This window comes from Lytechinus pictus, chromosome 2, assembly GCF_037042905.1.
Source record: "Lytechinus pictus isolate F3 Inbred chromosome 2, Lp3.0, whole genome shotgun sequence".
In the NCBI taxonomy this organism is placed as follows: Eukaryota; Metazoa; Echinodermata; class Echinoidea; order Temnopleuroida; family Toxopneustidae; genus Lytechinus; species Lytechinus pictus.
In genome coordinates this window covers 42,874,504-42,946,592 of record NC_087246.1, presented here as the reverse complement: position 1 = coordinate 42,946,592, position 72,089 = coordinate 42,874,504, and the positions used below count along the sequence as shown (strand labels likewise).

At 36.4% G+C, this 72,089-nt stretch overlaps 1 protein-coding gene across 1 annotated transcript; it reads left to right on the top strand.

The window, feature by feature from the left end:
- The first annotated feature begins 25,765 nt into the window (after positions 1–25,765).
- Positions 25,766–60,071, top strand: LOC129279424 (proteasome assembly chaperone 2-like). Its single transcript, XM_054915536.2, has 5 exons — positions 25,766–26,008; positions 38,498–38,669; positions 43,097–43,155; positions 49,819–49,937; positions 57,886–60,071. Exons 1-5 carry the CDS (start codon positions 25,766–25,768, stop codon positions 58,088–58,090), a joined length of 798 nt encoding a protein of 265 aa, XP_054771511.2. The 3' UTR covers positions 58,091–60,071.
- The last annotated feature ends 12,018 nt before the right edge of the window (positions 60,072–72,089 follow it).

The following is a 72,089-nucleotide window of genomic DNA, read 5'->3' as shown; positions in this document are numbered from 1 at the left end:
TTGCGAGGTTAGTATGTTATACCATGGACCTATCACAAATGGACATTCAATCAATCCCCTCCTTTCGGCCGAAGACCGTCACCGCTAATCCTTTATAAACAGAGCCCTGGCAGCTGACGCCCATCAAGCCGGTCGTAAAACACGCTATCACTGATGGACAGCGGAAATCAATTGTACGCTGCTCCTACCCATTGCGATGTTGTTCGTTCACTTTATCAAAAGGAATGCACAGCAGCGAACGTTAGCGCTATGAAAATGATTGCAGAAACAAGAAAACAGGCGTGCATAAACGTATTTGTTATGTACATCGCAAACAACCGCACATGAAATGCATTGACATCGCCGTGCAGATCAGTATATCTACAGCAAAAAAACAGTCGCAATTTGACAGAGGAATGTGCGGAAAAATGTTAAAAATGCATCTTTTTCGGACAGTATTGATGTCGATAGTAGCACTTACCTTCGGTCAGAAGTTGATTTTCATTTGGGCATAAAATTCCACAGGATTGATGAAATTTAACGGGATTTTTTTTTATGGTCAGACGACAATCGCACATTATAGACAGCCTAAAATAATGTACTGAAAAACCGGATATGAATTACGCATTGCATTCTAGGTAATGTAGGGACTTTCCCTATTGGCAATCGGGGCTAAAACATGACCGTCTTTGGTCGAAAGAGGGCCAGTGATCGATCGGTGACGATCAATGGCCGAAAGGAGCTTGTGTAAACAAACGCCCCGGGCGGTCGTCGTAAAAACCGCGTAAAGAGAAAGTTAAGGGTTAGACAGCGATTTTGACAGCTGGAAACAGGTGGTGGTCATAAAATGCTCTCGTTGAATGTCCATTCGTAATAGGTCCATGGTTATACGAACCTCGCACCACGTACGTCATGTGTTTACAGTATGGATTTCAGAGTTTTCGGTTAACATCGCTTCGTAACGCGAATAATGTTAGCCGAAACTCATTCCAGGGCTTTTTCTGGTGAAAAGCTTTCCATTTTCAATTTTACAAATTTTATTCATGGAAAAAGCATGCAAAAAAGAGCAAAATCGCTTACCTCGGCCTGGAAAGTTGCTTCGCATTTCTCTTCGACGGAAATAAAAGGAAGGTCGTTGGTGGCGCTAATACAATTCACAACCTTAATTCAGCTTGTCGGTATTTTTTATTGTATGCGCAATTCCAATGATTGTTCGATAAAATAGAGACACCAATAAATGCAATAACTTAACAAACATACTTTTTTATTATTTTTGCTGACGATAATACGTTTTTGAAAATATTCAAAGTAATGACAAATTAAACAAAAAGTATAGAAAATTCTACGTACCTTGAACGAAGCCTCGCAAGTGCTACCGTTCGTTTGTCAATTAGCGTTCCACCAAAGTCTTTACAGTAAAAAGATTGGACACTTTGCCGACTTCGCGTAACGCTTTGCATCGATTTACGTGTAAGATAGTTTTTGTGTCTGGTCTTTCCCTTGTAGTGTCTTTGATATGAAGATAAATCGCGCGCCCTCTTTCGCTCATTAGACACAAAATTTGAGAACTCGCAAGGTTGCTTTGTATTTTGTGGTCAACGAGTAGAAAAATTAACGCTTAAATGACGCTTTTTGAGGGATATTCATCATATTATACCCCCATCTCACTAGGAAGGCGATCGTGGCGACCATGGCGATCTGTGTAAATCCCGCAAATCGTAGCAGAATCTTCCTCGAATTCTATTTTTAGCCTGCGAGACGATTGCACTGCAACTTCTATGCGACCGACCTGCGCTGAAGGCGATGGTAATACGCTGAAAGTACGACGATGCCACTTTCTTGCGACGATTCGAGGCAGATGTGATGCGCTGCTTCTGTGATCAAAGCGATCGTACAACGAGGCTCATACGCTAATTAGGACCTCGGTACGGTGGTGCTACGAATGAAGCGATTATGTTACGTTCATGATGGGCTCTTGAAACGATTTCAAGCAATCGGCATACTAATCGCGGCACATGACACATTTTTCAGTCGATTGCCAACCTCCGACCAACATGGATGTCCAGAATTTGGTTGGACTTATACATCTTAGCATTCTAAAAGAACATCAGTTAAAAGTTGAATGCGAGGACAGGAAAAGGAGGAGGCCAAAAAGATACAGGGTCCGATCCTGGCTGTCACCTAAGTCATAATATACAATATTTTTAAAATTTCATTCAAAAGATGTCGATGAGCCTAATAGTTAATATGAGGGATGCATCCAGAATTTCATAAAAGAGCATAAAAATCTTTGATATTCTGTTTATTTTTTTCCACAAAAGTTTGTCACTAAAAAATATTTGGTAAATTCCTTTCAAATTTGCTGACAAGAAGTAGTCAACTGATGTGAGAGCACTCATAAAAAGGGAGGGGGGAGGGGGGCACAATGCCAGAATCTCCCTAAAGATTGCCTTTCCCAATCAATACATTAGTGATCGAATCATTAACAAAATTTGATGTTGTCTACGGTCACTGTGGTTAGAATTCAATTTATTTTCAAAACATAATCAATTTATTTATTTCTGCAGAGGTAACCCATTTCGTCATCAAGACATGTGACCGTCTTTTTTCTCTTTCCAGCTGGCTCAGCAGTAAGATTTTCATCCTCCTCCTGTACCCCCTCCTCTTCCTCCTCTACCTCCTCCTCCTCTACCACCACCATAACCCCCCGGCCTTAGAGGGGTAGCTTGGGCAGCTTTCCCTTTTCTGGTCCTTTTTCTGGGAGGTATGTTTAAAAACGCCGTGGTATCGCCTCGTAATCTGTTGCAAATATGATAATCCGCCACCATCGGCACGGCGTTTTATAGCAGCGCAGACGGTTGTTGCTCAATCGCTGCCCAGTCATCAGCGGCGCAGCAAAAGTGCAACGCGAACGCCTGTAGCGGGCTGAGAACGTGTGCCTCATGCCACCCAAAGAAGGAAGCGTCGTGGTGGAAGCTGTGTGAAGCGTGTCGAGCGCAAGGCAGTCGCCTTGGAAACGGAAGCAGCGTAGCAGAATTGTCTTGGGAACGGGCCTGAAAACCACGGGCGATCGGTGCCGCTTTTAATGCGCTTATACTACGCTTTATGCGTTGGGGCTCCGTTACAGCTACGAATATGTCGTTTGTAATACGCTCATGACTCGATTGTGATGCGCTTTAGCACCTCCGCGATCTCGCTACGTAAGTTTTGAACATGTTCAAAATTTTGTGGCGACCAGGAAGATGGTGGCGATCCTTGCCGCTTCAGAAAAGATCAAGGTACGACGGAGAAGATTGAAAAGATCAAGGCACGATCAAGCTACGTTATACCACGCTTTGTCGATTTTTGACGATCGCAGTGGAATCGCCATCTAGTGAGATGGGGGTATTAGGAGGAATTGACTTCACATCGTTTGGTAAGTTTCGCAGGAGGATTTCATTCTGTAAATCCTCTTATTAAATTTACGGTAGTATGTTGAATTGTTGAATGCGCCGTGCCTCAATTTTCCTGTACACGGCGGCAGAGATGCACCCATGGGTGGGACTAGGGTAGATTGTGGTCAAAATATCTAGCAAAATAAATTGTGAAAACAGAAATTATGCACTTACCACGATTATATGGATGAAGGTCTATCGTGTGGCAGTATCCACTCATCCTACGAACGAGGTTATAATATAACCTCGTTCTCGGCTGTATGCCTTCCGATTGTATATACATTGCTCATTTTCCCTCCATCCGTTGCCCAAAGCATCGCGAATCAATTCATACTTGAATTTATCCGTTGATTGAAAATGTTATTCTGACGGAAATGACATAAATGTCATCAATACAATATAAAAAATGTATAAAAACTCACCGATTTCTCTATGTGAACCTCATCCAGCTGCCTCCATTACGTCTATGGTGTTCGACAGTTACAAATCGAAAAAGAAAAAAGATCTCACGAAACCATAGAGGCTCATCAACCCGTTTGGACCACTGACCGATGAGGTTTCGACAAAACTTTGCTCGTAATGCATTCTGGTAAGGAAGTCTTGATAGCCTCAATCAAGACAAATTTGCAATTTTGTTTCGTATTGATACAATTGATTTAAAAGCCAAACCTATAGGATTTTCATTAAAAAATAAATAAAATAAAAAAATCTCTTACCACAAAGGCCTATTTAGGGGCAGATCCAAATTTTCAAGGGGGAGGGCGGGGAAGTTTCAAGTTAATGTTATTTATTTAAAATCTAAATGGATTACAATCAAATGAAATTATTTTTTTTACAAATGATCACATAAAATGAATGCAAAACAAATCTGTTCTATGGCTTTCAAGGGGATAAATAAAAGAAATTCAATAAAAAAATATTGGATTGGAACGTAAATATGTTCTGTTTTATCACTTGAGGTCCTTGCCCCTTTTCATTCTTTTCATATTTCACCCTTCACCCATATTAATTCCAGGGCGGTACAAAATGGGGGCTTACAAAAGTGATATGATGATGAAAATAAATATTCAACAACAATATATGAAAAATTATAGAAAAACCAAAATAACCCTTACAATGATAGTACTCAACAAAAAGAGAGGGATCGAGAGAAGAAGCAATAACCCCCCCCCCCCAAAAAAAAGCATCATATTTGCTTTCACCGTACGACAAGATACTGTTCATTACAGAATAAACAAAGCTGATGGCGCTACAACAATTATTCTTGTTTATAAAATATTCAAAAAAAAATATTGAGTGTTGGGGGAGAAAGAGACTACTATCACTGGATCTCGGAGCTTCGAAATAGAAGCATCACCGGAAACTGGTATCTGTGGTGAGAAGCATCTTTATACAGCTCTGTAGAGGTCAGTGGTGTGGTCGCTTTCGTTAGCTTTCTTTAATTGAGCACAAGAGGGCGCGTTACATCCTCTACGTAGCTGTATGCGCTGCTGCTGAGAATGACAAATTTCCCGATACATTCCGACGATATTTAAAAGTGTCTTTCGATAAATGACAATATATCATTGATTCCATGATAAATTACAGCAACAACGGAAGGAAGATCAACGTTTGGTTCAGGGGGAAAGACTGGTAAGTCAAACTCTCTTACTTTTACATTTTTATACCAAATTTTGTCCATGACTACGCCTCACATACCTCTAGTCCCATCCCCTACCTTTTGCTGTATGGCGAATGGTCGGGAATAACGAGTGGCAGTATCCTGACATCGAGGCACAGACTGGAACCTCAAAAAACGAAAAGTTTTGTCGCGGTAGCTCTTCTTTCAGAATTCATAGCAAAATGGCCGATCGAGACCGGTAACGAGGGTGTAGGGTGCATGCGCGAATTTGACCAAGTCTATATGCACTAACTAATGCTATAGCCTCGGTCTCGATCAGCCATTTTGTTTTGAATTTTGAAAGAAGGAGAGCTATGGCCAGGCCTCTAGATTAACTTTAATTTTTGGAAGTCAGCCGGGCACCCTGGACTGAACTTTAGGTGGTCAAATGGCAGTTTAGGTGGTCATCACATGCATATTGAAAATATTGTATCATGACAAATTGTAAAGTATCAACTCTGTATGTGTAAGTTTGCTGCGAAACACTACATTACTGGTGGAACCTTTCTGTGGATTAAAAAGGACAAACTCAAGCCTTAAAGGGGTGGTCTGGGCTGAAAATATTTTTATCTTAATACATAGAGTAGAATTCACTGAGCAAAATGCCGAAAATTTCATCAAAATCGGCTAACAAATAATAAAGTTATTGAAGTTTAAAGTTTAGCAATATTTTGTGAAAACAGTCATCATGAATATTCATTAGGTGGGCTGATGACGTCACATCTCCACTTTCCGTTTTCTTATGTTATTACATAAAATCATAATTTTTTCATTATTTCATACTTGTGTGAATAATATGTCTCCCTTATAATGAAATAAGTTGCAGCAATAAATATCTAATGCACTAAATCAGTTGTCAATCCAATTTTTCTAGTTCTTGGAGAAAAAATTTGAATATACCTAATTTCATATAATAAAATACAAAAGAACAAGTGGAGATGTGACATCATCAGTCCACCTACTGAATATTCATGACGACTGTTTTCACAAAATATTGTTAAACTTTAAAATTCAATAACTTTGTTATTTGTTATCCGATTTCGATGAAATTTTCAGCATTTTGCTCAGTGAATTCTACTCTATTTATTAAGCTATAAATACTTTCAGCCCGGACCATCCCTTTAAGATTAAAAAAAAATTACTCATGATCCTTTTCACACCTTTGTTTTACTTGAGACTTGTTCATTTTTAGACTTAAAGTTAGAGGTACGTTTTAAAATGAACAAGGGTCAATGACATTTCCTGAAATAAAAGCACAACACCTTCACCAACACTGAGGGAAACCATGCATAATAAAATGAATACAACTTCACCAAACTGAAATTGGAAAGAACATCATTCAATTCACATTTGATCATGGTTATGATGAATTTATTGTCAAAACATCACACCAAGTTAACAGTCGTTGCCGCGGAAATGTTGAAGTGCACTCCATAAAGTGAATCAAACCAAGACTTGTTGTTATGATTTGGTCTGTCACATGTGTAAACTATTTTTTCCTTTTTTTTGCCCCCAATACTAAATGTACTAACTTGATATAAAGGCTTCACTTTCAGCCCCCCCCCCCTTTCCTCGCTCCTCCCTCTCCCCCTCTGTCCATGTTTCTCTTTCCATGTTTCTCTCTCTGTGTAACTGTCTCTCTCTGTCCCTCTCCCTTTCTCTCTGTCACTCTCTCTAAGATAAACTCTGAGTCTCTGTGCTTAATTTGTTTTCTGTTAATGCATGATATCCTGTACTCGTAGTTTGTTTTTGGATATCATATTAGTATTTTAATTTTGCATTGTGTAATTATGTAATTATTTATGATGTTTATGTAATGTTTATATTTTTGATTTGTAAAAGATTCCACAATCAGCCTCTGGCTGTGAAAGAATTTATAGCAACTTTTTATGAAATGGGCCCTAAAAGTATACATTACAGAAAGAGTGGGAACAAAACCACAAGTGGCTTGGATGAGGCAAAACATAAACGAGTGATCATGTCGTTTAGGCCTGGGACGAATGTCATTTTTACCATTCGATTATTTCCTGAAAAAACAATCGAATGATTCGATTGTTCGTCGGGAATCATGTCCTCTAAAATCGCAAAAGTTGACCTAGTTATTAGTGACCAAAAATGCAGAAAAAATCTACAACTCTCAATGCCACACTTATACAACTGGACCTCACTGCATTGAACATCAAGGATCTGTTTCTCACAAATGAAAGTATGACTAATTATTCCCCTTTGATTTCTTTGACTATGTCAAAAGAAATTACATGAAATAACTTTCAGTTTATTGTTTCAATTAAAAAAAATTCCTGAATCAATGCTTTTATACACCCCCGCATATGAATGAATCAGTCCAGGTCATTGTTCACAGCTCAGTCCAAAGTCCAATTACGTCTTTTTTTGTCTCCAATTCACAGTAAACAATTCATTCACGCCGTATTCATGTGACAGAGACACCTTTTTTGGGAAAAAATTTATCCCTTGCCTACGTGCCATACCCAAGCTTGTTGCACTGCCCACGATGCTGTATTTAAAAAAAAGTAATTGCAAAATATTCAATTAAAAAATCAAAATTTCTAAGTTCCAAATTAAATTTTTTGATAATTTGAACCTATAACTGGGTCTATATTTGGAGACTAGTCGAGACATGGAATGAATCTGCGAAGGGTATGTGTTGGAATGTTATTTTTAGGCCTCTGGGGAAAATTGGTGTGCCTGTGTATGGGGGAGGGGGGTGATACAGATTGCTTTGCTTCGTTTTGAAACATGAAAGGGTTCCTGCATTCAATGATTCCAACCCCCTATCTTTCTCCTCCCCCCTCCCCCTCCCCCTCTCTCTCTCACACACCCACACAGATGGGGAGGGGTTTATTTTTTTTCTCTGAAGTCATGACCCTTTCTGATAATGGTCACACGTGCGCTTGAAAGCAACTCCCATCAGTGGAGCACTGGCCAATCACAGATCAGCAATTAGCTGTTCTGTGTGTGTTCTATTTTAAGATGCACATGTACACTGTGTATCGAGGGGAAGGCCGGATGGGTTAAAATTTATTCGGAGCTCTTTGAAGTTGGTGTTTAACAGTGAATACAATACAGTCATTGTTCATTTTTTTGACAAATTGCCTCTGTATCATTTTCAAACCTGTATCAAGTATTTTAATGCAATTGTTATCATTGTTGTAAGCACTTAAAGGGATGATCCAGGCTGAAAGTATATATAGCTTAATAAATAGAGTAGAATTCACTGAGCAAAATGTCAAAATTTCATCAAAATCGGATAACAAATAACAAAGTTAAAGTTTAGCAATAGTTTGTGAAAACAGTCGTCATGAATATTCATTAGGTGGGCTTATGATGTCACATCTCCACTTGTTCTTTTATATTTTATTATATGAAATTAGGTTTATTTAAATTTTTTCCTCCAAGAACTAGAAAAATTGGATTGACAACTGATTTAGTGCATTTGATATTTATTGCTGCAACTTATTTCATTATAATGGAGACATATTATTCACACGAGTATGAAATAATAAAAAAAACATGATTTTATGTAATAACATAAGAAAACGGAAAGTGGAGATGTGACATCATCAGCCCACCTAATGAATATTCATGACGACTGTTTTCACAAAATATTGCCAAACTTTAAACTTCAATAACTTTATTATTTGTAATCCGATTTTGATGAAATTTTGGCACTTTTCGTTTTTTCACAATTTATTTTGCTAGATATTTTTACCACAATCTACCCTAGTCTCGTGAGTATGGGTAAATACATGGTTCGCTTCTGGGCTCCGCGGAGCTCTCTGGGTTAGTTTAGTGCAATGCATGGTCCCGTGCACTCAAGGGTTCATTACATTTCCCTCTAGTTTCAAACTTGCCAAAGTGGTTCCAATTCACAAAAAAGACAATACAGCGACTGTATCTAATTATAGACCAATCTCAATACTACCCAGTTTATCCAAAGTTTTAGAGAGAATTGTCTATAACAGGCTTTATAAATTTATGGATGATCATAAGTATTTGAATTCTGAACAATATGGATTTAGACGATCCAATTCCACTGACCTTGCACTATTAAAGTTTTATGATCGTGTTTCAACTGCCTTAGCAGCTCGCGAGCATGTTGTTGGTGTATTCATGGATCTCAGCAAAGCTTTTGATACACTTGATCATTCGATTCTACTTTGTAAATTGGACCACTATGGAATACGAGGTGTTGCACAACAATGGTTTTCAAGTTATTTATCTCTTAGAAGACAATATACTCATTACAAGGGTACTGACTCAGATGTTTCTTCTCTAACATGTGGTGTCCCACAGGGGTCTATTCTAGGCCCACTACTATTTCTCATATACATTAATGATATTTGTGATGTTTCAGCTGCTTTGCATTACACTTTATTTGCAGATGATACTAATGTTTTCATTTCACATCGTGATGTAAATGTTCTAGAGCGCAAACTGAATTCTGAACTTCCGAAGCTGACATTATGGTTCAGGAGTAACCTATTATCCCTGAATTTAGGGAAAACAAATTTTGTTCATTTTCAGGGGAGGAAATCTACTGGTAACAAACAAATAAGCATTAAAGTAGATGGAGTTGAAATAGAACAAAGGCAGTGTACACAGTTTCTAGGTGTGTATGTTAATCAGAATCTAGACTGGAGTGATCATGTCACTCATATTGTTACCAAAATTTCTAGAAATATTGGTGTATTATATAGGGTAAAAACATTTGTTAATGATAGGATATTATTTATGATATACAATACTCTTGTACTGCCACATATTTCATATTGCAATGTTCTTTGGGCTACATCAAAAGTGTCAACTACCAATATATTTCTCCTGCAAAAGAAAGCAGTTCGCATATGTACTGGGTCTGGTTACAGAGACCATACAAATCCCTTATTTGTAAAGCTGAAGTGTTTGAAGGTAGAAGATATAAATTTTTTGCAAACTGCCTTATTTATGTTCCGTTTTAATGCCAATATGCTGCCTGACTCATTTTCTTCAATGTTTCAGCCTAACAGCACTGTCCATTCATATAGCACAAGACAGTCATCGAACATACATTTGGTTAATCCCCGCACCGCATTAGCTCATAAATCAATCAGACACCGTGGTTCAGATGTTTGGAATTCTCTTCCACATAATATTCGAAATTTGAAAACCTCACATTCTTTTAAATTGGCTGTAAAGCACAATCTCCTTTCAAAATTACAGAATGTGTAAACTGCTAGTAACGTATACATGTAAGTAATTAAATCTTCTTTCTTTCTCTTATTCGTAACTGAAGATTAAGAATTTAACTTTGTTGAATTACTCTACCATATATTCATAACAATTTGAAACTTAATTGTTATATCTCGGCAGTCTATCACTTTTACATTCTTCTCTTTCTTTCCTCTCTTCCTTATTCTTACATTTTTATTTTGTTTTCTTGGATGCAAAACCAGTTTAAAGGTGCTTAAACCAATCAAGCTTTTAGCTTATGTTGCAACACCTTTGTATGTTCATTATTTACTTGTGTTTTCATATATTTATACATTATCTGTGTATTCTTTTACATTGTATATTGTGAACATGCATGAATAAATAAATAAATAAATAAATAAATAAATAAATATTCACATGCCGCCGCGCACAGAAAAATCAAGCCATAGATGTCGTGTTTAATAACCTCGCAATACGTGTGAGTGAGTCCCATGTAGTCTTGAGGACTCCATGATGATGTTTTATTACTATTTAGACATATACTTCTTCATCATTGGAGTCTTGAACCCCAGCCCATATATGTATAAGAGACTGACCAAAACAAAGATGGATTTCCCTAGGAAATCCATCTTTTACTATAAAAATCATGTAAAGTATGTTGATTTTATTAATTTCTACACCTTCCTACGGAAAAATGGTCAATATAAATGTAAAAAAATGAAGGTTTCTTACCAGACCGATCTGGTGTAGATCCCTCGATCCACATGTACACAACGCAAATACAATAGGGTCGACCCTTGAACCGCTTATGTATGACGTACATCCGGTTAGCGATGCCGTTTTGAAGAACAATTTATAGATAAAAATTATTATTTCACAAATACTAAAATTTAATACGTGATTATAAATAATTAGCATAGACCATAATACTACTAATTATTTATAATGTATTAAATCTTAGTATTTGTGACATAATAATTTTTATCTATAAATTGTTCTTCAAAATGGCATCGCTAACCGGATGTACGTCATACATAAGCGGTTCAAGGGTCGACCCTATTGTATTTGCGTTGTGTACATGTGGATCGAGGGATCTACACGAGGTCAGTCTGGTAAAAAAAAAATTTTTAAAAACATTTTTATTGACCATTTTTTGTAGAAATTAATAAAATCAACATAATTAATGTGATTTTTATATCAAAAGATGGATTTCCTAGGGAAATCCATCTTTGTTTTGGTCAGTCTCTTATACATATATGGGCGGGGGTTCAAGACTCCAATGATGAAGAAGTATATGTCTAAATAGTAATAAAACATCATCATGGAGTCCTCAAGACTAGGTCCCATGTACCTCAAGTGATGTTCGTGTAACATTACTTATACCCCTTTCATAAACCCAATAAAACATATCCTCCAATTAGCCGCCTAAGAGTAATGCGGATAATTCAATAAAAATTGCGTTCACAAACTCCATAAATTATTTTTACGAGCGCCCGTCCTGAAAAAGGCGGATAATCGTCATGACAACTGGACACGCCCCCTCCAATGCGGTTGTGTTGGAAAAGGGTGACCTTGTGACCGCACCATGGCAATTATCCGCATTATTTGGAAATACGTTCATAAACTCAAAATCTTGTCCCGATGCCGCTATTATGCAGATAATAGCAGCATCAGAATAATGCGGATAACTCTTGTCCTCCTCTGATTTTACGACCAAATTATGCTGCTATTAGCCGCATAATTGTGTTTTATTGGGTTTATGAAAGGGGTATTAGGCTCCACTCCACTAGGGTTGTCAAATGAAGTAAATTAGTTTTTGTGGGTGGTGAACTGGTTTGTGCTTACTGTTCTGTTAATTTTGGGCCAAGTAAAAAAAGATAGTAGTTGATCGTCCAGGTTTTTTGAGAGCAGTGATGAGGGAGGTCCTTATTATTTGCTATCTTAATATTTTTTTTTAAAACAAGGAGGCATTTTCTCGGCCCGTTTTTTGACATCAGTGATGAGGGAGGTCCGTACTATTTACTCTTTTTTTTGCTATTTTTTATTCAAATGATTGTCAGGCCATGTCAAGCTCAAATTATGTGATCGATGCATGCTCAATATTAATAATAAATGAGTAGAAATAGATACATATATTTACATATATATATATGCATAATATATTTATACAATTGATTGGAAATCTATGGAAAATGTATTTATAAATGCGATAAAATTCTATTGATGTATTACTGATGTATACCAGTACTGTATTGTAAAACAAAATGTTCATGTCAAGTGAATGATTTAAACATTATTCTATATTAATATGTATGTAAGGGTAAAAATGCATTGGGGGGGGGGGGGTCATTTTATTACCATGGAGCCATGTTCAGTTTTTCAGAGCCAATCTCTGTTTTAGCTCTGGGCATGGTTTCGCATCGCAGTTTCCAGCTGCTTGTATATTCGTTTACATGTTTAATACTGTTCAATTTTTATTCATTTTTTTAAATTGATATCAAATGTTAAATGATTATTGAATTAATTGTTAATTGTTCACATAATGTTTATTATTTCAATATTTGTAACTGTTAGTGTTAGATCTATTTACTAACTAATTTTTACAATTGTCCATCAAATTGAATAGCTCAAGGAAGAATGAAGTTTATCAAATTTGAACAGAATTGGCACTATAAAACTGGAATCCCATTTTTGTGAGTGATAGCGCCTGTACTTCGATGTGTGTTACGGTGATTGACTGTGCTTGTGACTCTGTTGGGTGAATGCATGTGTGCTGGGATAATAATTTCACTCTAGATAATCTTGATAATGAATAACCCACTTGAAATAATTTTTTGAATATTCAATGCATTGCCTGCTGATGTTAGAGAACTCGCCAGAAAATTCAATTCAGTCACAAATTCACATGTCGCGCCAGCACAGTCAAACACATCATCCCAGCACACATGCATTCACCCAACAGAGTCACAAGCACAGTCAATCACCGTAACACACATCGAAGTACAAGCGCTATCACTCACCAAAAAACCCCGCTAAAATACAAATTACGTCATTAAAATTGATTTATCTGCGCCATATTTCCAAAGCACGCGACAGATTAGTTCAGATTCAGGAAGCGGGGTCCCGAAAATGCACTAAAAATGAAGAAATCCATGATCTTTTCCAAGAGCTACCAAGTCTCACGCATTGTGCATCCATTTTTTTCACGCATCGGGACCCGACAGAAAAAATAGAAAAAAGTAGCATTATTCGCTAGATTATACGCACTGGCCGACCGCCTTCGCACGCCGTTGCGTCTACCCCGGCACGTGAGACGAATCGAGAGTGCAGTCAGCGCACAGCTAGTACGTGATACGATGAATCGCGTGCGTGCATCGCATGGTTTTGTAGTATGGATCAATATCATGATGAAGCGCGCGCCTTTTGAAACGTACAAGTGTAAGTAGGGTGTCTGGTCTGAAGCCACACTGAAAAGTGTTAGTATAAAACAGGCTAATTTAGGGGAAAATATGGCACATTTTTTTGGGAAAATTCAGGCTGCAAAAAAATTGTGATCTGAATTGATTTTCTAACTAATGTTTGGGATGTATGGAAAGAGAAAATTCAGGGACTTTACTATGGGAAAATGAAATTTCTGTTTGGCACAAATTTGTTCACTTTCTCGCAATTTTTCATTGTAATCTGGGGCGGTATTCTGAAAACGTTCTTAGCTTAATTTTGTTCTTATCTACGTCACGATCTCAAATTGGTATTCTGAAAACGTTCTTATCTTTTGTTCTTATCTTGCTAAACATCCTATGCTGAGCGCGTAAATGTGTTACTCGCGCATATAATACAAAAGCGCGCTAAAAAGATAAGAACAAATTGAAGATAAGTGGTATTCTGAAAACGTTCTTATCTTTTCTCTTTCTTATCTTTCACGATATTTATGATAATATTTAAGATAGCTAGAGGGTTATCACATCTCACGATGTGCGCGTTCTTTCTTTCTTAAAATCAATGGCCACTAGTAGTAACAAATACCCATATATACTTATAGAATTAGCCAATTTATATATAATCAAATATCATTTAAAAATACATGATCTTTGAAAATCAGGTATTATTGTATTACACAAGTCAATTGAACATATTTTGAAAGGTAATCTTTCTTGCGCATATATACATGTGCGGATATAAATCCATAACTCTTAAATTTGACACTTTTATTTATTTCAATGTAATTGATGAACTTGTATGATCTCTGTGTTGTTTTTAGTTCCCTTCCTTGCAACTCCTCTCTTCTTGTTGTTTGTCTTTCTTTATCCATATTTCTCCCTTTCTTTCTTTATCCATCTCTCTTTCCTTGAATTGTAAATACGTACTGCTTTTTTCCCTTATGACACGTGTTCTTAATGTACAAGAAGTATATACCGGTAAATGATAATCTGGACCACTATATACCAATATGTGTTCAGGATAATATTTTACTTTCAAATTCTTCTAACTTTGTTTATTCTAACGTAAAATTTTGCAGCCTTACAACTTTTACCTCTTTCATAATGTTTGTACCTTCTTTTCTTCTGACTTTCTGCTCCACTCCTTCCCTTCAATCCCCCTCTCTTTCTCTCTATCCCTTTCCACCCCCTCTCTCTCTATCTGCCTCTCCTCATCTCTTTCCTTTCTAGAATTCTGCAACACAAGTAGTTTCAATACCATACTTTGTCCGTATTATTCATTTTGTAATTATCTTTGTTATTGTTTGAATATTTTTTGTGTCTTTACAAGTATTACCTTGTGAATACATCGCAATTCGGCCTTAGCCGTGATGATGTCTTGATTTTTATTAATAAACCATTTATCTATCTATCTATCTATCTTTCTTTAAGTTCATTCTTCATTTATATCTTTTGTTTTATTCTTTTGAATCTTTTAATTTCTTTACTTTTCTTTTGCTTTGTTTCATTTATTCTTCATCTTTCTTCCTTTTTATTTTCCCTTTTCATTTTATCCCTTTCTTTCTTTTCTTGAATATATATTTATTTCTGCTTTTATTCTTTCCCCTATCTCTCTTCCTTTCCTTTTCTTCTCTTTTCATTTTTGTCTCGCCTGCATAGCAGAGCAAGACTATAGGCGCCGCTTTTCCGACGGCGGCGGCGGCGTCAACATCAAATCTTAACCTAAGGTTATTTAGGGTCAATGAACTTAGATAATGTTGGGAGAATTATTTTCAAAATCTTAACCAAAGGTTAAGTTTTTGAAATGACATCATAACTTAGAAAGTATATAGACCTAGTTCATGAAACTTGGGCATAAGGTTAATCAAGTATTAGTGAACATCCTGCTTGAGTTTCAGGTCAATTGACCAAGGTCAAAGGTCATTTAGGGTCAATGAACTTTGGTCAAGTTGGGGGGTATTTGTTGAATTACTATCATAACTTTGAAAATTTATGGATCTAGTTCATGAAACTTGGACATAAGGTTAATCATGTATTAGTGAACATCCTTCCTGAGTTTCAGATCACATGACCAAGGTCAAAGGTCATTTAGGGTCAATGAACTTTGGCCAAGTTGGGGGTATTTGTTGAATTACCTTCATAACTTTGAAATTTTATGGATCTAGTTCATGAAACTTGGACATTAGGTTAATCAAGTACCACTGAATATCCTGTGCGAGTTTCAGGTCACATGGCCAAGGTCAAAGGTCATTTAGGGTCAATGAACTTTGGCCAAGTTGGGGGTATTCGTTGAATTACTATCATAACTTTGAAAATTTATGGATCTAGTTCATGAAACTTGGACATAAGGTTAATCAAGTATTAGTGAACATCCTTCCTGAGTTTGAGGTCACATGACCAAGGTCAAAGGTCATTTAGGGTCAATGAACTTTGGCCAAGTTGGGGGTATTTGTTGCATTACCTTCATAACTTTGAAATTTTATGGATCTAGTTCATGAAACTTGGACATTAGTTCAATCAAGTACCACTGAATATCCTGTGCGAGTTTCAGGTCACATGACCATGGTCAATGGTCATTTAAGGTCAATGAACTTTGGCCGTGTTGGGGTTCTTTGTTAAATTACCATCCTAACTCTGAAGGTTTATGGATCTAGTTCATAAAACTTGGACATAAGAGTAATCGAGTACCACTGAATATCCTGTGCGAGTTTCAGGTCACATGACCATGGTCAATGGTCATTTAAGGTCAATGAACTTTGGCCGTGTTGGGGTTCTTTGTTAAATTACCATCCTAACTCTGAAGGTTTATGGATCTAGTTCATAAAACTTGGACATAAGAGTAATCGAGTATCACTGAACATCCTGTACGAGTTTCAGGTCACATGACCATGGTCAATGGTCATTTAAGGTCAATGAACTTTGGCCGTGTTGGGGTTCTTTGTTAAATTACCATCCTAACTCTGAAGGTTTATGGATCTAGTTCATAAAACTTGGACATAAGAGTAATCGAGTATCACTGAACATCCTGTACGAGTTTCAGGTCACATGACCATGGTCAAAGGTCATTTAAGGTCAATGAACTTTGGCCGTGTTGGGGGTATTTGTTGAATTACCATCCTAACTCTGAAGTTTATGGATCTATTTCATAAAACTTGGGATATAAGAGTAATCAAGTATCACTGAACATCCCCTGTGAGTTTCAGGTCACAAAATCAAGGTCAAAGGTCAGTTTAGGTCAATAAACTTAGGCCATGTTGGGGTAATTGTTGAATTGCCATCATAACTTTGAAAGTGTATGGATAGAGTGAATAAAATGTGGACATGGGTGTAGTTGACAAGTCTTAAGTCACCATTCAAATGTCATCTATGGTCAATGAACGTGTTATGTCATTATATGAATTGTGTTTTTGTGAATGATTATTTTATAGTAGTTTTCAAAGTTAGCACTGCTGCTATATTAAATCGCGTAATGCAGGCGAGACTGCCAGAGGCGTTCCACTTGTTCTTTCTTCCGTCACATTTTTGTAATCTTTTTATTTCTTCCTTATTTTTTTTCTTTCATTCTTTTGTCTGTATATGTGCTTTTCCTTTTTTCCCCTTTTTCTTTCTTTTTTCCTTCCCTTAATATTAATTTTTTTCCCTAATTTTTTTATTTTTTTTATTTTTGGGTTTTTTTTTTTCGTTTATTCGTTCTTTCTTTCATATTTTTTTTATATATCTGCTTCCTGACACTCTTGTGTCTTATTTACTTTCTTTCTTGTGTTTTATTCTTTATTTCGCTCATTCTTTATTTACTCTCTTTCTTTACTTTCCTCTCTGTGTCTTCTATCAATTAAATTTTTTTTTTCTTTATTCTTTCCATTAATGTTTTTTAGTTTTCTTTTTTTTTATCCATTCTTCACTTTTCCTGACTTTTTATTTTCCCTTTTCGTTCCTTTTCTTTCTTTGAATTTACCTTTCTTTCTTTTTATCTTTCTGTAATCTTTATTTTTGCTTTAATTTTCCTTTCATTTTTTTCTCTCTCATCTTTATTTCTTTGTTTCATTTTCCTTTTCCTCTCTTCCTTCACTTTTTACATTTTTTTATTCTTCCTTTCACACTGTCTTTTTTTGTTTTTTCAATTTTTTTATTTCGCTTCTTTATTACTTCATTTTATCCTTTTTTAATCTTTTTTATTTTGTCCTTTTACTTTTTACGTTCTATTTCTTTTTCCTTATTTTATTTTCTTTTTCTTTTTTTCTTTTTAAGTTCTTTTTGCTTGCTTACTTTCGTTTACTCTTTATTTCTTTCATTATTTTCTGCTTTGTTCCTTTCATCTTTTTTTTTATTTCTGCTTCATTCTGACACCTTTCTGTCTAATTACTTTCTTTCTTCATATTTTATTCTTTATTCGTACCTGCTTTATTTACTTTTTTCTTTACTTTCTTATTTTGTGCACGTGTCTCGAAATAATAATCAGTCATTGCGTATAAAATGCCTATTTCGCGCAATGCGCCAGAAACAGTGTACGCACAGCGCCCATGATTTTCAGAATACCGATTTGCAATGATTTTAGCGTCTTCTTATCTCAATGAGATAAGATAAAAGATAAGAACAAAGATAAGAACGTTTTCAGAATACCACCCCTGATTTCCAAATCTTTTAAAAAGTCATACCATCAGAAAGAGCATAAAAATTCCTATTAGTAGTAGAGCGGATAAGCCGAACAATGGTGCAAATTATGATTAAAGCATGAAACTTTCAAAAGTATTAGTTTATGCCGTAAGATTTATTTTAAAGATGGGAGGTAAATTTATAAATGCCATTTTCGGCCGTTGCCTTGGCAACGGATTAATTTCTCAAAAATAACATACATTCCCATGTAAATGGCAAATTATCATGATATAGATGACCAAAATGATAATTTTCAGGCTCCCAATTGAATACATTAGAAATATTCAAGATCACCAAGATAGTTCCAATTGGTCCGTTGCCATGGCAACGGCTTGTTTTTCCCGAGAAAAATAAAAACAATATTAAAAAAACGTTACAGAATATGATTTATCTTTAATTTTCCATTATTTTACAGTGTTAAACAAAGATATATTGGTTGCTAAATGTATAAATTACATCTCAAGCCATTGCCATGGCAACCAAATAACATCTAATTTACAAAAATAACATGGTTGACAAGACAATGGACAGGTGGAAAAGAGAATTGAAAATTTACAAATAACTCAATTGGCGAAATGTTTGGCCAGTCATTTAAGTATTCTGCATGAGTTCATTAGAATAATAAATTGATGTTGCCTTGGTAATACTCAAATTTTATGATAAATGTTAGTGTTTCAAATGTCCTGTTGCCATGGCAACAGCTCAAGTCCCCCAGAAAAGTATCAGCAGCTTTGATTAACAAAAACATTGTAAAATCTGATTTTTCTTTCATTTCCCCTAATTCTAGGGTGCTAAGCATACATATGCTTGCTGTTAATATGTAGATAATATCTTCAGCCATTGCCATGGCAACCAATTAAGATATAATTTATAAAACAAAAAATTAATATGGTTGAAATGATAATGGACAGGTGGAATGTAAAATAAAAATTAACTTAATCTACATAATGTTTGACCAGTCATTAAGTTTTGAACAAAAATTACAGTAAGTGTTTTGCATGAGTTTAATAGCATGATAAAAACTGATGTTGCCTTGGTAATGCTTGAATTTAATGATATCAATGTTTGCAAAAGCGGACTTAGCTCATTTCATATTGGCCTGGGGGTGTGATTTTGGTGTCTATATCATTGGTTTCAAGAGTCTAACAATATTAGGACAAGTTACGACAGTCAGGTATTTTCGAAAATCCAATATGGCTTCCAAAAATGATTCTAAAATGGCTGCTGATACTCAAAAGTGGAATAGCTCCTTTTATATTCACCTGTGAGATATGATTTTGGTGTTTAAACTACGATTTTAAAGGTCAATAATACATAAGGACAGGTTACACGGACAGTCAGTGGTCTAGTATATCCAAAATTCCAAGATGGCTTCCAAAAAGGTGTAAAACAACGCTAATGTTACAAATAAACATAGTTTGTTCAATATCTGTCTGGGGAATATGATTTTGGTGTCTAAACCATAGTTTAAAGGGTCAAGTAATGCATTAGGACAAGTTACAAGGACAGTCATTGGTCTGGAATGTTTAAAAACGCAAGATGGCTTACAAAAATGGGGTCTAGAATTTATTGTTGTTAATTAAAGATTGACAAAGCTCATTCTATATCCGCCTGTGAGGTGTGATTCTGGTGTCTAAACCATAGTTTCAAGAGTCAAATAATGAATTAGGACATAGTTAGTTCAATATCTGTCTGGGGAATCTGATTTTGATGTTTAAACCATAATCATAAAACCATGGTTTAAGGCATTAGAACAAGTTACAAGAACAATCAGTGGACTGGTATGTTAAAAAATCCAAGATGGCCTCCAAAATGGCATCTAATTTGACTGTTGTTACTTCAAAAGGGACATATAGTTCATTAATAATACACAGTGGGGATATGATTTTGGTGTCTCCACTAGTGTTAAAAGGGTCAACTAATACTGTACATTGTGTCAAGTTGAAAGGACAGTCAGGTGTCAATATTGTGTCCAGAAATTCAAGGATGGCTTGAAAAATGGGGGTTTTAATGTTACTTAAAAGTGGACATAGTACATTAAAACTACACCTTGTTATTTTGGTGTCTACACTAGGGTTTCAAGGATCAAATGATACTTTGGGACTGGTTGCAATGATGTATAGTTGTCCATTTTGCCTGCAAATCCAAGATGGCTTCCAAAAATGGGTTCTAAAATGACGACTGTTACTTTGAAGTGGATATAATATCCACTTGTAAGAATCTACCTTGGATTTTGGACGAAATTGAAAACTAACCATCCTTGTTACTTGTCATAATGTAATAGTGGACCCTTCATACCACAGTGTAGACACCAAAAATGTTTCTCACAGGTGGATGTTGTATGAACTCTGATAAATTTTGAGTGATAGAAGTCATTTTAGATGCCATTTTGAAAACCCTTTGGATTTTTTAGGCAAAATGGACAACTGGATATCGTTGTAACCAGTCTAAACGTACTTTTTAAACCTTGAACCCAAAGTGTGAACACCAAAATCATTTTTCCTTGGTGGATTTTAAATGAACTATGTCAATTTTTAAGTAACAGACTCCGATTAGACTCCAATTGTTGGAAGCCATCTTGGATGTTTAGACATACTGGATTATTGACTGTCCTTGTAACTTGTTCCAATGTACATGATGTATTTACTGACTTTTAAAACCATGGTTTAGATATCAAAATAATATGCCCTTGGCAGATATTACACGAAATATGTCCATTTGTTAGTAACAGGGGGCTATTTTATATTCCATTTTTGGAAGCCACCTTGGATTTTGGACATAATTGACCACTGACTGTTCTTGAGACTTGTCCTAATGTATTATTTGACAACATTTAACCATGGCATAAACATATTCCAGGATATTAAACAAACTACGTTTTTTTAATGCAGCAACAGCAATTTGAGACTCCATTTTGGAAGCCATCTTGGATTTTTTGATAAATTGGAAAACTGACTGTCAGTGTAACTTTTCATAGTGTATTACTTGACCATTGAAACCATGGTCTATACACCAAAATCATATATCCAAGACGGATATGAAATGAGCTATGTTCATTTACATATCAACAGCCATTTCAAACTCCATTTTTGGAAGCCTTCTTAGGGTTTTGGACACATCAGACCACTGGCTGTCCTTGTAACTAGTCACAATGTACTACTTCACCCTTAAAACCATTGCATAGAAACCAAATTAAGCCACTGAAATTAGATGTTATTTGGTTGTCATGGCAATGGCCTAAGTTATTTGTATATCAGCAGCAAACATAATGCTTTGCATTCTAAAATTAGGGGAAATTTATGACAAAATGCAGATTCTAAACTGTTTTTCGATCAAATTTGGTACTTTTCTCGGAAAAAAAGGAGTCGTTGCCATGGCAACGGGCCACATGCAACATTTTTATTTATCATTAAATTCAGGCATTACCAAGGCAACCTCAAATTTTATCATTCTAATGAACTAATGCGAAACACTGTAATCTTTGTTCAAAATTAATTGACTGGGTCAAATCTTGAGTTAATTGTTATAGATTGCATTTTCCACCTGTCCATTATCATGTCAACCACGTTTTTTTTTTCAAATGAGATGTTATTTGGTTGCCATGACAATGGCTTTAGATGTTATTTGTATGTTATCAGCAAACATATCCATTCTTACCCTAAAATTAGGGGAAATGAAAGAAAAATCAGATTGTACAGTCCTTTTTCTAATCAAAACTGGTACTTTTCTTGGGTAAATGAGCCGTTGCTATGGCAACAGGTCATTTGCAACATTGATTGTTGAATTCAAGTATTACCAAGGCAACATCAATGTTTATTCTAATTAGTTCATGCAGAACACTCACTGTATTGTTTCCCCTAAACTAATTGAGTAGGTCAAACCTTATGCATGTACATTAAGTTAATTTTCATTGTATTTTTCACCTGTCCATAACTTGTTATCCATGTTGTTTTTTTTTTAAACTAGATGTTATCTGGTTGCCATGGCAATGGCTTAATATGTTATATTTAAAAATTTAGTCACAAACATATCTTGATTAGTACCTTAAAATATTGAAAATGGAATGATGATCATACATGTATATATATTCTACATTTTTATCAATATTTTTACCTTTCTAGAGGGAAATAGGCTGTTGCCATGGCAACGGGATCTCTGCAACATTGTTTTTTTTTTATTTAATTCAAGCATTACCAAGGCAACATTATTTTTTATCTTTATAAAGAACTCCTGCAGAACACTTTCTGTATATTTTGTTCAAATGAGGGGGTAAAAACTTAAGCATACAGATTAAGTCAATTTTAATTCTATTTTCCACCTGTCCATTGTGTTGTCAACCATGTTATTTTTGTAAATTAGATGTTATTTGGTTGCCATGGCAATGGCTTGAGATGTAATTTATACATTTAGCAACCAAAATATCTTTGTTTAACACTGAAATTAGGGGGAAATTAGAGATAAATCATATTTTATAACGTTTTTTTAATTATGTCTTTTATTTTTCTGGGGAAAAACAAGCCGTTGCCATGGCAATGGTCCAATTAGAACTATCTTGGTGATCTTGAATATTTCTAAATTTTATATGTATTCAATTGGGAGCCTGAAAATTATCATTTTGGTCATCTATATCATGTTTATTTACCATTTACATGGGAATGTATGTCATTTTTGAGAAATTAAATGTACAGAAAAGATAGATTGTCAAACCCCACAGTAAGCAAAATATGGCAATAACAATATGTTAAGGTGCCTAAATTGTGTAACGTGAGTAACATGGAATTGCCCATAGGTATTTTTGGGGCAAAAATGTGAAATTAAATACTGTTGATTAATTAGTATAATTAATATGCATACAATAATAGATAATTATTCGATTTTTGGTACAGATTTAATTATTGATGTTTCAAGATTATAACTGCAATTTACTAGGGTGATCCAATGTTGCATTAACTTTTGACATTTTATTTTATTTTATGTGCAGCAGGTCCAATTTGAGAAAAACGCATTTCAAAATTCACATTTACATTGACGTCTATGTAATAATTATATGTTAATTAGTCATTTCAAGGAAAAATAAAGGTATTCGAGACGTAAAACTTTTTCATTATTTAGAGAATGGTAATAGCTATAACATTTCAAAAAATAAAATTTTTGACCATTTTTACCCTGTTCGCGAAATTGGAGCACCTTATGACATGCGACCATTTGTTGAATTACCATCCTAACTCTAAAGTTTATGGATCTATTTCATAAAACTTGGGATATAAGAGTAATCAATTATCACTGAACATCCCCTGTAAGTTTCAGGTCACAAAACCCAGGTCAAAGGTCAGTTAAGGTCAATAAACTTATGCCATGTTGGGGTAATTGTTGAATTGCCATCATAACTTTGAAAGTTTATGGAAAGAGTGAATGAAATGTGGACATAGGTGTAGTTGACAAGTCTTAAGTCACCGTTCAAATGTCATCTATGGTCAATGAACGTGGTATTATGTCATTATATGAATGGTGTTTTTGTGAATGATTATTTTATAGTAGTTTTCAAAGTTAGCACTGCTGCTATATTAAATCGCGTAATGCAGGCGAGACTGCCAGAGGCGTTCCACTTGTTTGTTCCTTATCACCACTTTCTTCCATTTGCATTTGTTATCCATCTACTCGTCTCCAATCTTACTTCAAGTGGACGTTGTTCATTCCCCACATCCTCTATATCTTGCTGATAGCGCCATTTTAGACATGATTTCTTTTAATCGCCAAATATCTTTATTGAGAAAATACTTTATAATCTATGACGATGTCTGATTCGTTTGATAGACAATCATTGCCTTTCCATAGGCTTAGTAATGACGATTTCTTCGAGTGACATCGACCTATTCAATTTAATGATGCCTCTCTTACCTCTACTAATTTATACGACAATCTTATCAGAGATAGCATGAACTCTTCATCTGTAAACTTGGAGTTTGATTTTGATTTCAATGACCCAGCCCAACGAGGAATTACTAATTACATAACCGTCAATCAGTTTTCCAGTGTCTTGAAAGAATTTGAATTAAATACATTTTCCTTACTTCACCTAAATATCAGAAGTTTGAATCGACATTTTGATGACCTTTCACTTATAGGTAAGCCCATGTCAAACCCACTTTCTCTGATCGGCCTTACGGAAACTTGGTTAAATCACGATTTAAACCACCCATTTCATATAAAGGATTATGAGTTCATCAATAAAAATAGAAAAAAATAAAGTTGGTGGTGGTGTTGCTCTCATTCGCAAATCACGTAACTATACTATTTTGAATGAAATTTCTGTTTGCAACAACCTCTTCATTGAAATTTTGATTCCTGGAAATAAGAATATTATCGCCGGTGTTATTTATAGATCCCCTAGCTCTAGTACTCAAGAATTTTTACAATATTTCTCAGATTTAAAAAGCTGTTGAAGAAATCATCACAGAAGAATATTCCACGAGGTTGCCGTACAAACTATCCTCCAGGCTGGACGGATGACGAAGCTGCTGTACAATAAATATTTCAGGAGCTTTGAGCATTACCCCTTTGGTGCAGATACACTTGAATGTGGGGGAAAATTGACAACTGCCATTATGGAAAGTAAAAAAAGAAAGGGACAGTAGTTCTATAAATCAATGGACATGACTCACAACAGCAGAAAAGCCGGGCAAAACAATTCAGATCCTTGAAAACGACTATGCGAGTCATACCCCTAGTGACCACCGACCAAGTGGCTCACTATCTTCTTGTGTACATTCACGGTAACCCTATATTGCCCGCAAAGTGCCAACCTCCCCAAAAGTGCAGTGACAGCTTCCCAACTAAGAGTCATTTGAATACACAAGACCATTCAGCATGAACGTCTTGTCTACTTGTGCTGTTATTTAAGAAAATAATGAAGAGCTACAAGGCAACCGGATTAGATGATGGCATCTGTGAGCAGATCACAGTTCTTGGATCTGTTGCAGCCCAATGGCTGCTGACATGTTAAACCACTGTTTGCATGAAGAAAAAAACAATGGCAAGAGGAAATTGAGGGTAGTTGCCTAACTAGCCAGGCAAAGACCCAAATCAGCCGAAAGAGTTACAGAACAATCTCTCTACTCTCTCACACATACATGTACAAGCCCTTTGAAAGGCTCCTGCTTAACCGCATTGCTCCCTTCGTAACTGAGTTCTTCATTCCAGTAGGCAAGATTCAGGCCAGGAAAGTCCTTTACTTATCAAAAGTAATGAATCTGACTCAGTACATCAGATGGTTTGAGGAAGGTCTGAAAACTGGAGTAGCCTTTGTTAACTTCTCTGCAGCTTATGAAACAGTTAATCATAGTGTAGGCCTACTTACAAGGAAAGTCATTGTGATGACAAAGAACGTCAAGATGACAAGGCTCATTCAGAACATGCCCTCAAACCGGTTGCTTGTGAATCTCAGTGGTTTCAGCAGCAAATGGTGGAGGCAGAAAAATGGTCACCCACAAAGAAGTGTCCTTGTCCAACGAGCTACCTATGCTGATGAACGGTACATTGCCTCACAGAAGCAGTCATTTGAAGAGGTGGAAAAAACATTCAGTGATGCTCTGGCATATCTGGATCTTTACTATCCAGAGAAAACCAAACTTAGCGTATTCCACCTTAACAATAGATGAGATGCAGAGCGGAAACTGATGGTCAGATGGTGTTGAAAATGAATGAAACACACCAGCAAGCCTGCCTACCTTGACGTCACTCTTGCGTACAAAGAACATGTTGCCAAAACAGAGGCAAAATCTGGAGAAAGAAACAACATCAAAAAGAGGCTTGCTAACACGATATGGGGAGCAGATGCCAAACCATCCGTTCAACAGCTCTGATGTATGCTACAAGTTTAACCCAGTCCTGAATGCTGCTTGCAGAGCAATTTCCGACTGTCTGCTACCAAAAAGAGTAGATGATCTTTACCTATTGTGTGGCACAGTCCCCCCACACATAGAGGTATCAGCACGAGTGGAAAAACAAGCAAAAAATATGCCCTTCCTCCACTTTTTAACTATGAACCTGCTAAAAAGAGACTGGAATCAAGACAGTCTGTGACGCAAAAGCTTTCCGAGTGACCTAGCGAATCATGCCCCCCAGGATCAAGTAACAAATGGCCATCCTGGCTATGTCTTAATCGCCTATGGTCTGGAACAGGAAGGTGCATGCAAAGTCCTTAATATGCAGTTCGGGGCTACAGCAGGGATGCAGACACTATCTATGACTGAGGGGAGGATCAGATAGTGCATCACCTTTTGGTCTGCCCCCCTACCACCAGAGCCATGCGCTGCCAAAGATCTGGAGTCGTTCAACACAAAAGCCAGATCTTGCTTGAACCCTCTACTACACAGGACCTGTGTAGTGACCAAATGGGAGCCTAGGTGTGCAGGAGTTTGTCTCTCCAAAAGGTGGCTTTTTAAGGGGGGTATGTAGATATTGGGTAAGAATGTTAGCATCGAATATCTTTGCTCTTTCACTGGCAAATTGTAATTTTCACCTTAAAACACTAACAACAAGAATAAAGGCACCGATTTCAGCAAAGTTTTAGCCAAATCGTGGACCTAGGTCCATGACCTAACCGACAACCCCATCAGGAACCTATTAAGTCCCTGCCCCCTCCCCCATCCAACTATCCATGAGTAAATAATCACTTTTCCCCCAAATGTCAGATTACCATAAGGTGTCGTCTTCCTTTCATTATTAATGACACACTTTTTACTTCTTGGTTCATTAAAGATGTCATGTCCTGTTTAAAATGGTACAAAATCTACATGTAGCTTTCCTGTAAAAAGGCTCTTGTGCAGTGGCAAAGGCAGTGGCAGTTCATAGCTCTGGTAGGAGGGAGCAGACACGAAAGTGTTGTATCCTATGATCTTCCTTACAGTTGCAGGTAGTTTCTCCATCCCTATTGTAGCCCCATTGGCGATTCAAAAAGATCAGGTAGGCCATTCTTCACTTGAACCTGGAGAGTGATGTACTAAGTCCATAGGTGAGATTGTACATCACAGACTGGAGATTGTTAGACCAGAGGGTGACGCTTTCATGCGTGCAGAGTCATCAAGGGATTCTGTTGAGCGGAGAAAACTATGTCTAGATTTGAGTCTCTTGGCAGGTTCATGTTGACGAGTGGAATACTATCTTCTTGATTGTTTATTCTTTCATCGATCTGTGCTGATAACTTCTCTTCTGACGTGCGGTGGGGCAATAATACAGAGAAGGTAAAGATTACTCACTTCTGTTAATCGCAAACAGCCAGTGATGGCTCTGCAAGCTACATTCAAGACTTGGGGTAAATATTTAGCAGCAAGGTCTGCCTACGCAGCAGTTGAGAAGGATAGAGCAAGATTTGTGGTACAGATAGATTTGGTATCTGTCAATTCCCCTTCTGTTTCCCAGCTTCTTCAGAAAGGTATTCCTTGCTCCATATTTTGCTTTTGTTTTTGCAGCATGTTTTTTGTATGAAAAAGAATGGTCTAGAATGATGCAAAGGTAGGTTGGCTTGTTACCATCTGACCCTCAGTTTTTGATCTGCTCTCTGTTTGTAAGGTGGAATACACTAAATTTGGGTCTTTCTGGATTGGTTCAGAGATGATTTATAGCACAGTACATGCAGTAAGGAGTCACATGTAGACTCGCCAGATCATCACTGAGTCTGTTTTGGCACTCTGAGGAGTGATTATTACTTTGAAGATTATTGCACAATTCAGTGTTTTCCCACTCCATTCAACATGTTCAAGCAGTGATACTATATTATGGCTGTAATTTAGATGTTCCAGCCTTATTATTTGAACAAATGATCATTACAAATACAGAACATTTGTTTGTTTTACCAATACTGTAGGGGTATCATCCCAATTGCATCAGTTTTAGATATTATCTCAGACATATTTCACCATGGATGTCGTCAAAGATTTACATTGATCTAAATCTCCATGGAACGAGCAGTAGCGTTAGTGTAAGCCCTACAATAGTGGCATGTGTACCTGTTTTCTGAAGCTTTACTTTGTCAATGTCCTTTACATATGTACGCATGGTGAAAGGAATCCTTGTATTTTCTTTCAGACATATTTTCTTAAACTGAGTATTTAAGGCATCAGTTTTTAACAGCCGGAGTCACTGACACTATCGATGTGGCAAAAAATACCTGAAGGACAACATCAAAGACCACTTACCGGTAAGCTGATATGCCTCCTCTCCATATTCGGGGACTTTTCTTGTATGCCCCTCCTTGGTTGTCTCTATTCAGCAGATGGGTGTAAACATCATGACATATTACATAATGACACTTAGACATAGAAAACATCTCCCAAATTAGTAAGCCTTTCTATCCTTAAAGGAGAATGAAACCCTTGAAACTAGCTGAATCCATATCAAAGAGAAAAATCAAAGAAACTTATTGTTGAAAGTTTGAGGAAGATTGAATGAATAATAAGAAAGTTATGAGCATTTGAATATTGAGATCACTAGTGCCATGTAGATCCTCCCATCGGCAATGCGACCAAGATCTGTGATATCACACACGTACAACTCCCTCATTACTTTAGTACTTATTTCACTTATATTCTCACTTTTATAGAGTCTATCACAAGGTGAGGTGTTTTCTTTATGAGATGACAAGTACAGAGGTTTCACAACATTATATCATTGATGAATCGTTTGTCATATGATTAGAATGAGCAAAAAGAGATGTTTTGGGGTATATTTTCAGTGTCCGAATAGGAGAGTTGTACGTGTGTGACATCACAGATCTTGGTCGCATTGCCAATGGGGGGATCTCCATAGCATTAGTGATCTCGACATTCAAATGCTCATAACTCTTTTATTGCTAGTCCTATTTTACTCAAAGTTTTGTTGATCTTATTCTTTGATTTTTCTGCTTTCACAAAAGCTAACTTGCTCCAAGAGTTTCATTCTCCTTTAATGGTTTTCTTGCCTTTTTCTTGGGCTAATCAGGAATGATAGCTCAGTCGGTAGAGCGGGGGTTTCGGATTCCGGTGACCTGGATATGATTCCCACTTGGTGCATTAGTGCTCTTTTTTTAAGGCGCATCCTCATTACCAGGTCTTGGAGAGGACATTAAGCTGTCGGTCCTCTGGTTGTTTGCTTACAAGCATTCATGCTTTCTTAGCAATCAGGTAAACAACCGCCATATTAAGGCTTAAGATCCCAAGTTTCCATACTTTCATCCTTCTGATTTCTTGAACGTTATCAGATTGAAAGTGACATCATAAGTTCCCTGTGATTAAACTTCTGACACTTATTAATAGTATTAAAGTTTCAACAGAAACTTGTCGGACTCACAGCTTTGGCATCTTTTGGCTTCAACCTCGACACAGACACAACCTTTTACGTTGGACATGCATGGGTGATTAGGTATTATTTGACAAAACAGATCCATTTGTTAACCATTCCATATTCACTTGAGGAGAGTGATCTAAATATACAGCCAAAAGCCTCTGCCAATGACTTAATTGAGTATAGGAGGTCCCTGAAATTGAAAAAAAAAATTATCTGTACAAGCCTTAGGTGAAGACCCACTGTATGATCAAAGTTTTAATCAGGGACTGTGCCTGAAGAGTAGTGTTGTCCATCCTATTATATCATCAATGCTATACCTACTGTGGCAAACTTTAAAAAATATGCTATGTACCCAGCTATGAATCCTCCAAACCATATTATTCTCTTTTTATCTTCAACATTTAAATTTCTCTTTGTAGCTGCTCTTTTTCATATGATAAAGTTTAAATGCCATGCTCATCGTACTTCTTAGAATTTGTAGACAAGCAATACACAAACAAGGATAAATTATCTTTTTTTTAAATAAGACACATTAAGTGGTGTCCTTTAATTTACCAATGCCAGTACACTTAAAAGTGGATTATTTTCCTCAAGATTTTTTAAGGTGAAATTCATCGTTGCTAAGGTAAATAGTGTTGCTAGGCAATGGAATTGTGTCAGTAGATAACATTGGTAAACTCCTGAATGCTGTTTGCCTAACAAACTATCATGTGTTAATTTTTTCAACATTTTTACTCTAAGGCACAACTTCCTCAGCACATTTGACCGAGATGAAGAGTGGTAACATAGTCGTTGCTAGGGAATATTGTTTCTAGGCAACACATTTGTCTCCATGGAACCTATAAAATAGTTTGTTGAATGATTATCGAAAACGAGGTTGTAGACATCTATATGATAATTGTGTCAGTATTATTGCTCATAATGGACTATTTTTCCACAGATTTGTCTTGGGAGAAGAGTGTTATCAAAGTCGTTGCTATGGAAAATAGTCGTTGCTAGGCAATGAATTGGTATCCATGGGTAATATGAAATGGTAATTTTGTTGTTCTATTGAAGAAAAGATACTGTATGTTTATTGATCGGTTTTTATTAACTCAATCAACTTTTTTCACCACAAAATAGTATAAAGTATGTGACTTGTACGTACGCGTATCAATGTCAAAATGAACAATAATGTGGCGATTTGTACGATGTGAAGGGGTATGTCAGGTAGAGCTTAGCAAATTTATTTGAGGTTCGCAATGGTTAAAATGGGTGTTTTCAGTTCTTTTTATTATTTTTCAATAATACTTTATAGAATTTCATTGGTGTAACTTATTTGGTTTTATTCAACCTAGTTAAAAAGTTAAAAGCTAGGTTTGAAATTGAAAAATAAGGGGTTTACTTAAGGAGCTAAATGGTTGCTAAGGAAAGTTATGTTGCTAGGCAACAATTTCTGAGAAAATGTTCATAAAATTCATGCTAAGTTGTTTTTCAGTAATTCTTCTTACAATATATAGTGGATCTATCCTTTAAAGATAAGAAAAAATACCTGATAATTTAAATTAATGAGTAAAAAATCAATATTCAATAAGAATTTAAAATGGGCGTGGCTTATTCAAGGCTGGTTTCCATGGTGATGCTACACATTACGACATTTTTAATGCCCAATTTAGAAAAATTCAGAAAATTTCCTTAAATTTGATGTGTGATTTTGCTTTGATCCATCCGGGGGGATTAAAGTCAAGAAATAAGCCACTTTTTGGCTTCTGGCCGCTCATCTATTAGGCCCTTTGTTGTTTATTCTTTATATAAATGATTTTCATAAATCGTCCAATTCACTGTCATTCATTTTATTTGCAGATGATACTAACTTGTTTTTTTCACACAGAGATCCAAATGTTCTTGTTGATGTCGTCAATGCAGAGTTACGATATGTTTTAGAATGGATAAGAACCAATAAACTGTCATTAAATCTTTTGAAGACGAATTACATATTATTTAGTAACTCCTTAGCTTCATTACCGACTCAAATTATGTTTGACAATACCCCCACTTAAGCAGGTTTCTCATACAAAATTCTTAGGTGTTTTGGTTGATAGCAAGCTCTCCTGGAAATTACATATCGAAAATATTTGCAAAACAATTTCTCGTAATATTGGTATCATTAACAGACTAAAATCACATCTTCCACAACGATCTTTGCTTATTCTTTATTATTCTCTTGTTTTACCCTACCTAAATTATGGACTTTTGCTTTGGGGAAACACTCATCAAACTCTGTTAGAAAAAATTATATTGTTACAAAAAAAAGTGATTCGTATAATCTGCGATGCTCCGTTTCGTGCCCACTCAGATCCACTTTTCCTTGAACATAATATTCTCAAAGTAAACGATCTCTACTTGTTTCATCTTGGAGAATTTATGTATAAATTCAATTCGGGTGCCTTTCCCTTAGTTTTTCATGACATGCTTATAAAGAATCAAACTATTCATAAATATCCCACTAGACAGTCTGAAGAATTTCATTTACCTTTACTAAAAACACTTTCTGCACAAAATACATTCATTATTGAAGGTCCTAAATTTTGGAATACTTTGCGCATAGATTTGAAAAACTCCCCTTCACTCGCAGTCTTCAAAAGAAAACTTAAAGTTGAATTAAGAAGGGGGTGAGTTTCCATAAATATGAGTTCCACACACAATATATAGAATATATCAGTTGTTCAAACAGATATCATGTCACAAAAATACTCTGCCTTCTCGATATTTTGCTTTGAAAGTCTATGAAATTAGCCACCTGTCAGAGCCCGAGAGACGAGTGTACAGAAAAATCACTCTGAGTGTGACGTCACCGGGGGGAATTTAGTATAAGAGGTGTCCGGATATAATACAGAAATGCTATGCAGAGAGAGAAAGATGATTTTGCTTTTTTTTTCAAAGCAACTCAAATCAAACAAATAGGAATCGTATGTACAAATCTTTACTTTCCCTGTATAAAAAAACATTATGAATAACTATCATGAACTCTTAAATCATGATGTAAGATTGCAAACAGTGAGTTATTGAATGATATTTTCACTATTTCTCATTTATTTTATCACGATGTTCCATCAAGTGAGTAGCTGGAAAGTAATTCCGGCGGCTAGCTCAGCTCTGCGCGCGCTGCACGCCTATACAATACACACAACACACAATGTACAGTAGTGGTCTGGTACTGGTACATGTCGACCCGCAGTTCATGACCATGCAGCGATCCCCTGGCGTCTTTTCTTCTTTCCTTTTGTCTTTGACTCCCATTTTTATATCCTCTGGATCATTTCCACTCATAGCTCATTCCACAGAACAATCTTGAATCAAACGTACTATTCTTCTCGGCCTTCCGAGTTGTTTTCTATATTTAATTACGCTAGAGGTCATCGTCACGTATAAACGCAATTCGCAAGTGAGTTGAAGACAGCAAGAAAGGTATGCGGTATAGTACGGTAGCTCGACAGCTAGCTGAGCCGGAGCGGGCGGCCGGTCGGCACAAAGCAATTCCGCAACCAACTGTGTTTTTTGCAAGAGCCGCGCCACACGCGGATAAATATATCATAATAATACGTCTGCTACGTTATCGACTGGTGAGAAGATCTCGATCAAATTTAATATTATTCGCCTTGAAATTATTCCTTTAGGGTCTATGGTATCATTCTGAGGGAATTTACGTATTAGGAATAATAGTACGGCCATAAATATACTTTTAATCATTTCCTCTTTGCAAGTTCTCCGGCTCGTAGATACAACTTAAACTGCAGTTTATTCCATTATGACTTGTTTCGCCACGGACACAGTCCCGAACGAAAACAAGGCATTAAAATCGTCTAAAATCGCTACAAAGAAGAACAGTTTTAACAATGTAGGGTTATATTATTGACTATATGTCTTTGAATAATTATTACTTCCTTTCAGTATCGTTCACATAAAATCAATAGCGATAAAATGAAGTTTTGACACAAAAGTAAATATGAAGGCGTACGTGTATAGTACACAAAACGGCACTGCCTTGTTTACTACACCGGGACCGAATACCCCCCGGTGACGTCACAGTCAAAGAACACCCGTCTCGGTAGGCATTGCATGAGCGAACTCAGGGAAAATGGGTAGGGATAAATCGTTCAAATTCACTATTTTGAAAAAAGAAAATGGGGGGTCGAATCACCTCTTAGTGTTTGGGGGGTTGTAAGGTTGCTATTAATGTAAATATCTCAATATTTGGAATCGTCTTCTTAATTCAACTTTAAGACATTTTTATTGGCTACTTATAAAACCTAGCTCTCCCTGTTGTACTTAGATTGTCCCTTTTATTGCCAATCTTATCACTATTATTACTATTATCATGATTATTTTTGTTATTAGTATCATGATTACTATTATTATTGTGATTATCAATATCATCAACATTATTATTATCTCTTTTATTTCTGTCATTGTTATTATTGTTGGTATCGAAGAACTCGTTACCACTGCTCAACCAGGCATACACTTTGATCCGTTTCCTTTGCGCGTTTACTTCATACTCGCTATACATCACCTGTGAAACATTTTCTTATTTTAGTCCACATGCAGATATGTTCTCCTCATCGTCTCTCCTTGTTATTCTTCGTAAATTACTCATGTCATGCATCATGTTATTGTTTATTTCACATTTTTCTTCCCTTTTTTTGGCCACTATCATTATTTTAATTATGTAATTTAATATTGATGAATAATTTGTTTTGAGGGGTCCACGATTTACAAGCACAGCTTCACAGTGGACCTCTCCATTTCCAGCATGTTATTTTCAGCCACAAATATTTCATGATCCATATTAAGTTTCAAATGTATAATTTAGATGAGTATATATATATAAATATATTGTGTTACATGTTTCTTTATTACATTTCAATTGTTATAACTGTATTTATGATGGATTTTGTCTACTGTTTTGTTGGAAATGAGAAAAAAATAATACTGAAACTAAAACTGAACTCCGCAACCGTAAGTCACTTTTTTTACCAAACTTAGGTTGTAATGTAAGTGTACTTCGGAGATTTACATGTTATTGTGTCCGGAGGTCACATGGTATGGTCAAAGTTCGTTTTGGGGTCAATATTAAAGTTTAGGTGCAAGACTCTTATGACAAGTGTTATTCCATCCCAGTCATTTCACAATGAGGTTTCGATACAATTCTGTTGCGTGCCCTCGCAAATCACAATATTTCTGGTTATTTTCATAAGTGGGCAAGACACAAAATCAATTATGCCTTGTTTAAAAAAATGCTTAAATATAAAGGCCTGGTCACACCGCCTGAGCGTTGTTGGAGCAGTCGTGGAGCGGAGAGAAAAAATCATCACCGCTCGCTACCGTTCACCACCGTTTAACCAAAGTTGGCCTCCGTTAAGGCAACGCCGAATACGCTCGGCCACCGCTGATGGTCCATCCTACCGCTCCAAAAAGTTTTGAGCTGCTCAAAATATTGCGAGCGGTGAGGAGCGGGCAATTTTCCGCTCCAGCAAAGTTGACTACCGCTCTAACAACGCCCAGTCAAAGTTTGGCACCGCTAGACGAAAGTTCGTGAACGCTTGGGTCCGCTAGGCCAACGCAGAAATCTTGAACGCTGGACAACCGCTGCTTCGTCAGCGTTGCCCGGCCGGTGATTAAACGGTTCACAAACTTTGGTGGAGCGGTTGTAAGCGTTTTCCGAGCGGACACGGGATTGCTGGAACGGTGATGAACCTTGGTTTAGCGTTGGTATGGAGGTGTCGGAGCGGTACCAGAATTTGGCTATAAAGATGGGGAGAAATGAATAAGGTCATTTGGAATCAATCTGCAGGTTAATATTTTTCAGATTTTAAAATATTTTTTTAATCTAATGATCATTTTGATCCCATAAAATTATTTTCAGGATCTCATACACACTTTTTAGGCATGTGAGAAGCATAAACCAACATTCACTCTGATCAATCTTAAAGTAACACATAACACAAAGTTTATATACTTCACATTGTTTAGCGTAATTTTTCTTTTCACAGATAGGTTTTAACCAGCCAATCAAAATTTGGCATCAAAGTGACGTCATATGGGCTTTAAATTATGTTCAGTCGATTCTACGCCCAAAATTACCCTTAATCTACATGTTAAAGTAAAAATATAACACGGAAAATAATTTTGGCGCACTTTCAACTCATTCTGGCCCACTGTGCGACGCCCGCATGCGCAGAACTCCGCTCTATCAACGCTCGAGTCACCGCTAAACCAACGCTTGCCACCGTTTAACCAACGCTAAAGCTACGCTCGCTTCAGCGGTGCACCGCTAAGGCAACGCCCATGTTTTCGATTTTTTTCCCCAATTTTGTGAGCGGCGACGAGCGTTGTCGAAATTCGACCCTCTCTCCCTACCGCTCAACAACGCTCGGGCGGTGTGACCAGGCCTTAATGGACAAGAATGGTGAAAGACGTCATCTCAAGCAGGTTGGAAGCTATATCAATACCTTTACATTGCTTTCTATTTTCCAACCATACTTTTTGATGACCTGGTACATCATTTAATATCTTGCAGTATACCGCTTCATCTTCCTGATTTTAGGATGCGGCATTAGTGACTACAGAGATGACCATTTCTCTATAAAGATTTTGTTGTACAATCACCAAATGTACTGCTTCATTACTTTGTGAATATTACAGTCAATGATGCTTTCAAGAGGCTGTTTCAGGTCTACTGTACGTCCTATACATTGCACATACAGTCAATGATGCTTGAGGCAGTTTCAGGTCTACTGTACATGCTATTGATGTCAGTCAATAATATCAAAATTTTACAGACAAATAAGTGTGTGGGCATTGCCCACCATTACTTCCAAATGAAGCTTTGACATTTAATTGGGAGCGATTAGTTCATATCAATAAAATTTCAGCTTCCCTTTGCCCTCAAAGTTCAGTTTCTTTCCCAGTGTTCCATGCTACATCCACTACAATACCCTGTCTCAGTTTCATAACAGGAGAGATCCTACATAATCATTAAATAGTAAGCACGTTCATTGTCCCAGTGATGAATTTTGTCTGTGTGTTAGCTGTGTCATGTATGAAAAAATTAATAACAAAATTATGGATGTTTCATCGAAATTAGGTTTGTTATCTAGATATGATTATTATGCGGACATTATAATTGTTTGGACTGCTTCTGAGCTTTTCAGGCATATGGGTTATTTTTTTACTCCCAAGTTTCATATTTTGACCAGTTTTCTAACCACTTTCAAACATTATGTCCAGATGTTGTATTCAAGAATATTATCTATAGTTGCTGTGGAAAATGTGTTGCTTAGCAACTGTTTCTATACATGGTTGGAATGTTTCTTGATATGGGATTGTAAAATGGGCACTTAAAAGTAAAAATAAAGTTTTTAAAATGTAGATAACATCCCCAAAATGGTGGTTGCTAAGATAAATATGTTACCTAGCAACTGTTGCTATACAAGGAGAGATCCATTTGGCACCCCCTACTAAAAATGTTCAGCGCTATTTACTCAACCAGTCAGCCAAATTTCATGTTTGTACCATAATTTGAACTATTCTTGCTGTTTTTTTGCACCTATCATCTAGACTACTGTACTATTGACCTATTAAATTTCACAATATAAGGACCTACATGTAGGCGATGAGAGAGGTGAGAAAGTTCTATACAGTGCGTCCCAGAAAAAACGAAACCGAGATTTAGCGATGATTTATCATAACTTAATCATAAATAAAATAGACAAATGACCTACCAATGTAAAGCTTAGAATCTCCTCTTTCATCTGATATTACTTAGATAATTCCTCATTCACGCATGAGTGAGCAAAAACAATTTGAAGAAAGGATACCAAAAACTCATTTGGCGGGGGGTATCTGAATTTCAAAAAGAAAATCACATGACTAAAAAGTTCAATATCTGCTCTTTTCTTTGATACCTTAATCACAAAAAATGGTCAAGAAGTAAAAAAGTTATGATCCCTCCAAACAATGCTTGTATTTCCATAATTTCATTAAATAAACGTGTTTTCACCGGTTTGCCACAGAAGCTATCGCACGGTAACAAACATGACAAAAGACTTAATGCATGGCTGATCGTCAACAAAACGGAATGTCGAGTGAGTTTGAACGCTAGCCTGTAAAACCTCTTCATTTTATGAAATTATTGAAATTCAAGCCTTATTTCAAATAACCAGAACTTTGTTATTTTTTGACCATTTTCTGTAATTGAGGTATCAAATTAAAGAGCAGATATTGAACTTTTTAGTCCTGTGGTTTTCTTTTTAAAACCCAGATACGGCCCGCCAAATGAGTTTTTGGTATCCTTTCTTCAAATTGTTTTTGCTCACTCATGCGTGAATGAGGAATTATCTAAGTAATACCAGATGAAAGAGGAGATTCTAAGCTTTAAAATGGTATGTCATTTGTCTATTGTATTTGTGATTAAGTTATGATAAAGCATCGATAAATCTCGGTTTTGTTTTTTGTGGGACGCACTGTATAAGTTATAGTCAAGCAATTAATATCTATAGGCCTTTTAATTAAAAAATGAGATTAAAGCACATTTCATAATGTACCTTTTCTACTCTTTTCCTTCTTTCCATCTTTCTTTCCTTCTTTCTCTCTTTCCTGTAGTTCCCTTTATTTTACCCTCTCTGTTTATTTTTTTGTCTTTGTTTTCTCTTTATTGTTTCTTTTCTGTCCATCTGTCTGATTTTCTGCACACTTTTCTTTTCAATTATTTCTCTCTCTGTTTCTTACAATCGTTATTTGTTCTGTTTTTTTTTTTCCAGCCAGCTATTTCTGTAGGGAATATAGGACAACTGACCTGTGACCTGATAATAAACACTCTAAAACTTACAAAGACAGGTTGTTTTTCAGACCAGTCTCTACAGCCTCTCTGTGGAAATGATGCATTTCATTCTGAAGGAATAGCAGCTGGAAAATTGGTCACCAGTGCTGAAGGTAGATTAACCAGTAAAATTAAACCTTTATTGTACATTGTACTGGTAGATTGAAATCACATTTAACTCTATCAACTGGTGTAATGTAGTGATTGCAATCATCTCAGCAAAGGATGGGTGACTTTAAAAGTGCACAATTTTTTTTTTTTTTCCATATGTAATAATAATAATAATTTTATATACCGCAAAATTGCAAAATTGCCTCTAAGCGGTTAAGAGAAAGGAAAATGAAGTATAAAGAAAATAGAAATAGAAATACTTTGCACAACAAAAAGTATCAAAACTAATATTACAATTTACAACTTTCTCAACAAATCATGAATATGTAGGTGGATATAGACCTCGGGGGGGGGGGGGCACTTTTCTACCATGCCCTACCATGAAAACATGTAAAATGGATGTCTTTTTCAAGATAGGGCACGTTACGTACGTAATGTAATGTAATAAGGGTGTCAAAAACACTAAAATAATGAAAACAAAGGGTATCTAATTTGCTAGGAAAGCTATGTGTTTAGGGCAAAATTTGCGAGGGTATAAAAAAATGTTTCATAAAGGATGTACTTCTTGCCCCAACAGTATGCGTGTTTAGACTACGATTTGTGTGAGTTGTTAGAGGTGGGGCCGTACTAAACCCAATATGGAAAATAGTTGTTTAGGGTGCTTTTCGAGACCCCATGGTCACGCATGGTATCCACTCGTCAATGGAAGTGCCCCCCCCCCCCGGGATAAAGACTGATTGTTTACCATAGATTTTGAATGTTACGAACTATAATTAAAGTTTTCAATTCATCTTACTTTAAATACAGATTGTCGTTTTGAATTCAGCTGCATCAGAATGGCAGAAAGTGTCATACAAATGATTGTATCCTCTTATTGTGGTTCGTGTGACAATGATATGATTTATTTTTGTTTTGCGGAAGTGGTTAACAGTACACCATGTGTAAGGTCCTGGATGGACTGAGATAAAAGTGGATAGAGATTGAAGTGAAATGGAAAGGCAAGAAAGTGGAGGTTAGGAAGTAGACTTTTCTTTTTGGAATGAGTAGTCCTTAAAAAGGACTGTAAAACACAAGGAGTAGAAAGCTTGAGTAGTAGTCCAGGATAGAAGAGGCATAACCTTGTTTTTTCATATATACAATAATTTTTTATGGTTTTTTGTCAATTCGAGGGTGCTGATTACGAATCTGAATGATGCCACTCGTGTAACCTTGAGCATTTTCCGCAAATTGGCAAAATCCAATATGGCCGCCAAAATATGCATATTACCCATGAAAATCATAAAATTGCCAGCAAATTGGCTATAAAATGTATGAAATTGTGTTGCAGGAGTGAAATACTCTCTGAATAAAACATTTTTGACAAAATTTTTATTTCTTGATATTCAAAATGGCCGCCACAGACCTCTGTATACCCTATTATGTACAACATGAATAGGGAAAATTAATTTTTCACAAAAATGATCACTAAACTGCAAGTAATTGTGATCTATGGATGAATTAATATATGAAAAACATCAATGCTAACATAGGGACAGTGATTTTCCGCAATCGTGGAAAACGGACAGAATTTACGGAAAGGGCCTTTTGAAACGGAAAGTGGCATTTCAAACGGAAAATCACGGAAAACATATTTTCCCTCAAAATTCACAGAATAGCAACATAAATTACTCCAAAATCACAACAAAATGAGAATATTAAATAGCCACAAAACCCCAGAAAACACGATCTCACTTCGCTACTATCATGACAATTCACACATCGTGACTGCACTCGACATCAGCACACTCGATTGTACCCCGCACCCGTCGCCGGCTCTGCATGGCCGGCCGGGTTGGGCTTCACATGCACACGTATCGTTCAACTACACGGTCGTGTGTTGCTGCCCTCTATGTTTGAAGATGTAACAGCACGATATTGTGTTCTTAAAATCCAAGATGGCGGATTGGCAAAAGACGTTGACTGATGATAACGATGTCCAAAAAACCCCAAAATTATCGATGAAATATCATTTCACCGTGAAATAATGCTAATAATGTGAAAGGTGAGGATGTATGCATGCTAAATGGGTTTGTAAAAATATTTTATGCACCCGCATAGATCCGATTAGAACGGATTCTATTGTGTTGTTGGTACAGTAGCAGATACAAATTTTGACCAATGCGAGTGTACGTGTTGTGATTTTGCTATTCAATGTGTAAACGGAATTGTCACTTTTCCGTGTGTACAAAGTCTATGGGGAAACGGAATTTCCGTTTTCTGACATGCTGAAACGGAATTTGAGATTTTCTGAAACGGAAAAGGCAATTTTTTGAAACGGAAAATCACTGTCCCTACTAACATGATATATCATTTATTATGTAATGTATGGGAAAATTGTTGTATTTAATATTCATCATAGCTGCCACTGGCCCAAATAGTATTATTTTCTATGGCAAAGGGGCCAAAAAAAATCGCAAGAGTGAGCACTAAAATGCATATTATTAGAAGAAACAGTGGAATATTGACTAAAAACACAATTGCTAACGAAATATATTGTTAGATATGCCATGTATTTGATAAATACTGTATTTTGATATTCAAAATGGCCACCCAATGCCCTAACAGTATTATGTACAATGAGAAAGAGGACAAAAATAATCACAAGAGTGAGCACTAAAATGCATTTATTTGTGATGAATAAATGGGATACTGGTGATACTTTTAGGACCTATGGCAGCCATTTTGAATTTCAAAGTACAGCATTTATTACCTCCATGACCAATATGAGATGTATTTATTCAGAAATCATGTTTAAGACAATATTTTTACTCATACATCACAGTTACATGCATTTTATGATTCTCACTCTTGTAAAAAGTAGTTTCCCTATACGCATGTAACATAATTTAGTTCGGGCTTGTATCAGCTATTTTGAACGTCAAAATACAGTATTTATCACTTACATGGCAGAAGAAATGCTATATTTCATAAAAATCATGTTTTCAAATAATGTTTTATCATACAACAGGATTTTATGGATTTCATAGTCAAGTAGATCCAAATTCTTACAAAATTACATGTCCACATTTACATTGTAGATAATACTGTTAGGGCCTTTAGGGGCCATTTTGAATTTCACAATATACAGCATTTATCTCACGAATGACAAAAGAAATTATATGTATTGCTAGAAAACATGTTTTCAGACATTATTTTACTCGGTGATCACAATAACATGCATTTTACAGTTCTTACTCTTGTGAAAATTAATTTCTCCAATAACAACAATTGCATTGTAAAAAATAAATGTAAATGGGCCTATGGCGGCCACTTTGAATGTCAAAATACAGCATTTATCACATAAATTGCATTTATATTTCGTTAAAAATTATGTTTTTAGCCAGTATTCCACTCGCTTATCATAATACTAGTAATATGCATTATAGTACTCTTGTGATTTTCATCATTTTCTTTTGTACATAATTTACTGTCAGTGCATTTGGTGGCTTTTTTAATATTAAAATGCATCCATTTATTACGTACATGACATAACAAATGATACATTTCGTTAGCAATCATATTTTCAGACATTAATTCACTAAAAATCATTATTACTTGCATTTAGTGCTCACTTTTGTGAAATCTAGTTTTCCACATTCATATTGTACATAAAATAGAATACAGGGGTCTATGGCGGTCATTTTGAATAGCTAGAAAATATATTTTTTTTGGTCAAAAATTGTTTTTCAGAGAGTATTTTACTCCTGCAGCTCAATTACATACATTTTATAACCAATGTGCGGACAATTTTATGATTTTTATGGGTAATTTGCATATTTTGGCGGTCATATTGGATTTTGCCAATTTGCAGAAAATGCTCAAGGTTGCACGAGTGGCATCATTCAGATTCGTAATCAGCACCCTCGAATTGTCAAGAAACCATAAAAAAATATTGTATATATCAAAAAACAAGGTTTGGTCAATTTTCTATGGGGACTATAGTAGGCAGGGTGAGATGCTTGAGTTGGAGATGAGTTTGAGAGGTAAGAGAGGCTTGAGTATAGATGAGAGAAGGCTGGCTTGAGTTGGCGAAGGGAGCTTTAGAGCAGGAGCAGGAGAGAAGACTTGATGTTTCAGGCAGGTTGACTGTCCGTCTTCAGGAGTGAGTGAGTCAAGGGAGTGAGTGAGTCACTCCTGCCTACTACTCAAGCTTTCTACTCCTTGTGTTTTACAGTCTTTTTAAGGACTACACTCATTCTAAAAAGAAAACTCTACTTCCTAACCTCCACTTTCTTGCCTTTCCATTTCACTTCAATCTCTATCCAATTTTATCTCAGGAGTGAGTGAGTCACTCCTGAAGAAGGACAGTAACTCACTCCTGAAGACAGTCGACTTGCCCGAAACTTTCATACATCATCCAAGTTTTATTTTGTTTTTCCATTTCCTTCAGTTTATGAGTCTCGGGAGAAGAAGATAGTTGTGATCCAGCAGCGGGCAGATCTTGTACAGGTAAATTAATATGCTTTTCACACTGCACTTTTTTTCCTTAACCCTGGGAAATTGGTGGGGCTAGGGGGTGTCTTAGCCCCACCAATTTCCAGTGGTTAGGCTTAGCCCACTACGTTTTCACACTACGTTTTAGCAAAGTGGGCTAGCACGGTAAATAATATGGTACTATCTGGCCCTGCAAAAAAGCAGGGTTAGCCGGCTTATTGTGCTAGCACCACAATTCCGGTGCAAAGAGATGCAGTGTGAAACGAAACTGGGCTAAGGAAAAGTGGGGCTAAGCATTAGCCAATGAAAGAAGTCGAAATTGCACATTAATGGCGCTCTGTGTGGTAAATCATCAATATTAATGAGCTGTGTGATAGTCCGGGTTTAAGGCGTTAACACCGGCTAAGCAAATAGTATGGGGTTATTAAAGACAGTGTGAATAAAAAAAACATAGTATGGGGTTTAGGATAGTCTGGAGATAAGGATAGTATGGTAGTCGGGTCCAGATTTGAGAAAAGTAGACTGCCTTAGGCAAATCGTGTTAATGCTGAATTAAGAAGTGTTTTAACATAATTGTAGGGCGCTGAATCCAAATATGTTGTTTGCCATCCTTGAATTTAATGTTAAAATCCTCAAAATGGCAAACACAATATGGCTGCCATTCTACACCTTTTTTCCTCTATTTTGACCCCTAAAACTTGCAACAATGTTTTTCAATTGTTTTTGGTACTATTTGATGTCAGGAATAACATACTAAAAGTCTATCAAAATCCGCATCTGGGAAATTGGTTAATTTCAAAATGGCGTCTAGGATGGCCGCCATTCACTGAAAATTAACATATCCAACTCTTTATCCACTTTCGATGTATATTCAATGGTGTAGGGGGTAAAAGGTCTACTGATACAGGTAGAGTGAACATAAGCATGCCAGGGTATCTGGAAATCCAAGATGGCGTCCAAAATGGCTGCCATAGCCTAAAAATTCACAATTTATCTATTACCTATTTTAGTGTCTTTAATTTGGGTTTTATTCAATGGTGGTTTTAAGGGTCGAGTAGAAAATTGGGGCAAGTTACAAGGAGAGTCGGCGATCCACTATGTCCAAAAATCCAAGATGGCTTTCAAAATCCGAGCCTAAAATTGCTGTTATCTAAAAACTCTAAAAACCGACATAGTTTAATATCCGCCTGGGAAATGTGATATTGGTGTCTAATCCATGGTTTAAATGGTCAAGTAATATGTTGGGGCAAGTTACAAGGACAGTCAGTGGTCTTGTATGTCCAAAAATCCAAGATGGTTTGCAAAAATGGAGTCTCAAATGTCTGTCGTTAAGTTAAAATCGACACAATTTGTTTAATAATTGTCTGAAGAATATGATTTTTTGGTGTATAACCTGTGGTTCGAAAGGTCAAGTAATACGTTGGGACAAGTTTCAAGGACAGTCAGTGGTCCTGTATGTCCAAAAATCCAAGATGGTTTGCAAAAATGGAGTCTCAAATGTCTGTCGTTAAGTTAAAACCAACACATTTTGTTTAATACCCGCCTGGGGTATATGATTTTGGTGTTTCATCCATGGTTTAAAGGGTCAAGTAATACATTAGGGCAAGTTGCAAGGACAGTCAGTGGTCCACCATGTCCAAAAATTAAAGATGGTTTCCAAAACAGGGAGTTTGATATGGTTGTTGTTACCTAAAAACTGACATAGATTGTTTAATATCTGCCTGGGGTATATGGTTATGTTGTCTAACCCTTTGTTTAAAACTTCAAGCAATACATCATGTACATTAGGATAAGTTGGACAGTCAGTGTTCCTGTATGTCCAAAAATCCAAGATGGCTTCAGAAAAAAGGAGTCAAAGATGGCTGCTGTTACTTAATAATGGACATAGTTCATTTAGAATCCACCTGGGAGATATATGTCTACCCTATGGTTTCAATGGTTAAATAATACTTTTCGATTACTTACTATGGTATGAAGCAGTCCATTTTGCCAAAAACCTCAAAGATGGATAAAAAATGCGTCGAAAATGAGTCCCATTAGGTTAAAAATAGTCATAGCTATGTGAAAAAAAAAAGTTTGGTGTCTACGCTATTGTGGTTTGAAGGCTCAAATTATACATCGGGACAAGTAACAAGGATGGTAAATTTTCTGTTTTTTTTGTCTCGCCTGCATAGCAGAGCGAGACTATAGGCGGCGCTTTTCCGATGGGCGGCGGCAGCGTCAAATCTTAACCTAAGGTTAAGTTTTTGAAATGACATCATAACTTGGAAAGTATATGGACCTAGTTCATGAAACTTGGATATAAGGTTAATCAAGTATGACTGAACATCCTGCCTGAGTTTCAGGTCACATGACCAAGGTCAAAGGTCATTTAGGGTCAATGAACTTTGACCATGTTGGGATAATTATTTTCAAAATCTTAACCGAAGGTTAAGTTTTTGAAATGACATCATAACTTAGAAAGTATATGTACCTAGTTCATGAAACTTGGGCATAAGGTTAATCAAGTATTATTGAACATCCTGCTCGAGTTTCAGGTCACGTGACCAAGGTCAAAGGTCATTTAGGGTCAATGAGCTTTGGTCAAGTTGGGGGTATTTGTTGAATTACTATCATAACTTTGAAAATGTATGGATCTAATTCATGAAACTTGGACATAAGATTAATCAAGTATTAGTGAACATACTGCCTGAGTTTCAGGTCACATGACCAAGGTCAAAGGTCATTTAGGGTCAATGAACTTTGGCCAAGTTGGGGGTATTTGTTGAATTACCATCATAACTTTGAAAAGTTATGGATCTAGTTCATGAAACTTTGACATTAGGTTAATCAAGTACCACTGAATATCCTGTGCGAGTTTCAGGTCACATGACCATGGTCAATGGTCATTTAAGGTCAATGAACTTTGGCCGTGTTGGGGGTATTTGTTAAATTACCATCTTAACTCTGAAAGTTTACGGATCTAGTTCATAAAACTTGGACATAAGAGTAATCAAGTATCACTGAACATCCTGTACGAGTTTCAGGTCACATGACCATGGTCAAAGGTCATTAAAGGTCAATGAACTTTGGCCGTGTTGGGGTATTTGTTGAATTACTATCCTACATGTAACTCTGAAAGTTTATGGATCTAGTTCATAAAACTTGGGATATAAGAGTAATCAAGTATCACTGAAGATCCCCTGTGAGTTTCAGGTCACAAAACCAAGGTCAAAGGTCAGTTAAGGTCAATAAACTAAGGCCATGTTGGGGTAATTGTTGAATTGCCATCATAACTTTGAAAGTTTATAGATAGAGTGAATGAAATGTGGACATGGGTGTAGTTGACAAGTCTTAAGTCACCGTTCAAATGTCATTTATGGTCAATGAACGTGGTATTATGTCATTATATGAATGGTGTTTTTGTGAATGATTATTTTATAGTAGTTTTCAAAGTTAGCACTGCTATATTAAATCGCGTAATGGAGGTGAGACTGCCAGAGGCATTCCACTTGTTTCAAAATTAAAATCCATAGAGACTTCTAAAATTGCGTAAAATGACTGTTGTTCCCTACTCATGGAACCTTAGAATAGTTCTAAGCACTAAAATGATGTGTGTCTTGGAGTAATAATCAACTTTTTAACGGTACTTTTAGGTAAAAGTGTACCCCATCTTCAAAGTTTATTTTTTCGGGTTTTTACACCACCGCCGAATTTTGTACCTTGTAACACTTATTTCAAGAGCCTTAAAAACATAGCAGCGACACCAAAATAATGGTTCTACATGGGATAATATAAAATATGAAGTATTGCCATTTTTCTATCAATGGTGGCCAATTTGAATGCAATTATGCGAGCCTTCTTCAATTTTTGGACAACAAAGTATCCCTGCAATACGTCTTAACCTATATTATTTGACCCTTGAAATCATGGGAGAGATACAAAAATGTCTTTAGGTAGACAGCATATGCACTTTGCATCAATTTTTTAAGTAACAGCAACCATTTTTGAAGTCATCACACATATTTTGACAATCTGCACCACTGACAAATCTTGAAACTTATCCAATGTATATAATTTTTCTCTTGGAACCATTATTTTCTTTTCTTTTCGTTTCTTTTTGGATAAAGTCCCCAAATTAATGTTGTAACCCGCAAGTGAAAACCCGAACTGTACCGTCCCGTATAATCCAATAATTTGCAAGCGGGACCCGCTGACCCGTCGGGTTTTAACCCGCAAGTCAATTTATCTTTGAAAAATGAAAAATATTATTTCTGCAATCCCCACACTATACAGGCTCAAATTCGCCTTTTATTCCGGAGAGAAAATGTTTTTTTTGGTGACTTTGTACCAAGAAATGGGTCCGCTCTGATCTTGAAATTGAAAGCATTACGCAATTAACTCCTCTGATTGGAGCCGCAGCTCAGCGCACGCTAGCTAGCCCAGGCTGCCCAGCAAAGATCGGCAATGTTGTTTTTCAGTCCAGGTCGGTCGACACGGCGACTCACAACAATCATAATTACAATATTCAATTCTATGGGACCTCGTCTGTAAAGTAATCAAATTGAAATAAATACCAGGATAATGATACAGTCAATTTTTTCTTCTTGTATATCTGAGATATCTCCATATTATTTCCTTCTGTTTTTGTATTTCTTCCAATTCTTTGTAAACTAATACAAACGTGCACGAGGGCGCCCATGAACTTACGTAAACAGCTCGTGTTACTAGTGCTTAGCTAGGCTTTTATTTATTTTTTATTTTTTATCTCTCTCGATCGATCGGTCAAGAGAGAGGTATTTGCAAGAAACTTGCAATCCAATTTTACATCTTCAGAAATATTAAAGACTTTCAATCAATTGTACATCGGAAAAATTAAGAGATCTGGGCATTCAGGGTGCGGGGGCTTCAGTTTTCATCAGAAAATGTATGAAATAACGAAAAGAAAAAATACAAAAAGGGCAGCAAACACTCTGACCTGACGGCATGCTCTATCAGGTCATGACCTAATTTGGTAATCCAATAAGCAAACAACTGTCTCACTGCCGTGCACCGCAAATCCCTCGAGCTCAAACAGCGAGCGTTGCCGTGGAAACGGGCTCGACTCGCCCCACTCCAAGTCATGAAGCAATCCTTTCTCTACCATTCACGTGGCCTATCACTAGCTCCTTGCCAGACATGATTATGCAATGTATTCTGGCTTCTGTCTACATTCTCCGAACACATCCCCTCCCCTCTCTCTCTCTCTCTCTCTCTATCCCCCTCTCCCGGTCGTAAAACATTCCTTTCTCTGACTGCGCGCGCTGCACTGGCGCTCCTTTGAAAGAGCAACTCGATGTATTATGTCGAACTGTCTCAGTCCTGTTCACTGTTCACAAGACAAAAATACGCCGGCATTTTTTTAAAGGAAATATCTACGTCTCTAAAAGAATCTGCCACGTAAGAAGCACATGATCCTTACTCAATTTTCATTGTTAATGTTTTTATTATGCGTCGTTACTTCTCCCTTTTTTTCGTATGACGGTCTGCGGGCCCGGGTCTGCGGGATTGAGAATGAACTTGGCCCGGCCCGCAACCCGCGATCGGGGGCATACCGGCAGGTTAACCCGTACAGCAACGGGTGCGGGTTACAACATTACCCCAAATCATGTTTACCAGGTGGATATTATATCAATTTTGACCATTTTAAAGTTACAATGTCCTATATTGACGCCATTTTGGAAGGTAATCTTGGATTCTCTGACACACTCACTATCTTGTAAACATGTCCTGATGCATTTCAAGCTTTTTAATATGAACTAATTTGTTGACGCTGCAGCAAGCATTAGATTATTTTCGTTTTCGTTTTGGACGCCATCTTGGATTTCCAGGTACCCTGGACGACATTTTTAAAAACTATAATCTGTCTCTATAAATTTTGTTTAACCCTAAGTTTCATGAAATAGATACTTATACCCTAAAAGTTATGACATTTCAAAAACTTAACCTTGGTTAAGATTTGATGTTTACTTCGCCGCCGCCAAAGTCTGATTACTGCCGCCGTCAGATAGGCGACGTCCATATCTTGCTACTGCTATGCAGGCAAGGAAAAATCGGCGAACATTGAGTAAAAGTTATGATGTGAGTTTGCCAGCATCTCCCCAAAATTATCAAACATTTGGCCATATATTATTTGTCAATCAGCAGCTGTGAATCACTGCAGCCATCTTGGAATTAAAGATGGCTGACGAATCAGTCAATCGGATGCTTTGTTTGCAACCCTGGGTATCAAAAATATAGCATAGACCAAAATTCTGAAATATAATCACCTATAGAAATTGTTTAATAGGGGAAACCGCATTCAAATTGCCGCCATTTTGTTTTTTGCCAATTTGACGGTGAAAACGTCGGAATCAAGTTTGGCAAACAGCATTTTTGGATTCAGCACCCCTGAATTACCTTAAAACGATTGATAAATCAGCATTAACACAAAATGCCTAAAGCACATTTTTTGAAAATCTGGACCTGACTATGGGGTTCGAAATACAGTGTGAAAAGCATATTAAAGTGTCAGAAATTTCCCAAACTATTATCAGACTGTCAGATTGTGTACTCCTGATATTAAAGTATAAATATAATTCATACTTTGTGTCCTTATGACTTTCATGATCTTTATGATCTCTTAATGGACTTTTCTTGTGAACATATTTGTTATTGTAGGGAAGAACCAGTGAGTTTCGAAGAAAGCTGATTGATTGGATCAAAGAGAGTGGCTTCTCAAAAGTCCTATTACTCACATCTTGTTTTGCCTATGAGAAAACAGATGCTCACATTCAAAGGTAAGTCGATCAAACATATCTCCTTCATGTCTATACATTGAATTAAGCTCTCAACACAGACTGCTGTTCGACGGCACATTGCTAGCATATATTAGAAAAGTTAAGGTGATAAAAGTGAATAACTTTACTAAATTAAGAAAAGAGAACATGAACAGAACAAAATGAATGATGTCTGTCAGGTACATTGAAGTTGCTGATAAAGATATTAAAACTATAATCAGAAGAGCAATGATGTGCGACTCGAGTCTGGTCTCAGACTAGAGACCGTTTATTCCGGACTCTGACTCAAAGGTTCATAACTCGGACTCAGACACGGTGCCTGTGACTCGACTCGGCGATGAGTCAGGCACAAGGGTTATTTTGGCGCTAATGCACGCAGTGTTCATACTCTAAAATTCACCCAAAATTCACACAATATTTTCAAACATCACTCCCACAACTTTCAGCTAAGTCGGATCATGGAGTACTAATGCTACTTGTAGTCCTATGCCTATGAAATGCCAATGCGCAGTACAAGTTACGCTTGATATACCACGGAGATTGGTTGTATACACACGAAAAAGTGGCTGCCCATTTTCTGAGTTGCATGGTTATCCTTTGAACAAGGCCTCTTGCCTATAGACAGGGAATATTCAGGGTGAATGTCTTGTTGTCCAGAAGGAAATTATATAGTACATTACTAGTTTTTCTCTTGACTGCAAAAATCTGGCTTAAATTAAATATGGATGTATGGCTTGCGTTCAACACCCAACATCCCTGATATGCACTCTTACTCTTCCAAGTCACAAGTTTTCATCAGGTTTTCATGATAAAGAGTAAGCCTGAGTCGAATCGATTTTAAAATCGGTGTTCGATCAATGTCATCGAGCGCCGGTGCAGATTTTGCAAAATCGGTGCATCGAAAAAAGAAAAAAAATACGTCGGCCGGCCGATTCGTTTGGTTCACACAATCAATCATCAAAATAAACAGTAATGTCCAACTTGACTACTACTTACGTGATTTATATTGCCCCAAAAATGAAACCGATTGTGTGATTATGATGCCTATTCACCATTAATTTGAAGTTTATTTTGATCATAGTTCGAGTCTTACTCGTCTGCTCGTGCCGAGATAACTATGCACGATGAATTCATGAATGGAAGTCGCCATCGTTCGTGCATGCGCAGTACTATGCTTTAATCAAACCGGAAAATTGACGCGATCAACGTAAAATAAATCTTGCTTTCATGAACAATATTAATATTATGACCATAGAACACGATTTAATCGTAATATTTAACAATAATTTGCATATGAGAATCATTAATATTTTTATAAATTTAGAGCTTGATGTGAAAAAGCTCTTTTTCGTTTCAATTTTCAATGACGGACATCACAAGACGATCGACTTGAGTGAGTGCACTTGTCTAAAAAAATAATTATCACGTCAGGATTGATTCTCGAACATTGTCAACATGCAGAAACTCTTTTCAAGATCGTAATATCAACATATAATAACATTTTACATGACAAAACAGAGAAAATTGCGTTTGATATTTTTTTCCCATCAATTTGAAGCTAGTTTGTGCCCAACTTTGGGCTCTGATTTCATGAATGGAAAATATGTCATACGTCATCGAAAGCGCATGCGCATTTTTCTTCTTTTCTCGGAGCTCGGAGGAGACGTCCAGAGATGGAATAAAAATAAAAATAATGCCAGTATAATTAATTCTTCCATATGAACATAACATACTTTGCTGACATCGTCAATATTTTTAGTATGGCCATAAAATCTTATTTAATCGGTTTATTTAACATCCAATAATTATATGAATTTAGAGCTCGATCCGAGACATTCTTATTTATTTTGATCCCATGCTCTTGTGTCTGAAGTAAAAAATGGATTATCATTATCAGGATTAACTCTCGAACATCGCCATAACTCATATTCCACAATCTGTCTAGTAGACTTGTTAAGAGGTTGAATGCTGCATTTTTTAGTACAAATGTCCTACTTGGCACAAATGTTCCTTGGGTCAAAAGAAAAAGATTCATCCAAAGAGACACGCTGTATCTATGCAAATAAGCAAGTATTTGCATAGATACATATTTTGCATATTATGTCGATATAGTGAAAACAAGTATTTAAGAATATATATTTAACCAGAACTGCTCTAAAATTGGAAACAAAGACTTAGGGTAAGAAAGAAAAGAAAATTGTCATAAAAGGATTGGGATATCCTTGTTACAATTACCTAATTTACATGAATTATGCAAATTATTAATTAAAACAGAGTATTTTTTCATGAATCCTGAACTGTTTCATAAATAACAGTAATTAATGCACAATGTCAACATTCAACATGAAAGAGAATATATTAGCGGAAACATCGATATGCTTCATGACAGTATTAGTGTCTTAATTTTCTTAGAAAGAGGGCAAATATGTCAAAATGTATTACGTGATATTGCGCTAAAACTAGACCAAAACAACCTCTATGTCCAGTCACACTCACGAATCGGACTATAAAGAGATCAATGGTATGCCATTCGAGATAACACAATCCTTACACAATAGCTTCCATTGGCTTCTCGTATCGCTTTTGTTGGTGTGTCTGCCGCACCGTAATCTATGGGTATATACGGGCAAGTGCCGTTTCGGTATCGGTAAAACACCATTTGTTTTATGGCATCTCTCGGAAAATTTAGAGGAGACATTGCTTTGCAGGTTACTATAATGAAGCTCTGGCACATCAAAATATAATCACATGAATCATGACGAATATACTCCACCTCAATCCATATTTTAACTTTATTAGAATATATATCTTTTGGAGACCCCGAAGTGGCAAAGCCAGTTTGACATGTATTATCGACTTGAAAAAGACAGATCTATGAGACATCAGTCAACATGTTTCCTGAAGACAGTTTTTGGTTTATTTAAGCCTATATATACGCCTACCCCACCCCTCTCCGTATTTTAACACTATACAAAAATATTGTGTTTTAAAGTCACCGACAAGGCAAATTGCGTTTTTGGTAAAGCAACTTTTATATTTAGGGAACCTCTTTTATTTAGAGGGGATATTGTTCTGCAGTTTGTAATAATGCTCTAGCACAGTAAAAGCTATAACCCAACAAGAGCATGCCTTGGGGAGCCTTTCCCCTTTTGTTTTTATGTATTCAAAAACTAAATTTATTGTCTTTAGGACTCCTAAAATATTACTTTTGTTTGTATTGATATCTTGGAATAGATTGAGGAGAAAATACTCTACAAGTGACATGTAGAGGAGCTGTGGTACATTGAAGAACAGCCACATGTGAGCTCTAAACTACCCCAACTCCTTTATTGATTCCACTCTATAAATGAAATAATTTTAGTGCCCCATCAGAAGAAAGATGCATTTCTACTACACAGTAAAGCCGCTTAACAGAGAAGGCATTGTTTTATATCACAATCATGAAAATAAGTCCGTGTACATGACGGGGGCCTGTCGAAGTTGCCCCACCCCTATTTTGTTTTGACATTATATATTGAAAATATCGTCTTAATGAAGCCCTCATCTGGAAAAGGGCACTTATTAAAAGCAGCATCTATATAGAGGAGGCCCTGGCACTGGAAAGCGGGGGCTGAAGCACCCCCAAGATTTTCGGGGGGGGGGGGGGGGTGCTGCATGTATTATTCTCCATAGACAGCATTCCCAGGAATTCCGGCAGATGCGACAAAACGAAAACAAAAGTTACCAAAATAACATTCATTTTGTAGGGCAATCCGTTTTGTTTCTTTGCTTGTTAAATTTCTTGGGACAAGTGAACCTATTTTGCTTTTCAAATTTACATCAGCACCCCTGTAAAAATCGTTCACAGTTTCCTGGAGGAGACATTGTTCTAGTGCACAGGTTATACAAATAAGAAATTCTGGCAAATTAAAGCCTACTTCTCAGGAGTTAGTTTCCCACCCCTTTCCATATTTCGACTATCTTGAAATATTTCATGTTTTTGTAGCCCCCACGGTGGCAAAAAGGCGTCTTTGGTATAGTAAAGCAAATTTTTGTTTTTGGAACCTAGCTCTGTTTAATAGATAGAGGACACGTTGCTCTGTCGATTTCATGTTATTAAGTTTACTAGATCCTTTTCCACAAAGGAGCCTGCCTGTCGAAAGTTTCACATCTCATTCCGCATTCGACTCTATGTTTGAACTAGCGTCCTTTTGGAACTCTCAATTGGGACGAAATGTCTTTTTTTTTCTACATGGGAATGTCACTTCCATTTTTTATTGATTTCTTAAAAAAAACATAGAGGGGACACTCTGCCTGTCTGCAAGTTACAGGTAGAGAAAATCCGGCACATTGAAGCATATATCCAACATTGTGTGCCTGTCGAAGTACCCCCCCCCCCCACAATTCTACATATTATTTGACATATTAGATAAACCATCCTGGAAAAGGTGTACATGAGGCATCATTTCACATGTTGCATGTAGAAAATTCATGGTACAGAGCGTACCTTCATGGTTCCTCACTCCTTTCCATAACACTTTTTAAACCCCCTTTGGGGCAAAAAGCATTCCTCTTATACTTTTTGATAGTTACCATGGCTAGCTAATGTAAAGTAAAGGCACCTTTTCCAATGGAACCTCTTCATATTTTGTATTACATTACAAGATAGTGGAAAATGTACCAATACCCTTCTAAATGAAAGAATACATGTCTATGTTATGAACAATAATATATTTTGATGTGTGCCCGTGTACAAGAAATGCCATGGGGGCTCGGGCTCCAATTGTGAATGGCTTTGATGTTCCAAATGCTAATGTAACCAGAAGAGTAGGGTCTTCTATTTCTTATCCAAGAGAACAATAAGTATTGAAGTGGTTTTACAGAGTAGCAGAATTTGCAGAAATTTAATTAATAAGATAATTAGTTGTGTAACTTCTTATATGTTTCAATGGGAATAGGCTTTAATTTGTCAGGATTTCTCTCCATTTAATCTTCATGCCTCCTTTATCTTAGGACGTTAATGAAAAGAGAAATTTAATATTCAGCAAAAGCGCCCCTTTTACAGAAGGGGCGTTACTAAAAGGATATTTTGAATAGACGATAGAGTCAAATGAAAGTGATGGGGATACTTAAAATAGTAAAGGGTATAGGCTTCAATGTACCAGGACGTCTTTTAATGCAACCTTTAGAACAATATTATCCTCTGTCTTTTTTTTCAAAAGATCAGTGAAGTTGATAGCGATGCAAAACTACAATAATGCCCTTTTCTGTCTTTCTCAAATTTTTCCAAGAGCAGAGGAGGTTTCATAAATATATAACTTGTTTTGCTAACTGTGGCATCGCAGCGTTTAGGAAACTCTAACAGTTTCAGACTGTGAACGCTAAAACTCTAAAAGTTCCTTTAACTGTGGGAGCAACGTTTGTAAATATAACCCTCATTATGTTAGAAGAAAATCAATTTAGTTGATACAAGCAATTAAATAATACTGTCTTGAACTATATAATTATACCAATTCTAATTGGCATAATATGAAAAGTTGTATAGTTCTACACCTAACAAACTGTTCTACCTGTATTTAATTTTCTCTTCATGTCATAATGAACGTAAGTTTTAATTGGGAATCAGGTATAAACTGCGAAAATTAGCAATTTTATGTTCGAATTTGCATAATGTATGATAATTTATGCATAATTTATGCAAATAAGACGACAATATGGCTGGATAAACAGCTCGTTGGTAAATGTTTTCTATTCCTCCATCCAAAGATAGTTAATACTGAGTAAATGCCTAATTTTAGTGATTGGAGTTTTTTACACTATTCATGGAATTAGTATAGGTTAACTTATTAATATGTATTTATGGTAATAAGAGGTCATTTGCATAGATGTAGTGAATTCCTTGTGCCCGAATACTTTCTAATAACCCTATTTAACATATATATCATTATTTATTAAGCTTAGATCATTAAAAATCACACAAAAGCTTAATGTAGTACTAATTTGCACAATTTATGCAAATTATGCACTAAATATTACAAACAAATGAATTTAACGCAAATATTGAATATCACAAAGAAATATTTTTCTCATGTACAGTTTCTTTTCCTTTCATCATCATTAGATTGTCCAGAGTAAGACATGTTTGACTATTAAAGCGGTTTTTCTAATGTTCAGAGCATTTTGCAGTTTTATGCATAAATTACAGCAATTATTGGATTATTATGGATTATTTGCATATATCAAAAAGTTCGCTTGTCCAATGTCTTTCCCAAACCCTAAGACACATTTCTACCATTTATTATTTACATACCACATATATTGATACTTTTATTTGATTTAGATTACCCAGGATCATTTGAAAAAGAGGCACTTTTTATTGAGAATATGTATAATTTATGCAAATTAGGTAATGAAATGTATGGTTACCGCATTCTTTTGTTATTAGTTTTCTTTTTCTACTTCCACAAACGATTTGCATCAAATTTTACATTTGTATGAAGTATCTTTACATTTTTACAAGTGTTTTTAGTAACTTACTCATTTTAGAGGCTAATTTACATAATTTATGCTAATTAGGGTTAATTTGCATAGATACAGAGTGTCTCTTTGGATAAAAATTTTCCAATGGGTTCAAGGAATATACATGCCAAGAAGCACATTTGTACTAAAAAATGCAGCGATCACCCCTTGTTTTGCAGTTAACAAGTCTACTATTCCTCACAATCGTTATATCAGCATTGAATACCAATTCAAATGACCATCCAGAGAAAATTACGTATTTATTCCCATCAATTTATTTGGTGCTCATTTTGGATCCAACTACCCGCCAACTACACAATCTCAGGCAAGTTACAGCGCTCTCCGCTGGTTGCACTTGTTTGCTGGCGCTGGCAAGCACGCCTGTCATTTCGGGAGAGGGAGTGTACGGGGCTGCGGACGGGCTGATGTGTGCGAGTCTGGACTGCGAATGCTAGTTGACCGAAAATCATTTGGATCAACTCTGCATGATTCCTGTCTTTAATATTGTTTCATTTTAAACTTATATGTTGTCATCTGCAAATGTAATTGTTGAAGATATTTTGGGAAAAATTCTGCTTTGGTCCCCGGCCTTTTTTGTGTTTTGTGATCATGGAAAATACAAACAAACTTTGCTCTGTCATCTGCTTGTGCAACACTCTCGGCCAGTGCAGTGCTTTCGGTATTCCGTCAGTGCGTGCATCGCGCATCGACGCGATGGCCGGAGCAAAAAAAAATGACTCAACTTTCCCCGCCTTCAAAATTCGATGCATCGATGTTCGATCGAATTAAAGCTGTCGAACACCGGTTTTCAAAATAATCGATATGACTCAGGCTAAATAAAGAGTCCTGCTGGTAACTGTTAACCTTTTTATGAAAGAATTCCAATTACATTCATATGAATGCAGCTTCGAGAAGAATTGGATAAATCTTGCTCATTAGCATAGGGACCTGCAGCCTGACTGTAAAATAATTTAGTTAACTTTGTTTGATCCTGGCAGTCCAGTGGGTGCTCAACCTATACTATGTTATGTTCACTATGTGTTGTATTACATTGTACCAATTTTATATGCTTTTCATAAATAATGATAGATATTAGAATCAGAATGAGTTTTGTAAGTAACAACAAAATAAACTGTCAAACTCTGATGCATTAGCATTATTGAATCAATGATTCCAATGGATGTATGTATATAACTATTTTTAAAGATAATCTTAGAAATGCTGCTATCTACTAGAGATATGTTTTTTTTCAAAATGCTGCCACCAGATGTTCTCAGTCATGGGAACCTAGCTTGAGTCAACAGTAGAAAAGGAAGAGAGATTCAGATAATCTTTTCAGTTTGATTGTTAGGAATTATATCTCTGACATCACTTTGGCAATCTTTAAAAAAATAATTATTTGATATTCTCATGATGTAACACCCTGACATCTATCATATTTCTTGCACAGCAATACATATAGATATCTGATGACACCATCCCTTGAGGCTAAGAGAGATGAGTTTGTATCCAACCTCTTGAAGTATTCTCGTCTAGAGAAGAAACCTGTAGAAGAAGGATTAGAGTTGACAAGCCAACAAGACATTCCAGAGGCAGGTAGAGACATCCATCTACCCGGAGGAGGCATTGCTAGAAAACTCTTTATTGACTGGTAAAAATACAAGTCAGTTTTTTTTTTAAGTAATAGTTATGCAATAAAACAAGGAGATTTAAGACATGGAGAACCATCCAACACTTTCCCTTTATAGCCACTTCACAAACTAATCATAACATTTTTATAGTGAGGAAGTGTGTGGGATTTTGTAAAATGTTGATTTTAAAAATGTCAAATTATTCGGTTTTATCACATTTTGAAACTGTTATCATTCAAAATTTCTCCCAATATCAGGACACAATACGCCTTTGATGTATATTTCGTCATGTGTTCAATATCTATATTTGTGCTGATATGGAAATGGAAATATCCCATTTCTCTTTTTTTGGCTACAAATCATTTTTCAGTTTTTCCATGAAACTGGCGGCATCACAAGTCACCACCAGAGGCTACATTGCACCTGTATTTCTTGTGTACCTCTTTAGAAATTGGAAGCTATTTGCATATTGTTGTCACTCCATTCTTTTTACCTCCATAAATAAAAGAAATGTATTTTTTTTCTTTGGAGGATCAATTTTTGGGGTTAATTTATTCTATTTATTCTTTACTGTCCTAATTCTACTACCACACATACACCTGGTTTTTCTCTGAGATTTTTTTTACACCAATTAATCTCTGAATTGTGATTTCTACAATGTTGTAAATTGTGTAGGAGTACTTCCCTCTTAAGAGACATATGACATTCAAGATGGTATCATATGATATGGATTTTATAGTAATATATCTCAACAGGCCCGTAGACGGGTGCAATTAACTTGGGGAAAATGCCCAATTTGTTTTGGACTTCTAAAGTCAATCAGGCACGTGGAGACAAGAGTTCATTTTTTAACAAAAAATTACTTGCTTATATTTTCGCCGTATGTAAATGTCCTAAAATTTTCAGGACTTATCCAACGTGATAATATTCTATCCTGAAAAATTTTATTTCAAATAATCAAATAGTTTTAATTTCTCGCTTAAGTTTTCGCTCTGCCGAAGACTTATTTCTTGAGAAATCACTGTATGAAAATAGGGTTCTGACACAAAATAACAAGGAGTTTTTTATACCAGCAAACCCAAGTTCTATGCACACCATGATGCGGGCCCTATAACACACGTACGTTATAATCGATTATATCGCTAATCATACACAATGACCACTGCAATGAGCTATGGCACTCAAGCCCTGCAATCACTAGCCTTTCTGTACAAGGTAACCATTGATTTTTCCCTTTTTCTCAATTCTGTCTGTCTTTTACTTTATCGACATGCGATGATCGTGATCAGTGATGAAATGAAGCGTACAAAAAGCTTATACCCGCGCGGCAAAACCGAATTCTGGTCAATTTGTCTGGTACATGAATAGGGATTTCACACACTATGGCATGGCAGCTTCATTGCACTGTACTAGCAATGCCAGTGACTGCTTCACCATCTTCAGAACAAACAAAAAAGTGAATTTACTGGACTGACGTCGTCGTTTTCAGTGGGCTGAATCCGGCGTGAAAACAAATTTCTCGTGTTAAAAATCGTAAGGAGTTGGATTATTACCAGACATATCCTTATCCCGTGATTACAAGAACTGATTTTTCACACAAAGTTACCTTAATAGTTACTTTCTGATGCATCTCAGTTTTGTTCATGCTGAAGACCTAAAAATGTGAAATTTAAGCGAATTTTTGACTACTTATTTTCATTTTTTTCATGGAGAGTTTTTGACATATTTTTCGCAGTGGTGCTCCACAACAACAAAACTAACTAGAGTTTTAATTCGTCATGATGACGAACTAGCTGATCTGTCTCTGATTCTCATGATCACAAATACAATCACCATGTTTATTGAGATCAATATGATATGATCATCATGATGAAAAATGAACTTTTCTTACGAAAAGAACATGTTGAATATTCTTCAAAAAGAGGGAAATGAGAAAGTTGTGTGAAAAAGTGAAGGTCATACATATGGTACATGTTATATTAAAATGGATTTCGATCTCTTTTAATGTCCAATGTTTTATTCTATATACATTGTAATAGTCATAAAGGACCATTTGTGAAATGTTGAAAAGAAACAAAAGAGAGAAAAAAAATTATCATGTTCACCCTTGGGCTCGAACCATGGACCCTTGAGACGCAAGTCTGATACCTTACCAATTGAGCTACACTACTTCCCATAGACTTCACACATAAGCCATTTAAGAGGATCTCTAATCCAATATTGGAAGTGAAATACAGGCATGATCCTGGCATCTGATCGGAAAATTGAGACCACAAGTTTGCAATAGCGTAGAATCTCAGCTACAACATACTCAAAGCTCAGAGAAAACCCACAAGAAAAAGTGGAGATATGGCTCGCGAAATAAACAAATGTAGAATCCAGTTTTGAGAAAAAGACATTTCCCATAGAGATTACACGCAAAATGAGCGAAAATGTCATACCTCTATAAATCGCCATTTTTTTAAATGATTTGTCCCTTAAAATGTAAATATAGCCAACTTATTAGAAAGAGTATGTCCTCAGCTACAACATATCAAAAACTGAGCGAAAATTGACAAATATTTACGGAGTTAGAGTCACATTTGCATAACTATGATGACGTCATAAGAAGCAAAATGGAAATTTTGAGTTCCGACGCCATTTTGATAACATGATAAAATTTAGGGTCAAATGTGACATGAAATCATATCTCCCATCCATACTCTAATCGGATATAAAAAAAATTGGGGGTTAACAGACTTCCTGAAGAGCTATATTGAATTTTGTAAAGGCATGTTTTTGCACATATATTGTCTATGGTTAGCGTGCGCGCGTGCTGTAAATTTTGATGGAGGCTAATTTGCTTGTTACTTGTCGTAGAAGGTTGATCAAGGTATCAAATTACTCAGAATTATATTATTGATGCATTGATATGAAAAAAATGGCAATCCTATGTTGTATAGTGCCGTTACGCCCGAGAACATGCGCGTAACCGTGCGCGAGCAAATTTTTGAAATGCTTAAAATGACCTGATTCACACTCTACTTTGGTCAAAAAGTGATTTTGAGCATTTTTAAATTTTGACACGTACACGCACGTGACCTTTACATGACCTTTGATGACATGGACAGTTGACCCTTGACATGAAGTTAATGTGATGTAAATGTGGTTAACTTTTGATAATTGATAATGAAGATATGATTGATAATGTGATTACAAAATGTACATGATTGTGATTTTACAAAATGGCGTGTAGATGACGTTTCGATGACTATTTGACGTTGAACTTGTTTGGTATACATCGCATGATACGTCCGCATATTTGATAATATTTTGATGAAAATTGATAGAGGAGTTTTGCTGATTTTGATGGAACAAGAAAAGGGTGGAAAAAGAAAAATAAATAATAAAAATAAATAAATAAATAAAAAAGAAAATTCGTAAAAACATAAGAGGTGATCTGTCAACAGACACATCACCTAATAAAAATAACTAGAATTTAATTCGTCATGAAGACGAATTAGGTGATCTGTCTCTGATTCTCATGATCGTGAATATGATCACCATGTTAATTCAGATCAATTTGATTGATAATCATGATGAAAATCGAACTGTAATACCAAAAAGAATGTGTTGATAACTCTTGAAATACGGGAAAAGAGAAAGTTGTGTGAAAGATATATAGCCAATCTCCACTTACCAACTTTATGCGTGGAGAAACATCCGACAATCATCCAATATATTCAAAGTGTTTCAATTACTGCATGATCCCAATATTTGACACATTATACGCAATATCACACAGATATTATCACAAAACTAATTTGGCTAGCACAAGCGATATTTTGGATTTTTATCTTGATGAAATGACAGAGAAAAAGGGTAGAACGGACTTGAATATGAGATGAAGTGGAAGATACAATGTATGAAGTTTACTCCAGGTGAGATGATAGAAGCCCACAAAAGTAGTAATTTGACAACGTTCTCAAAACACGTGTTTCCGTGAGTAGAAAACTTTGAGAAGTGTGGTAGAAAGTAAAGTTTTCTTCCATCTTGTGATGGAGGATGTAAAAATAAAGCGATAGGGGTGAGAGAGAGGTGCCAATTCAGAGAATTTATAGTGAGTCACCGGTCAAAGGTGAATGTGATGTGAAAGATCATTACTGACCACTTTTTGACATGTTTATTGCCATGGGAGTGGAAGTAACTGGTATCCATTAAGGGTAATGTCATCTTGAACTTAATGCTGAGTAATAGAAGGCAAAGTTGAGAAATGAAGAAGGATGAAATTTGTTAAATATTGTACACATATATTGTACACGTATACATAAGCTACACTATTTCCCATAGACTTTACACATAAGCAAATGAAGAGGATCTCAAATCCAAATTTGCAAGTGAAATACGGGCATGATCCTGGCATCTGATCGGAAAATGGAGACGACATTTGCAATAGCTTAGAATCTCAGCTACAACATACTCAAAGCTTAGAGAAAACCAACAGAAAAAAATAGAGATATGGCTCACGAAATAGAGGAATATAGAATCCAAATTTGAGAAAAAGTCATTTCCCATAGAGATTGCACGAAAAATGAGCGAAAATGACATGCCTCTAAAAATTGCTATTTTTAAGGATGATCCGTTATAGCCATCACATTAGATAGATTAGGTCCTCATCTACAACATATTGAAAACTGAGCAAAAATTGACCAATATTTACAGAGTTAGAGTCAAATTTGTATAACTATGATGACGTCATAAGGAGCAAAATGGAAATTTTGAGTTCCGACGCCATTTTGATGAAGTCATGATGAAATTTCGGGGTCAAATGTGACATGAAATCCTATATCCCATCCATACTCTGTTCGAATATGAAAAAAAATTGGGGGTCAACGGACTTCCTTAAGAGCTATAATGAATTTTGTATAGGCATGTTTTTGCACATATATTGTCTATGGTTAGTTCGCGCGCGCATGCTGTAAACTTTGATGGAGGCTAATTCCGTTATTACCGTAAGTAACGGTGTATTAACCGCACCTTTTTCTCGGCGGGATAGAAGCAAAAGTCGGGGGTGCGGTTTATCCACGGTGACGGGTCTGAGCCCGCCCGCGTAACCCCTCCCGAACATGTAAGAAGTCTGCCAGTTCACAACACATCGAGTGGCCGGGCGTAGCCGCCCAGGGCAATGTCGTTTAGAGGGGTATGAGCCGCGGGTAATGGGAAGCGATTATTATGATCTTAATCAAATAGTGTCCATAACAAATGCACCCACCTTCATGACACTAATTTCGACTTTATTCTCGATTCAAAGCAGCGAAGTTCCCTGGCTAAGTTCAAAGAGACGCCAAGCATTCTCGGTAATATTTTTTCACAGCTGAGCAAGAGCCGAGAGCTAGCTGCTTGCGTTGTATTGTGGTTTGAGTGCGACTTAAGCTGGCGCTATTTATTTTAACCCCTCAAAGTCCCGTTACGCGCCAGCTTATTTTTTTCTTTCCTGTTTGCTTTTCATAAGATACCATGTACACCGTGCACCACGTATGAGAGAGACGGCACGAAGCCGTAAAACAACTGGAAAAAATGCAAATTTCTTTGTTTCTTGAACCTTCCTGTAATCCCGTATCCAAAATTCATGCTAAGCCATCGAATGCTAGACAAATTTTGAAAGCGATTGTGAGGTTGTGATGCAAGAAATGTGAAAGACACAGTTCACAATTTGATAAGATGTAGTGGTACCGTATCGAAGTTTGCAATGTACATGTACAAGAACGGCAGTGCTGTGTGTGTGTACACTGTGACTGTGAGGTGAGTGTGTAAGTGGCCAATATTGTCGGGACCTTTCTTTCTTGCTAACATATGTAGATGAATTGATCCAGAACAGCAGATTTCCGCATACCGGTAATCTCTTTGAATACTTTGAAATCTTTAGCTTAGTTTTTGTTTCTTCGTACCTCAAATATGCATGTAAATGTGAGAAGGATTTTTTTTTTTTTTTTTTTTTTTTTTTAGTCCAAAGTTGGGGGTGCGGTTAATACACGGGTGCGGTTGATACACCGTTACTAACAGTACTTGTTAGTCCAGGATAGGCCCCATAGAAAATTGACTAAACCTTGTTTTTTCATAGATACAATATTTTTTTATGGTTTCCTGTCAATTCGAGGGCGCTGATTACGAATCTGAATGATGCCACTCGTGAAACCTTGAGCATTTTCTGCAAATTGGCAAAATCCAATATGGCCGCAAAAATATGCAAATTACCCATGAAATCATAAAATTACCTGCACATTGGCTATAAAATGCATGATATTGTGTGGCAGGAGTGAATACTCTCTGAAAAAATAATTTTTGACGAAATATTTTTCTTGTGTTCAAAATGGCCACCATAGGCCCCTGTTTACTCTATTATGTACAATATGAATAGGGAAAACTAATTTTCACAAAAATGAGTACTAAACTGCAAGAAATCATGATATATGAACAAAGTACTGTATGCAAATCACCATTACTAATGAGGTATATCATTTATTATGTCATGTATGGGAAAATTGCTGTATTTTGATATTTGAAATAGTCGCCACTGGCCCAAACAGTATTACGTATAATGGTAATGGGGGCCAAAAATTTACAACAGTGAGCCCTAAAATGCATATTATTAAGATAAACGAGTGGAATACTGACTAAAAACAAAATTGTTAACGAAATATATTGTTCAATATGCCATATATATGATAAATGCTGTATTTTGAAATTCAAAATGGCCACCATACGCTCTATATTATGTACAATGCAAATGGAGAAACTAATTTTCACAAGACTAAGAAACATGAAATGCATGTAATTGTGATAACCGAGTAAAATATTGTCTGAAAACATTTTTTTATTAGCGAGACATCATTTCTTTTGTCATGCATGAGATAGATGCTCTATTGTGAACTTCAAAATGGCCCTTCAGGCCCTAACAGTATTATCTACAATGTAAATGGGGACATATTATTTTGGAAGAATTTGGATTTGCTTGACTATGACATCCATATAATCCTGTTGTATGAGTAAAGTATTATTTGAAAACATATTTCTTATGAATTATAGCATTTCTTCTGCCATGTAGGTGATAAATACTGTATTTTGACATTCAAAATAGCCGCTACAAATTATGTAACATGCGTATAGGGAAACTAATTTTCACGAGAGTGAGAATCATAAAATGCATGTAACTGTGTACGAGTAAAAATATTGTATTAAACATGATTTCTAACTACATACATCGCATATTGGTCATGATGGTGGTGATGCTGTACTTTGAAATCTAAAATGGCTGCCATAGGTCCTAAAAGTATTATGTACATTGTAACTTTTTACATATAATTTTGACAGAATTTGGCTTTGCTTAACTATAAATATTGCATGTAATTGGGATGTAAGGGTGAAATATTGTCTAAAACCATGGTTTCTAATGAGATATATCATATCTTGTATAATTAAGTTGATAAATGCTGCATTTTGAAATTGAAAATGGCCACCATTAAACCCTTTAGATTACTACACAAAATGGCATATGGCGGCCATTTTGAATGTTGAAATACCGTATTTATCACCTAAATTATATAAGATATGATATATTTTGTTATAAATCATGTTTTCAGACAATATTACACCCATACAACACCATTTACTCAAGCAAAGCCAAAATCTGTTGATATCATTTGTTCCCATTCACATTGTACATAATACCGTATGGGCCTGTGGTGGCCATTTTGACTTTCAAAATACATCACCTAACTTGCATAATAAATGATATATCTTGTTAGAAATTATGTTTTCAGACAATATTTTACTCAAGGATCTCTATTACTTACATTTATATATGGTGCTCACTCCTGTGAATATTGGTTTCCCAGTTCGCATAATACATAATACAATCAATGTCTATGGCGGCCATTTTGAAAGTCAAAATACAGTATTTTTAATAGCACAAACTTGAAACCTGAATGATATATTTCGTTAAAAATAATGTTTTTTAGACAATATCCCATTTCTTTATCACATAAATATGCATTTTAGTGCTCACTCTTGTGATTTCTTTAGTCCTCTTTCTCATTGTACATAAGATTGTTAGGGTCTTTGGCAGCCATTTTGAATATAAAAATACAACATTTATCACATACATGGCATATTAAATACATGTAATATATTTCATTAATAATTATGTTTTTAGTCCGTATTCCACTCGTTTATCATAACGATATGAAATTTAGTGCTCACTCTTGTGACTTTTCTACCCCCATTGCCATTGTACATATAACTGTTTGGGTCAGGGGCGGCTATTTTAAATATCAAAATACAGCAATTTTCCCATACATGGCATAATAAATGATATATCTCGTTAGTAATGATGATTTGCATACAGTACTTCGTTCATAGATCACAATTTCTCGCAGTTTAGTGCTCATTTTTGTGAAAAATAGTTTTCCCTATTCATATTGTACATTTAATAGAGTAAACAGGGGCCTATGGTGGCCATTTTGAATATCCAGAAAATGAATTTTTTGTCAAAAACTAATGTGCGGGCAATTTTATGATTTTCATGGGTAATTTGCATATTTTGGCGGCCATATTGGATTTTGCCAATTTGCGGAAATTGCACGTCGTGACCTTAACATGACCTTTGATGACATGGACAGTTGACCCTTGACCTGAAGTTGATGTGATGTAAATATTGTGAATTTTTGATAATTGATAATAAAGATATGATTGATAAATGTGATTTTACAAAATGGCGTCTAGATGACGTCATGGTGACCTCTTGACCTTGAACTTGTTAATACACATGACATGATAAGTCCCCATAACTGACGATATTTTGAAGATAATTGATGATGTAGATTTGGAGATTTTGTGCTAACAAGAAAAGGGCGGAAAAATAAGAATAAATTATAAATCAATAAATAAAAAAGAAAATTCGTACGAAATTAATAGTTGATCTGTAGATTGACAGATCACCTAATTAAACAAAATAAACAGTACTCAGTCTGTATTCATTAATGGTGAACAATCATCTTATGCACCAACACAAGGTGTGCCCCAAGGGTCTGTTATTGGACCCTCAGTTTTCACCATGTATACATCACCTTAAGAAAATATTGATTCTTATGGATTTTCTAAAATGTTTTATGTAGACAATACTCATGTATATAACATGTATATCATCGGATATAGAAGATCTAATGCCAAGATTGCAGAGTTGTATCAAAGAAATTAAAGAGTGGTCAAGATTGAATTGCCTTTTTTATATCTAAATAAATAGAGTAAAATTTACAGGGCAAATTGCTAAAAATTTCATCAAAATCGGAATAAATAACAAAGTTAATGAATTTCAAAGATTTGCATTATTCTGGTGAAATAGTTCTAAGAATGTCTTTATATGAATATTCATTAGGTAGGCTGATGATGTCACATTCATTTGGTTTCCGCATGATAACTTTGGAAATATTCACCAGATATTAAAAATGTTTGGTGTCTGGGTAGATGACACCAAAATACAGGCTAAGTTTGAAATCGGAGTCCACAGGTCAAAGCTCACAGCTCATTATAATGCAAGTTGTTTTCCGCATGATAACTTTGGAAATATTGACCAGAATCAATCCCAGTTCAAGACACTGCTGCAAGTAGCTGTATTGAAAAATTGATGAGACAGCAAGACCACATTTCCATATGAAACAATGAAGTGAGGGATTATCCACATCAAATGACCTGGCTGTCATATCTTCTGTCAGAGATTATTATGGCAAGGGTGAGTCTTTAGGTCAAAGGTCTAAATTTGTTCATTATATATCGATCAGGCAATGCGAGTGCGAAGTGCGAGCGAAAATTTTATATAGTGCCATGAAAGATTTTTTTTATTTTTTTAATCTTCCCCTCACCTTATTCACTCATTTTGCCTCTCTTATGTTTCCTCTTCTTTTTCAAGAATATTGAACTGTTGGAAGTGGTACGAGACAGTGATGCCCATTATCAGCTATTATGTTAAATATTTTCCGCAAAGTTTGAGTAAGCAGTGTTTGATAAAAAAAAATATGTGAAACCTATTGAAATTTTAGGACACGGGTTCAACTTCTCAAGAATAATAGACAACAAACTATATTGAATGAATTATTTTTTGGTAAAGACAGAGTCAAATATTACTAAAGAAAAAAAACAGTCTTGAAGTTTAGGAGATATTTAGTTATAGAAATGATTTGATAATACACTACTCAAAAAAAGTTAAGGACCACTTTTTAAAACGTACATAAAGATTTTATACAAGGTGTTTTATTTCTGGAAATACCTCAGTACAACTGTCCTAAATGTCCTTAAACACGCTGTAATCAATTTCACGCATGGGTGGTTTCAGTTGTTGCACAATGTCTCTCGCATCACTGCACATCCTGAAAAGTGGGCCCCGAGGGGTATCAGCTACCGACATGAAGTGGTAAAAAGGAATGTCTGAGTGTCTTTCAGGCAGTTCAGTAACGAGTGTGACCACCTCCTGCAGCAATAACGGCTTCACAGCGCTGTCTCATGGAGCTGATGAGGCGATTGATGTCTCTGACGTCCAGTGCATCCCATGCAGCCTCCAGAGCCACACCCAGCTGCTGCAGTCCAAGTGGATGGGCTTCGAGCTGCTCAAGACTCCTCCCCATCATGTCCCAGACGTGCTCTATCGGGTTTAAGTCCGGGGACCTCGCTGGCCACTCCATACGCTCAATCCCCTGGCCCTCAAGGAACTCGGTCACCACCCTAGCTCGGTGGGCACGGGCATTGTCATCCATGAAAATGATGTTTTGTCCCACATTTTCTGCAAATTGCACCACTATAGGTTCAAGGACCTCATCCCTGTACCTCACTCCTGTCATTGCTCCCCCTGGGACCACGTAGAGACGAGTACGGTTGGCGTAGGTGATGCCTCCCCACACCATGACGCTGCCTCCCCCATAACGGTCATGTTCTGCAATACAGGGGTCTGCAAATCTCTCTCCTGGTCGCCTCCAGACTCTCGAACGTCCATCATTGTGGTCAAGGGAAAATCTGCTCTCATCTGTGAACAGAACTCTACGCCATTGCTGTCTGGTCCATCTGACATGCTCCCGGGCCCAGTTGAGACGAATTCTTCTGTGAGCAGGGGTGAGTAGGACACACTGAGCTGGCCGTCTGGCATGCATATTGGCTCTGTGAAGTCGGTTACGGATTGTTTGAGTGGAAACAATCACTCCAGTTGCTGCAGCGAAGTCATTGTTGAGGCGGCGTGCACTGTGAAAGCGGTTGCGGAGGCTGAGATTCGTCAAGTAGCGATCATCTCTAGGGGTTGTCGAAACTGGTCGGCCACTGCGGGGTCTCTCGGAGTATAGCCCTGTCTCTCGGTGTCTTTGATTTGCTCTGCTAATGACACTGTGTGACACGCCCATCATTCTGGCTACTCTTCGCTGACTGAGGCCAGCTTCCAGCATCCCTAGGGCTCTGGCTACATCTGTTTCACTTAGGTGGTGTCTTGGCATTGCTGTTGTAGGCAAGTTGTTGATTGTACAGACTAAAGACGGAAAATGCTTTGGAAGACACTTGTCTTATGGCCCACTGCAATGATGCCAGAGACATCATGAAAGAACTGCATGTGTGAAATTGATGTCATTGTGTTTGATGGCATTCTGGACAGCTGTATCTTGGCATTGCTATTGTCAGCAAGTTGTTGATTGTAGAGACTAAAGACAGAAAATGCTTTGGAAGCCACTTTTGTACGGGCACATTGCAATGATGCAAGAGACATGAAAGAACTGCATGTGTGAAATTGATTTCATTGTGTTTGATGGCATCCTGGACAGCTGTATCTTGGCATTGCTGTTGTCAGCAATTTGTTGATTGTAGAGACTAAAGACAGAAAATGCATTTGAATCCACATTTGTACCACTTCACAATGGGCCCACTTTTCAGGATATGCAATAATGCGAGAGACATCATGCAACAACTGAAACCACCCATGTGTGAAATTGTTACAGGGTGTTTGAGGAGATTCAAGACAGCCATATTCGGGTATTTCTAGAAATACAACACCCGGTTTGAAAATTGTATACACACATTAAAAAGTGGTCCTTAACTTTTTTTGAGTAGTGTATATGATTCAATTTGAATCAATACACCTGTAACATATCCATTCATGCACTATATCAATTCTAAATAATCACTATACTTTGACACCTGTTTGGGTGGGAATGAAAATAACTTTTCGTGTATATAGGATATTAACGTTTAGCACTTGTATCCACGATCCTATAACTTTCCCTTGCATTATTAAAATCAAATGTATACAAGTCTATTTGTATGCCCATTTCTGTTGGATTCACAAGAATCTTATGACTCATGCATTGTTATACAAGTTCAACTTGATGGTTTAACATCAACTTAAATGTTTGAAAACGATCTGTCAATGCTCAAAAAGACTGGAATATTCCTTATTTTCTTGGTAATTTCCAACTAACTCAAAATACTTCCAACAAAATATAAGGAAGTTTCATGGATGTAAGATGGGAAGTGTGAAATCTAAGCAACTTGTATAGGGAAGCCCCCCCCCCCCCCCCGAAATAAAACTGCGTCATGATGAAATGATTTTCGTCTGAATAAAAACATATTTTGTGTACGGAATGGTGTGAATTGGACGGAATTTAGCATCGGACACTTGGCGCGCCATAGTAAAGAGCTCAGCATGTATCTCATAATTCATTTGTGTGTTAACCCTATAGCACCTACAGATTCCTATGCATAATGGCAATTACTCACTGGAGGAAACAATAAAACTGGTAATAAGTAGGCATTGTTCCAAACAAATTGAAATATTTTTTTATAAATTTACTTTTGTTCATTACAAGTTATATTTATTTTGTAGCATAGGACCTGTTGAATAGAATGGTACATGGCAAAGTTCAATCAGATGTACGAATATTGACCTTTGACAATCGTTTGCAGAGCGAGAAGAAAAAAAAAAAAAGTTCGGGTTTCAGCCGCCCCAGTCCCACGCCTTAAAAAAAATGTAAAGTATCACTGACAGAATACTAAAGTTTTCGCCAAATCTTGGATCAAATATGTCAAAAATTAATTCCAACTCACATCTAGATGTCACTCTGTGTGATATCCAACGTTTTGATGAACATATAGCAAGGCCCGAGCTTCTTCGGCGAAGTAAGTGGTTTTCCGAGACATGGACGCAGCCATCTTTGCTGAGATCGACTGCGCAACAGTCTGGAACTTGCTACACACCGATGCATGTCAATCGGTTTTTTTCTATTATACTCAATAGGAGCATACACTTTTCTATGCAGATCTATGTAGCAGCCAACCTATACGGTATGCATACGCAATATTACCACGGTAAATCATAGACAAGAGATACTATAGCGCAAAGAAAACTTACGGGCGGTTAAGGGCGGTTCAGTGTGTAATAGGAAGGGCGGTCTCGGGCAGTTCAGGTGCTAAAGGGTTAAGTGATGGTGGAGTCGACTCCTCTTGGAACCGAATGTGCAGACATGATAAATATGCAGCAATGTCAAAAATGAAATGTTGCAAATTTTGTTTTCTTCAATAGTGAATTTCCAATTGGATGGACCGAGTTAGAATGATGTTGATGCATGAACCCTGAAAGGACTGGGGGGGGGGGGGCGGGATATTTCCAAAATTATAGCGCTGCAAAATTTTATGACTTTTTTGTTTGAAGTCTCCTGCAATTTTTTATACCAAATTAGCGACATACAGGTATAGCATCGCAACGTCATGTGCCTTTTTACTAGACAATGTCATGCCGAAAAAGGCTTATTTTTATACTTTGTGTACAAAGTCTATGGGAGATGATATTCATATTAGGGTGATTTTTTTCATTCTAATTGGTCTACTTAATTGATTTAGGGGTTAATTTAGTTGTTGAATGGTCTGTAATAATTTCCATAGAAAAAACACTGAAAAACAAAATACGAAAAACAAAGAAATACATAAGAAATTCTAAAAAACAAAGAAAAACATAGAGAAAAAT

Coding starts and splice junctions, on each gene's coding strand:
- LOC129279424 (XM_054915536.2), top strand. CDS start 25,766: ATGACAAGGCTCATTCAGAACATGCCCTCAAACCGGTTGCTTGTGAAT. Junction 38,670..43,096: donor ATTGGTCACCAGTGCTGAAG/GTAGATTAACCA, acceptor CATTTCCTTCAG/TTTATGAGTCTCGGGAGAAG. Junction 43,156..49,818: donor AGCGGGCAGATCTTGTACAG/GTAAATTAATAT, acceptor TTGTTATTGTAG/GGAAGAACCAGTGAGTTTCG.